This window comes from Eulemur rufifrons, chromosome 3, assembly GCF_041146395.1.
Source record: "Eulemur rufifrons isolate Redbay chromosome 3, OSU_ERuf_1, whole genome shotgun sequence".
NCBI classification, from domain to species: domain Eukaryota; kingdom Metazoa; phylum Chordata; class Mammalia; order Primates; family Lemuridae; genus Eulemur; species Eulemur rufifrons.
In genome coordinates this window covers 61,481,774-61,553,702 of record NC_090985.1, presented here as the reverse complement: position 1 = coordinate 61,553,702, position 71,929 = coordinate 61,481,774, and the positions used below count along the sequence as shown (strand labels likewise).

At 39.1% G+C, this 71,929-nt stretch overlaps 3 protein-coding genes across 4 annotated transcripts in view; 2 read left to right on the top strand and 1 right to left on the bottom strand.

Annotated features, from left to right (window-relative positions):
- Positions 1–13,747, top strand: part of ERICH5 (glutamate rich 5) — a 20,852-nt gene extending 7,105 nt beyond the window's left edge. Inside the window, exons 2-3 of one of the 2 annotated variants that reach the window (XM_069465466.1) lie at positions 10,860–11,765; positions 13,243–13,747. In XM_069465466.1, the coding sequence (XP_069321567.1) occupies positions 10,860–11,765; positions 13,243–13,355 (1,019 nt within the window). In that variant the 3' untranslated portion in view covers positions 13,356–13,747. The remainder of the gene's footprint in view (positions 1–10,859; positions 11,766–13,242) is intronic. The other variant, XM_069465467.1, reaches the window with a different exon arrangement.
- A 7,922-nt stretch (positions 13,748–21,669) lies between these two features.
- On the bottom strand, positions 21,670–34,201 carry RIDA (reactive intermediate imine deaminase A homolog). The gene is made up of 6 exons (XM_069466188.1): positions 34,030–34,201; positions 26,567–26,672; positions 24,770–24,824; positions 24,450–24,518; positions 23,239–23,294; positions 21,670–22,249 (listed from the first exon to the last, which is right to left on the bottom strand). The coding sequence occupies exons 1-6, from the start codon at positions 34,092–34,094 to the stop codon at positions 22,187–22,189; spliced, it is 414 nt and encodes a 137-aa protein (XP_069322289.1). The 5' UTR covers positions 34,095–34,201; the 3' UTR covers positions 21,670–22,186.
- Positions 34,202–35,955: 1,754 nt separating this feature from the next.
- POP1 (POP1 homolog, ribonuclease P/MRP subunit) lies at positions 35,956–67,405 on the top strand. Its single transcript, XM_069466187.1, has 15 exons — positions 35,956–36,091; positions 38,898–39,065; positions 40,119–40,294; positions 41,514–41,762; positions 45,013–45,100; positions 45,549–45,736; positions 46,887–47,143; positions 47,257–47,350; positions 50,576–50,687; positions 51,257–51,376; positions 54,868–54,983; positions 57,163–57,354; positions 58,482–58,636; positions 63,715–64,071; positions 65,157–67,405. Exons 1-15 carry the CDS (start codon positions 35,959–35,961, stop codon positions 65,809–65,811), a joined length of 3,060 nt encoding a protein of 1,019 aa, XP_069322288.1. The 5' UTR covers positions 35,956–35,958; the 3' UTR covers positions 65,812–67,405.
- The last annotated feature ends 4,524 nt before the right edge of the window (positions 67,406–71,929 follow it).

Genomic DNA, 71,929 nt, shown 5'->3' with positions numbered 1-71,929 from the left:
CCAGTTTGGGCAATACCAAGACCCCATCTCTACCAAAAATAAAAAATTAGACAGGTGTGGTTGTGTGTGCCTGAAGTCCCAGCTATTCGGGAGGGTGAGGCAAGAGGATTGCTTGAGCCCAAGAGTTTGAGGTTACAGTGAGCTATGGTGACACCACTGCACTCTAGCCCGGAAAACAGAGTGAGATCATGTCTCCAAAAAAAAGGTCAAGTTCTAGATCTTTGAGTGTGTTGATTTCCTCACTTTTTTTTTTTTAAAGAAAAATGTGACTTACACATATTAAGTCAATAATAGCATAAGCAGTACAGGAATATTAAAAAATCATAAAGGTGGTATGTGAATAACTGAAGTTTATAGAATGGTTTTTCTAATGCTACCAGATCTTACTTTGATAGGTTACTTGCTCTTGTACTTTTTCTGCTATCATTTTTTTAAAAATAAATTTTATTTTAGGATAGTTTTAGATTTACAGAAAAATTATGAAGATAGTACAGAAAGTTCTTATGTATTCCACACTCACTGTCTTCTCTTACTAACATCTTACTTTGTAGGCTAAGTTGTCACAATTAATGAACCAAAACTGATACATTCTTCTTGAAGTCCATACTGTATTTGGATTTCCTTGGTTTTTCCCTAATGTCCTGTTTCTGTTCCAGGATCCCATCCAGGATCTCATGTTACATTTAGTCATCATATCTCCTTAGGCTCCTTTCGGTTGTGACAGTTTTTCAGATTTTCCCTGCTTTTAAAGACCTTGCCAGTTTTGAGGAGTACTGGTCAGGTATTTTGTAGAATGTTCCTCAGTTGGAATTTATCTGGTATTTTTCTCATGATCAGACTGGGGTTTGGGGGTTTGGGGAGGAAGAGCACAGAGATAAAGTGCCCTTCTCATCACATTGCACCAGGGGTTGACGTGACTCATCACTGCCTGCTACGTTTCTCTACTACTCCTCTTGGAGACTCTGAAACTTGAAGAAGGGTGAGTGTAGATTTTTCTTTTATATCCTAAGCTAATTGAAATCTTCCAGTTTAAGTAGTTCCATGATTCTTGGTCAAATACTTCTTCCTAGATTAAAGCTTTTTCTTATGCTTTGCTTTATGAAGAAACGCATTCAGTTCAGTTTTCAAATGCCTGTGCCAGAAGACCCAACGCTGGCCTCCAACGTGCATAGGATTATGAGAGGAAGACTTTTGCTTTGTTACAAATGGCTTTTCATTCTGGAGAAGAAAAGCCCCTATTTTGCCTAATATGATCTATCCTGTTTCTCAACCATGGAACCAAAGTCATCAGAATTGCCTGTGGGTCCCTAACCTGAGAGAGTGGTAGCAGCTGAAAGACCTGGATCATTCTCCCACGGAGTATGCCTACTGCTCTTTCTAGTACTAGTGGCTCTCAGGGTGCCTAGACCACCCCGACTCAAGGCCCGAGTGTCTGACATGAATATGACTGCTCTGTTGCAGAATTTAAGTCTTCCATCCCAGCACAAAGCTGCTAACTTCTAACTCCCTTCTCAAGCACAGACACCTGCTCTCAGCCACAGGCCTTTGTACTCTGCACCCTGACCGAGTCAGACACAGGCACAGTGACCAAACTGGGAGGACAGCCACCTCGCGTTAGGCGTCCACCCCTCTTAGAGTACAAGGTAGAGAAAGTATTGACTTTGCTTTCAGATGAGAAATTAGAAGGCCTCTTTTTTTTTCTGACTTAGAAACCTAGCCAATTCTGTGAAATGAAGGAAGCTTGAGAAAAATGTCCCTATCCAGTGTGGAGCGCACTTGGACCCATTCAGGACCTTGATTCATTGCTGAATCAATATACTTCTGTCATCTCTTGTGCTGGCCGTGGTGTGTTAGTGTGAGGATGGAGACCACACCAGATGTGTGAAGATAGGCAGCAACACCTGTGGAGAACGAAGGGCACCTGTGCCCACCAGGTGAACTTCGGGTTCATCATCCACTGTAGTCTCTCCTAACTAGCTTCTGTATGCCTTTCCCTGGTGACCTCATCGATGACCTAATCATCTGGGGATCTTGTTAAAATATAGATTCCGGTTCAGCGGATCTGGGGTGGGGCCTGAGATTCAGCATTAAAAGAATAAACAACTCCCAGATCATGCTGATGGTGTGACTTCTGGGATCACATTTTGCCTTCAAAGGCACCTAAATCTTCAAAGTGGAATCAAACTTTCTTGGGCTTAAATCTGAGCTCTGCCACTTACTAGCTGAGTGCCCTTCCTAGATAAAGATGCCATAATTTCCTCAACTGTATAATAGAGATAACAGTGGCCCTACCTTACGTAGTTTTGGGGAAGATTTAATGAAATACTCCATATAAAGCTCTAGGCGCAGTGCCGCAATAAATGTGAACCACTGTTGTTCTTCCTAGAGGAGCAGGGTGGGCAAGGCCTGTGAGGGCACATACATACAGAGACATAGTGTTCATTCCTCTCCACTTTCCTTGTCCAGTGAGATGGCTTTGATTTTACAGACAAATATTGGATTCCCTTGTATTGATAATGATCATCCACCAATGAAACTGTCTTTTTCAGTGGTGAATACTGTTGATAATTTCAAAAGTGATGTTTTGTGCTATAGCATTTTTGCAATAAGGGTTTATCTCATAAGAGTCTAAAAGAAATTAAAGAAAATGAAATTGGAAAAGTATATCTGAAGGGGGCAGCTGTTTTCCATGGCTAGATGACTGACTCTGTAGCTCTTAAACGTCAGCCTCTCCCCTAGGCAGGCACCCACATCTCCATGTGAGCCCGTGGTGAGCTGATCAGGTGTTCCAGGAGTGTCTTCCCAATTGCATGTGCTTTTTTCTCTATAGTTTAATTTTAGCATGAAGTTTGCCTTCAAATTTCATCATGTTTGCTTTGTGATGATCAAAAAGAATTTTAGATATGTACATTCAGGTGCTTCTATTAAAAAGAAAAGTGATGTGTCTGATTCTTATTTAACCGCTATAGGATTTTTCTGGCTGATGATTTTATACTTCAGTATCTAGAATATTGCTTCAGTGCACCTGTCTGCAGAGCGAGTGCCCCATTGGCATCCACCGGCTGATGGAATGCACACTGGGGATGTACACAGTGTTTGTACACACTTTGAGGTGGGAAAAGAGCAAAAACATCTAGAATAATACCACTGGTATCTCCACAAATGTTTATTGAATGGATGGATGAATGATAGAATGGAATTGAGGAGAAAGCAAAGTAAGAAAATGAGAATGAAGATGAGTGGATTTTCTCCTTGGAGCTGATTCATGCTACATCCCTGGTTCCCTGAGCTCAAAAGCTACAAGAACCTAGAAATGGTGGCAGCAAGGAAAATACCAGAGCCCCCCCTTCCTCACGAATTCTCTAGAAAATCCAGCAGACAAGGCCAGTGAGGTCTTTAGGATGTCTAATATGGCATTGCCATAGGAAATATTGGCCGCAAGTTTTTCTCTTTGTTGGGTAGAAACTTTTCATTTTTGATTAGGGTAATGAACTGAGTTGAAAAGCTTCCACCATAATGTGAGTTTCAGGTATGTTAGCTCTAGTTCTAATCCCTTCTGCAATGTTGCCTAGTATTTGGTTTCTTTGTGTGCCTATCACAACGGTGCTTACAACAAGAGTTCTGTTAGTTCAGCTGTCACAACAAATTTGTGCATGGATCAGTTTACAACAGAATCAAGAGAGATAATGAGCACCAAAGGATTAGGCACAGAGCAGTGTATGATTTGATGAAATGTAGGGTTCAGAAAACAGACACATCTTTAAAAAACTTTGGATGCGGAAACAATGCCTCTGTCCTCAATACTTATTACATAATAATATAGATTAGGCAGAGAATATCTCCTGTTTGTGGACAATATATCTTACTGCTTTTCAAGGTAGAGTTCTAGAACAAAGGATGTATAGTACCTTCTTCTACCTTGAGGAGGTATGTTGGGGATTCATAAAATCATGTGGACAGAGCGTGTGGAAGTGCTTGGGTAAGAGGTAATGCATAGCTACCAAGTGGTACTTAACGAAGGGAATAGCTATTATTTGAATTTCCTTGAAGGCAGTAAACTCTAAGACAGAAGAAACCAAATCTTCCTTATTACCTGCTATGACTCCTATTGTCTGCCAGAGCCAGCCTGTAGTTTGCACTTGATAAATACATGATGAATAAAAGAAATCAAAGCCAACAAACAGAACAAAACATTTATTTATATAAAAACTACCAGTGGCCTTTATTAACACCAGTCAGGTCTGGTCAAATCATTGCTAATGTTATCAGTGCAATTCCATTATCTATCAATAATCATGTTTTAAAACTTACCATGGTAACACTACAATTTTATAGGTCAACATTTGATACCTTCATAGTGTTTAGGGGACTGTTTATCAAACCCTTTAATGTTGCAGTTTAGCTTTTCTTTTTCTTTTCTTTCCTTTTTTTTTTTTTGAGACAGAGTCTTGCTCTGTTCCCCGGGCTAGAGTGCCATGGCATCAGCCTAGCTCACAGCAACCGCAAACTCCTGAGCTCAAGCAATCCTCCTGCCTCAGCCTCCCGAGTAGCTGGGACTGTAGGCATGCACCACCATGCCCGGCTAATTTTTTCTATATATTTTTAGTTGTCCAGATAATTTCTTTCTATTTTTAGTAGAGACAGGGTCTCGCTGTTGCTCAGGCTGGTCTCGAACTCCTGACCTCAAGTGATCCTCCTGCCTCGGCCTCCCAGAGTGCAGTTTAGCTTTTCTGTTGCTCATTTAGCTATACTTTGTCGACAGGTCACTTCAAGTCCTCAAGGGACCTTTGTACAATTAGAAAAAGAAAGCTCTCCATCACCAACACACTCACCCTTGCAAGCACACTCAGGCTGGGGTTCTGCTTTCCCTCACTCCTTCAGCAGGGGGCACCCCTGTGCAGTAGGAATACCGTATAGTGTGTGCTGCATCCCTGTTTACTGACCACCTCCTCATGTCAGACACCACGATGGGAAAATTACACACATTATCACCTCAGTCAATTCTCCCAACAAGCCTGAAAGACAAACGATATCTCCATTTTACAGATACGGAAACTGAGAGGTCCAGAGAGGTTAGGAACTTGTCTAGATTGCACAGTTAAGTAAATGGTGGAGTCAGGATTAATACCCAGCATCTGGAATGTCCTGCTTCAGCTAAAGGGAAGGGAGGGAGATCAAACAAATAAAAAAAAGTTGTACTTCCCTTAGCAGCTCAAGGGTAAAAACAATCTGAGGGATATGAAATCTGGAGCCAGAAAGGAAGTTGTAGTGGTAATTGTAGACTTTATTGTTGTGTTCTCTGAAAGATGGTTTGAAACAATCATTGGTTTTGAAACCTTTTCACTTATTTCCTCTAATCTTTTTTCTTTCTGAATAGGCTCACAGAAAGGTACCAGTGTTAGAATGAAAGGAATGACCTTACTTTTCTGTTTGTCCATCATAATTTCATCCTTGCTTGGGCCATGAAGGGTGATATAATGATAGTGGTGCTAAGGTTGATTGGCACTTAGGGGGTGCTAGATGCTGTGTATTATCTCATGTTCTCCTCAAAGCAGCTCCCTGGTTAGGTACTAACACTATTCCCACTTTACAGGTGGTAAGACTGAGGCACAAAGAGGCTTAATAAAGCTAGTAAGTGCAGGAACCAGGGTTAAAATCCATTACATTATAGGTGTTATTTTCAAGGTCAGAAGATCTCTGTCCTCTCCTTCAGAGCAGATTGTCTCTTCTATCACATGGGAGAAAGAACTTCTGAACCTTGGGAGCTATTAACTGCAAAATCCAGTCATTTCAAAATTTGTTAGATTGCAATTAATCATTATAAATTATGAAATGTATGTGGCACTACACTTCTAGCATTTTATCTGTTTTTTTTGTGTGTGTGTGTGATCATTTTAAAGGTATTTTATCTTCTTTGGGATACCCCAGAAAAATATTAAAGACAGGGACATCCTTTTGTAATGTTTCCCAGCTTGATTGACTATTTTCAGGTTGTGTTTTATAAAATGATATACTGGGGACACCTTTCTCCTTCCAGTGTAGCAATAAGATTGGGAAACATACATGAGAGTGAAAATGGACCCTGTGATCATGGGCATAAATGTTCTAGTTATGGCAAAAATTAATAGATCACTTGGACACTTACGACATCATCTGTGGAGAAATAAATTTTCGCAAAGCTTTTTGTTTGGGGAAAAAAGTTGACTTAGACCCATAGCATATTATATTTTTAAAAACATCAAATTCCGTGGCTACGTTTTGGGTGTGTTTACACATTTTTCTCCCCCACAACTTTCTGTTCCAGAAGAATGATGCCTTTCTGTACCCATGACTGGCACAGGTGGATGAAAATGGTTCATGTCATTTAACTGACGATACTAATCACTGTGATAACAATTTTACCAGGAAATATAATTTGTCAGACATCTGTGATAAGTACATTAACACATTTCCTGGTTAACTCCCTAAGGCAGTTATCACCAGAACATCCTTCGTGTGGTATGTAAATTGGTTGTCCTGTCATGATGAATTCCTTCATAGACCTCAGACATCACCTTTATTAAGTTGTCTTACCTGCTATTAATTTGAAGCCTTCATTTGTGATCATGCAGGGGTGGAGGGTGAAGGACAGCCCTCTTCCCAGTTCTGTTGTATGAACCCCTGAAGCCTGTGCCCTGTGTCTCTTAAGATTGCTTCCGAGCTCTGCTTCTCTGCCCCTGGCTGTGATCCAGGAAGATTCACACCCATTCTCCGAAACGGGGTTGGGGTACAGGTGTTGTAACACACACACACAGACACACAGACACACACATTTCTCCTCATTTCCCCCTCCTCACAGGAGCCTCTATGCAAAAACTACCCCTTTCTCAAGATACAAAACAAATGTATTAATAAGATAGATAGCTCACCTCCAGCCTGTCACAAATATTTCCAGCCAAGATCCATATGTCCAACTGCCTCCTGGACTTTGCCACCAGGATGCACAAACTATAACCATCTCCAACATGCCCCAACCCAAACAATTCATGTCTCTCTCTAGCCCAAATCTATTCATCTTATGTTTTCTACCTGTAGCATCCAAGCTATCAACCAGTGTTACCCTAGACCCTCCCTCTCCCTCTGCTCACCCCCTGAATCTGTTGTTCTGTCCAGCCACTTTTACTTCTCAGAAGTCACTGGTCCCATTGATTTCAGTGTGCCCACCTCTAATTCATTGTCCAGAGGGAGGTTTTAAAAATCTAAATCTGATGGAGTCACTCCCTGATAACAGTCCTTTTTTTTCATTTTCTTTTATTTATTTTTACATGCAAAAAATCAGCAGTTTTTAGAGGTATAATTGACATACAATAAACTGCACATATTTGTACTGCACATGTTTTTAGTCAGTTTTGGCATATGTGTGCCCCCGTGGAAACATCAGCACAATGAAGGTAGTGAAACATCTCGATTACCCCCAAAGATTTCTTATGCCCCTTTGAAATCCCCTCTCCTGTCCCACTCTGATTCCAGTCCCCAGACAACCACTCTTCTACTTCTTGTCACTTAGATAAGTTGACATTTTCTAGAGTTTATATAAATGGAATCATACGGTATGTGATCTTTTGTCCTCTTTCACTCAGCATAATTATTTTGAAAATCATCGATGTTGTTGCATTTATCAATTGTTCATTTCTTTTTTATTTGCTGAGTAGTATTCTATGGTATGGATGTACCACATTTGCTTACTCATTCACCTATTGATAGAAATTTGGGTTGTTTCCGGGTTTGGGCTATTGCAAATAAAGCTGCTATGAACATGTGTGTTCAAGTGTTTGTATGGACATATGCTTTCTTTTCTTTAGGGAAAATACCTAGGAGTGAAATGGCTGAGCTATATGATGCATGTATATTTATGTAACTTTTTAAGAAAGCCCTGGCGGGGCACAGTGACTCACACCTGTAATCCTAGCACTTTGGGAGGCCGAAGTGGGAGGATCATTTGAGGCCAGAAATTCATGACCAGCCTGGGCAATGGTGAACCCCATCTCTACAAAAAATTAAAAAAATAATTAGCTGGGTGTAGTCGTGTACACCTGTAGTCCCAGCTACTTGGGAGGCTGAGGCAGGAGGATTGCTTGAGCCCAGGAGTTTGAGGTTGCAGTGAGCTATGATAATGCCACTGCACTCTAGCTGGGGTGACAGAGTGAGACCCTGTCTCAAAAAAATAAAAAAATTAAAAAAAAAAAAAAAAAAGAAAGAAAAAGCCGTGCTCACAATTCTTGCTCTTTATGCCTTCAGGATAACTTCTAAACTCTTTAGCACCACCTACATGGCTCTCTACTATCTGGCTCCTGACCAGCCTCCAGCCACTGGCTCCAGGCTCCCCTGTGCATTCTCCTCTGGAACTCACAGAAATGATCCTATACCACTCAACTCACGTGTGACCTCTTGCATTTGTCACAGAACTTACCGTATGGCACTGTTTTTGTTAGTATACTGCTTCTGATGGCTTTCCATGACTCTGCGATACCAGAGAGCAAAGCCTGCGGTTTTCATCTTTGTATGTAAACTGCTTTTATATACATTCTATGTATTCATCTGGAAATTTTTACTTTTTTCATTATAAATAATCATTAAAGCATTTTTTAACATATTGATGATGGTGGCAGATTTAAAACGTGGATCTCATTTTCTGCCTTCCTGAAATGCACTAAAATGACAGTAAAGAGATTTCTAAAAACAATTGAAACCCACAAGGATGGGAAGAACATCAGAAAAGACAATACTAGAACAAGCTGGGAATTCAGAAGGCACAGAGACGTGTGATAACTCACGTAGCATACCAAGGAAAGTTCAAGTGGATGTTAGCAGGAGAGAAAACTGAGAACAACCCAGATACCACAGGATCCTTTTTTTTAAACTTTTTTTTTAAACAGTTGTGGCTCTGAGGCCACAGGATCCTTAAAAAGCTCAGGGGTTGGTGGCACCAGGTATCTCAATAAGTCTCTCATTTTCTTCATAAAAATGAAATTGACAGGTATTTGTTGTGAATAAATGTATTAAAAGAGAATCAGCAGTGAGTTGAATGCATGAGAACATACAAACTAAGGAAAGGAAAAACCATGACAGTTATTAACTTGGAGAAAAAGAAAAAATTGTTTACACAAAGTAATGGCTTAGTACATGGCTCCGTTCCTCATAGCAGATGTGGTCATTATATGTACATATAACTGAATATTGATAGGATCCAAACTGCATTACCATTTTAAATACTTAACATACAATTGCTGAATTGAAAGGAAACGTGAATGTGGAATGGGAGAGAGCGGTAGGTGGTGAAGGTGGCTAGAAAAGGAGCTAAGTCTTTATCTTCTGTCAGTCAATTGAAATACTCCAAACAGAAAAAGCCTGAAGTACAATTCACTTAGCAGTATAGAAAAAAATATCCCTCCAGAAGAGCTAAAATAATTGAAATATTTATCCCTAGAGAAGGGGAAATGGGAGAGGATACCCAAGTGTTATCTGTCTTTAACTTACGTTAGATAAGCAGTAACTCTTTACACTACATGCATACGTAACTGGGATAGATGGTAACTTAGGGGAAAAGGAAAAAAAAATAAAAACAATCTTTGGGAAGAAAAGATACAAGAGGGAAAATATCACCTACAGACCATTTTAAGATTTGGTTTATTTTCTTCTAGTCTTTTCCCACCTCTATTTGTAATTTGTTTTTCTTCTCTTTTTCCTTCCTTCCCTTCCTTTCTTTCAACATTGCTGCAATCATACTGTATATAAAATTGATTGCTAACTTACTGCACAGCAGACTTTGGGCTAATAAACATTTTATATGCATTATTTCATTTGATCAACCATGAGTGATTTTTTTTAACTTATTATATCATAATTATTTTCTTATTTTAGCATTTGCTCTTCATAATCATCTTTTTTCATGGTACAACCATATTCCATCCAGTGGAATATCTGTTCCCCAACTTGACTCTTAAATTGTTTTCCAGCTTTTGCTATTATAAAGAATACTGAGATAACATATTTTTCCCCCCAAAGCATTTTCCTAAGGTTTATGCTTTTAGAGTAAGTTTCCAGAAGTGGGATTACTGGGTCAAAGAGTATACATGTGTTGCCAAGATGCTTCTTTTAAACAGTCCAGAGCACTTTTGTATCCACTGTTTAATATGACAGGGTGTCTCATGCAACTCTGAGATAGGTGGGCGAGAGAGAGGTTCACTGCTGTTTTAGAGACAAGATCATTGGGAGCTAAGTTCCCAAGGTCACACAGTCAGAGGAAGAACCAGAAGTAACATGGATGTTTCCCAACTCTCTCTCGATTTCTTTTCTCACTGTGTCCCTAAAATGACATGGAACTCAGGTTAAACTGTCCCTACCACTTCCCTTCCCAGATTTCTTAGCCTTCACCTGCTAGGGCTTCTCCACCATGGAGCTTTTCTCTTTACTGGGGGCCGTTCTGTATTAGAAGGAAAGCAAGACCTCTCTAGCAGCCCAAGGAACACAAATCGTGAAACCTTCTACTAAGTCTAAAGAGGAGAAAGGGTGTGACAGGGAAAAGAACATGAGAAACAAAGTAGAATATGGGACAGGAACCATGAGAAGTTGCACAAGAAGCAGACAGGAGAAAAGGGTGGTTTTGGAGGACTCCAGAATTAAGACGAGATGTCTGAACTGCAGACAGTAAAGGGATTTGACTTGGAGAGTATTAGGGTCATGGTATGGCCTTTCTGTACTAGATGTACCTGGGACTATCTTGAACTGTTAAATCTACTTCTTGATATCAGCTTTCTTAAGATAAAACTAAACAATAATTTGTGTTTTCTCTTTTCTTTTTCAAATGTATGATTAAAAAGTATCTTCAAATGAACATTTTTCAATCACAGAAAAAAGTGAGTCCTGCTTTGCCCAACCAAAGCCATGTACGTTGGGAAGAGAATCTACTTTGTATGACAATGGACAAAGGGAAAGCCTTCCTCCATTAGAAAAACTCAAAGTTTCAGCAGAGTCTACAGCTAATGGTGTTAAATCCGTCTGTGAACAGCCCCTGGCAGAGGAGGTAGCCCCTGGAAAGGACGCTGCAGACCACTCAGAATCCACAGAGAAGACTCAGCCTATAGAGGGACCAGGTGGCAAAGGTGATACCCCAGGAACAGAAGAGAAGAAAGACGTGAAAGCAGTGACAGAAGCTCAGCCTTTAAAAGAAAATGCCGAGGCTGAACCTTTAGGAACACAAGCCGAGGGTCAGCCTTTGAGGACAGGAGGAGAGACGGACTCCCCTGGCGTGGTGGAAAGTGCTGAGAATCCACCAACTGCCAGAGAGATGATGCTTCTAGGAACAGCTGAGAACATCCTGCCTCTGGAAACAGCTACAGAGCTGCAACCTCAAGAAGCAATGGGAAAGGATGAGCAGGTCCAACTTCTAGAAACAATTCCCAAAGAGAATGAATCTCCAGAAATCTTCGAAGGAAGTCAGCCTGTGGAAATAGCTGAAGAACAGCAACTTCAGGCAACACTGGGAAAACAGGAGCAGTCCCAGCTTCTAGAAACAATTCCCAAAGAGAACGTAACACCAGAAGTCTTGGACAGGAGTCAGCTTGTGGAAACACCTGTAATGAATGATCCACTCTATGAAGGTCCAGGAAACATGGAGCAGATTCAACTTGAAAGAATAGTTGGAAGCTTGGAGCATCCATCAGGAGCTGCAGAGACAGGGGCCAGTGTGAAAATTAATACTAATGAAGAGGACCAACACATTGAAGGTAAAAGTTATGCTGTCAAACATTCAGGATGTTCAGATGTGCTCCACAGGAGACCAGCTCTGGGAGAGGGATGACTGACACAGTTGCTGAAGTCTCTTTCAGCTGTAAAAATCATTTGACCTAACCAAAAAGGCTTCCATACCTGAGAAACAGGCATTCCATCCATGCTCAGTTCAGCTCGCCGGTAAAACTTTTCTTTCTTTTTCTTTTTTTTTGAGACAGTCTTGCTCTGTTGCCCAGGCTAGAGTGCCATGGCATCAGCCTACCTCATAACAACCTCAAACTCCTGGGCTCAAGTGATCCTTCTGCCTCAGCCTCCCAAGTAGCTGGGACTACAGGCATGCACCACCATGCCTGGCTAATTTTTTTTCTATATATTTTTAGTTGTCCAGCTAATGTCTTTCTATTTTTAGTAGAGATGGGGGTCTTGCTCTTGCTCAGGCTGGTCTTGAACTCCCGAGCTCAAACAATCTGCCCGCCTTGGCCTCCCAGAGTGCTAGGATTACAGGCGTGAGCCACCGTGCCTGGCCCATCTTTGCCAATCTTGTCTTTAGAAAATGACTGTCAGTCTTCCCCTGTTCTTCCATAGTCTTTTGATCTTTAAGAGAAGACTAGAGAAAATGTATTTTGTCTTGGCATATGGGTTTTAAAATTTTAGATGTGTTCTATCAGTATAAAACAAATTGTACTGTTCTTTATTGGTGTTATAATAAAAAAAATAAACATTTTTTTCTGGGGCATGATTTCCATTTTGTTATATATATATATTTTTTGTTTTTTGAGACAGAGTCTCACTCTGTTGCCCGGGCTAGAGTGCCATGGAGTCAGCCTAGCTCACAGCAACCTCAAACTCCTGGGCTCAAGCAATCCTCCTGCCTCTGCCTCCTGAGTAAACTGGGACTACAGGCGTGTGCCACCATGCCCGGCTAATTTTTTTCTATATTTTTAGTTGTCCAGCTAATTTCTTTCTATTTTTGTAGAGATGGGGGTCTTGTTCTTGCTCAGGCTGGTCTTGAACTCCTGAGCTCAAACAATCCTCCCGCCTCAGCCTCCCAGAGTGCTAAGATTACAGGCGTGAGCCACCGTGCCTGGCCAACAATTGTTTTCTTTAAAAACCATAATGGTCAAACAAGGTTTGGGGCCATCTCTGGACCACCTTTTGATTTAGATACAAATGAAGCTTTCTATTGTAATATGTTCTGCTGCCATTTCGTGGGTAATTTTGCATCCTGATTTTATAGGGAAAATTTATTTTGTAAGAGTATGCCAAGACTCGGGCTGCTAAGTGACTTGACGTTAGCCACTCAGAGGCCCTGAGGGCATCACATCAAGGTGATGGCCTTTCTGGATACCGTCAGAGAAACTTACCGTTCAGACCTAAAGATCAAGAACTGCCCCCATCAGAAACAAACTGTGGGGTAATTTATTGTTAATGATAAATGAGTGTCTCTTAATATCTTCTTTGGTTATTTTCCAGGTGAGACAGGGGAAAAGATGGAAACAGAGTTGGAGAATGAGAAAGTAAGTGAAGGGGCTGAAACAAAAGAAGAAGAAACAGGAGAAGCCGTGGACCTTTCAGCAGCCACATAGATAGGCCTGGTGAGAGAAGGGTGAATGGACACGGTGTGTTATAACAGAGAAGACAAAAATGTAGTGAAGCTTGTGGTTATGGATCTTATCTTTCTACATCTACACGTTTTACACAAGGAGTGTGGTTTTAGGTAGACTGTTGGAACCAAGAGAATGTTGTTTTCATGTTCTTGATTACATTGTTCCATAAAACTGCTAAGCTGTAAACAATTTTCTTAGCTACTAAGAATAGTTATACTTTTAAAACTACAATAGCCAGAGCCAATAACAATTAGGGTATATGATCATTTAAGAGTGTGAGGGTGATTTTCTTCATTGTGGCAATGGGTCCATTCAATATAGAAAATGAGACACTGAAAAGAAAGTATAAACCATTAGATACAGATGGCTGGAGAAAGGATTTAGTAAATTTTAGAAAATTAATGATAATAAAGTCACAGAATTGTAATTACAAGGAAATAAGAATGAACAACAACAAAATAACAGGATGAACTCTACCTACTATTTCTGTCCTGTCACAGAATTTAGAGGTGATAGGGACCTTAGAGAGTATGTCATTTAATTACCTTCTCACCTTTAAGGCTGTCTATGACCACAGATCCTTATTTATCAGGGTATATTAAATATGTTAACAATTCAAACTCTGGCGCTGTTGCACAATTAGGCATTTTTCACAGTGAAAGGCTGTACCTTTTCCATGTGCCATTTTGATTCAGCTGTTGATTTTTACACTTAGGTGAGGTTTTTTTCAATTGGTGTTATCCTTTTGAATAACATTAAAGGTATTTCAAATTAATTGACGTTTAAATGTATTTCAGAGGCAATAAACAACAAGAATTAAAACCTAGATTTGTCACCTAGGTGGAGTCTTACTCCTGGGCCTTATTCTTGTTTAGATGGCTGTGATTTAATATTAGGCTTTAGAGGTAGAAAAGAGCTAAGAAACCAAGATTTTAAAAGCATTTATAATATTTCAGTGTTAAAATGAGGCACCATACAGTTTTTAGGAATTCTTCCAAAGTTGGCAAGGGATTTGGTAAATGATTGTATGTGAATAATAATAATAATAGCTAACTTGCCCAGCACTGAGTGCCTTTTGTTTGTGGATATCAGAATAGAATTCTGGAAACATTTGGTTTCTGTATCTTACTTGTAAATATGTGTTTCTAAGGTAACTGCTCAGATGAATTAACTAGGCTCTTTTACTTTAGCTTCTAGTTAAAGTGATAACTAAGATGACCTATAATTAATGGTAATATAGGATACAGGGAAGAATATATCATCTTTATTCTGATTTTAACAACAGTTTATGCTTCTGACTTCAAAGTGTGAAGATAGATAACAAGAGGAGTTCCTTGAGTAGATGACATCATCCTTTCTGCAAAGTAAAGATGCTGGATTATGACTTTATCGAGAGCAAGCACTATGTTTTATGTATCTTCGAATTCAGGCATTTAGCTCCTTTAACAGAATGTGATAGATACTTGATAAATATTTGTTGAATCATTAAATGAATAACAAATGCCAAGGGTTCCCATTTACATTTAACTCATTAACAAATAATACATTTAAAATATGAATTTGTGTAATACCACACCAGTCCTACCCGGGACATTGACGAAAATCCATTTTCAAGTCAAGACTGCTCAAGCTCAATGAAAAGCTGTATGTTTCGTGTATTTCCAAAAATAGCAATATTTTTAGGTCAGAAAATTCTATAAATCAGGAACTGATATAACTTATCTTTCAAGCTACATTTTTTTATCCATAGGTTTTTTTTTTTCCTGCCCAGAAGACATTTTTATACAGATATCTAGTAAGTAGAAAATGTTAGGGCTTAGTGTAAAGTATGAATGTTCACCTTAATAAGTAGAATTGTCCTTTGTATCAAGCACTGATATAGAAGGATTAATTTAATCAAGAGGCATAAAGGTCCATTCTCTGTTGGGTGGATTGTCTTTTTAAAAAGTCTCCAACATATGTAAAGGAGATCTATTCAGAAGTTATTCTTGAAAGAACTCTTTCTCAAAAAGCATTATATAGTTCCAATTAAAAGTTTTCCGGATTGTTTATTTTTAGAGATAGGGTTCCACTCTGTCACCCAGGCTTAAACTTTTAGGCTCAAGGGATCGTCCTGCCTCAGCCTCCCAAGTAGCTAGGACTACAGGCATGCACCACCATGCCTGGCTAATTTTTCTATTTTTGTAGAGACCTGGTTTCACTGTGTTGCTCAGGCTGGTCTCAAACTCCTGGCCTCAAGTGATCCTCCTGTCTCAGCTTCCCAAAGTGTTAGGATTATAGGTGTGGCCACCACACCCAGCCAGAAACTTTGTTTTTTATTCTTTTAGATAATATTGAGTGTTTAAATTATACTTCCAGAAAAAAAGGTATATGTATATGCCAGGCTATATATATATGCTAAAATATAAGTGTATATTTACATATCTACATTTTAAAACACAAATGACAAACTAGCCCTTGTACTGTGAAAAGTTCATGTGAAACCATTAATTTATCATTTGTACATAGCCCTTGTACTGTGAAAAGTTCATGTGAAACCATTAATTTATCATTTCCTGTTAGAATTTTTTTATGTTGCCTAAAACATACTTTTTTAAAATTTCAAAATATTAAGGGGTACTAATGGTTTTTGTTACATGGATACATTGTATAATGCTGAAGTCAGGGCTTTTCGAGTGCCCGTCACCAGCATAGTACTCATTGTACCCGATGGGTAAGTTTTTATCCCTCACCCTACTATCACCCTCTCTAAACTGAGTCTTAACAGAGCAAAATGTATTCTAATACTAAGTCCTCAGACCTGAAAGAAGCTGATCAGTTTTGCCCCCAGATATAAATGCACAAGGTGGACAACAGGCTTGAGCTCTCAAAATGAATTCACAGAAAAACTACCATCAGGGCTGGATTTTTTTTTATCCCTGGGGTGCTATGTAGCCACTTTGTGTCCTATTAATTATGGTAATTTTATTATTTTCTGTACCTAACTGGGAGGGAAATGGTGAACCAGTTTCCCAGCTAGCATCCCCAGTAGACAGTGAACATTTGCATTTACCAGCAGAGGGTGCCAGTTGCAAATCTAGGTTAGACCCAGACCACACTCCTTAACACTCCACACTCCTTAACTCTCGGCCAGAAGTGCCAGCCCCCTGGGGGAACCACAGGATAGAAATGTGTGGTCATCCTGTTGCCTTACTGCTTTTTTCATTTCGACGTTGGAGTAAGAGCTCTTATGTTTTGAGCAGTCAAAACACCTACATCACTCTTAACTTATTCCAAACTTGGCCTTGAATTAAAAATTGCTGTTAAAGGAAAATGTTTTTTCCACATTTAACTAATCAAAGAATATTGGATGGTCATGGTCAAAGAACCCTAGTTATTTGCTTTTTTTGGCAAATATAATGGCTTGCTAAAGAGTACAAGTATCCCGTTTTCATAAAGATAGTTTGGTGATCCAATTCTGAATTCTGAACAAAGGCCAGCAATGTGGACATTATAAAGCCATTCATTTGCCCACACACATTTATTTGCAAGGTAAAAAGAGAATGATCCTCTCTTCTCTCTCCTCACACCACATAGCAAGGCATGGCTGTGTTTGAAAAGTTGAAAGTGTTTGCTTACAAGATGTCGACTAGTCTAAAACTGTGTCATCTTCTCACCTCCTCAGAGTTTATGAAGTTATGAGTGTTTGGTCGTAATCTCAAGGCTTTAATTGCCAAAGCAGAATCAGTGTAATCTCACAGAGCAGCTGACAGGTGTGGGATTTCTCTTTTCAGTTCCTGTTATTGCAAACAAAAGTTGGGAACTCCCTGGCATTACTAATCCATACACAGTCAAATTGGAGGCCTTTTGCTTTGCTTTAGTAAAACCACTCAGCAAATTTATTGGGAAGTATTTGAGATGTTAAAAGCTAACAACCATATCATTATCCTGTGCCTCATGAAAGAAATCAGACATCAGAGCCAGGCTTTAATAACTTGCAAAGGGAGAAGAAAGGCCAGTCCATATTATATTAATCTAAATTACCCTTTCAGTTTAATAATCTGCTACTGACATTAATAAACATGCCACTCCCATCCACTACTAGAGACAGATCTGCAGACCTCACCAGTTTCCAGAAAGAGTTCTGAGAAACCAATTAGGGATACTAATTTTGTTTTGAGAATCTGCCTCATTTTTTTTCTTGCAGAATATAGATATTTCTCAAATTTCTTCTTAAAATAAAAAAGTAACTGCAGCAAAACATCACTCATACTATCATATAAATTTATGAAAAAAACACATGTTGTATTGAACTGATTTATATGACCCTGATTTCAAACACTTAAAAAAAACTATTCAGTGACATGAGGCATTCCTTGGCAGCTGTACTGGTGTAGAGTGGCTTTGGGTTGGGGAGGGACTTTGGGCCCCAGCGTCTCATGAGCAAGTCATGATGTCCAAAGGTGACTTTTTCAACCATCACCGTACCCCTAGGAGCTCAGTGGAGAAAAAACTGATAATTTCAACTGGTAGTTATTTAGTGGCTCAGTATGGATTAGCTTCAAGTTTTCTGGGTATCAGTTTGTAAAAAACTTTTTTTTTTGGTAAAAGTAACACTTTCTGTCTAGGTACTTAAATATAACACACACTGATTAGGCAATAATTGCACGGAAGGATTCCTTTGTTATTAACTATTTTTTTCTTGGTATAAAATGCATACATGTTCATTGTAGAAACTTCAGAAAATATAAACTTTAAAAGATGAAATCTAAATATTACCCATAATTCCATCTGTCAAAAATGATCACTGTTAACATGTTGATGTATATAAGGGATTATTTTTTTAGTTAGAAAACTTCTTGTAATAATAAGTTAGCCAAAGCACAACTATCAAGTAGAACTTAAGTCTATTGAATGAATGAGCACAGCACTTCTGGATTTTCCTTACTGGAATCCACTGGAGATAATAGGTTATAAAGAATGTTCCAGTAATACTTGCCATATTAGTTAAGTGTTGATTAGTGCTGTAGAGAAAGCAACTGTGCCTAAGTTTATTAGCACTTAGCTGATCATAATTTCTGATAGATAATTCACTGAAATGGAATATTTTATTTGGGATTATTTTGAATGCTTTCCAATTGCTGAACAAATGGTCAAAGTGAGAATGATTGTAAGCTCATTTGAGGGCAGGAAAGGTAGCTCCTACTTCTCCATTTTCCCCACAGGGCCTAGTATAAGTTTGGCATTCTGTAAATATTTGATGAAAAACACTCTTTATCCTTATGTGATCATGGTAATTTCCTTATAACTGAATACAATTGGCTATTGGGGAAATTATGGCCAAAATTTTTATAAAATGGTTTTGTATTGCTGGTTCAACATTTATAATTTTGGTTGAATAAATATGCTATTAGAACCAATAAAGTGTTGGAAAGCCTATCTTGGTGTAGTTTTCTTTTATCTGAATTGTTTTACAGAAACTTGAAATTTCTTTTGATTATATCCTGAAAAATAACAGATGTTAAATTACATACTCTGTCAAAGTAAGGAATATGACAACAGCAAGGAAATATGGTGACGTTTTAGATATTTCACACTTCAAAGAGATTGCTATATCTTTAAGTATGTTTGAAAGGCCAACGTGTTTTTTTCACATGTGTTTCAATGTGTTTTTTTCACATGTAACAAAATCTAGTGATTCTCCTTCAGTGTGGAAAGAGAGCTCTAAGTCCAGACCCAGTCACAAACAAGAGTGTTAACTTGGGTACCAGTATCTTATTAACATTTCCAGCTCTTTCACTCTAGGGTTTTATTTATTTATTTATTTTTTGAGATAGGGTCTCTCACTCTGTCACCTGGGCTAGAGTGTAGTCGCATCATCATAGCTCACTGCAACCTCAAACTCCTGGGCTCAAGCAATCCTTCTGCCTCAGCCTCCCAAGTAGCTGGGACTACCAGCGTGCACCACAATGCCTGGCTAATTTTTCTATTTTTTGTAGAGATGGGGTCTTGCTCTTGCTCACGCTGGTCTTTAACTCCTGGCCTCAAGTGATCATCCTGCCTTGGCCTCCCAGAGTGCTAAGATTATAGGCATGAGCCATCGCACCCAGCCTAGGGTTTGATTTTGAAGTCATTACCTATATATACTATACCCCTTAGGCCCAACCTGGCCAGAGTAATTTCTTGGCTTTGGTTTAGGAATGGACCCTTAACCTGAGCTGGACCAATCAGAGGCTTCCCTGAGATTCTCCTGTCACAGATATCAGAAAATGATATCTTTTTGCTGGGGTTAGTGCATTGGCAGCCTCCATGTCTGCGCCTGTAGTATCTTATCCCAAGAGACAGATAGAGCTGTGAGGTTTCTGGACCACATGTGCCTACAGTAAGCTGTACTTTGGACTTCTGTGTGACCTGAGCCTAAAATTCCTTTTATCCCACTTAATACTAGTTTGAGTTGGCTTTCTGTCATTTAAGACACTTAATATTAAAAGTAAAAAGAGGTGTCTTATAAATGAGCTGAAGGCCAGGTGCCATGGCTCATGCCTATAATCCCAGGGCTTTTGGAGGCTGAGGCAGGAGGATCGCTTCAAGCCAGGAATTTGAGACTAGTCTGAGCAATACAGTGAGATTTCTCTACCAAAAAAAAAAAAAAAAAAAAAAGCCTGGCATTATGGCATGCACCTGTAGTCCCAGAGTCCCAGCTACTCAGGAGGCTTAGGCAGGAGGATGGCTTGAGCCCAGGAGTTCAAGGCTGCAGTGAGCTATGATCACACCACTGCATTCCAGCCTGGGCAACACAGCAAGACCCCATCTCTAAAAAAACAATAATAAAAAAAACAGCTGGAGGAAATAATAAGAGCAGAAATTAATGATAAAGAAAAGAAAGATAAAATAGGAAGGATCAACAAAGTCAAAACGGTTCTTCAAAAAAGATTAATAAAATAGATAAACTTCTGGGAAAGACTGATAAAGAAATTTTTCAGCAGCCCAAATAAACTATATTAGAGATGAAAAGGGGGCACTTGAATACTGATATAGCAGAGATTAAAAAGATGCATGCAAATGTGAAACTTTAGATGAAATATGCAAATTCTATAGTACTACAAATGACCAAATTGACTGAAAACTAGAAAATCTGAATGTTTCTGTTACCATGAAACAATCACTTTAAAATTTTTCCCCAAAGAAAATACCCAGCCTAGTTTTATAGGCTATGTTTTATATGTCTATCAGACATTCAAGGATAATATTTACATCATAAACTCCTTTATAGAAGAACAATGCCAACTTCACAAATGTATACATAAATGTAAATATCCTAAACAAAATATCAATTTGAATTTTGTATAAAACATATACATCATAAATACATGTGTGCACATGTATATATAAATACACATACAGTTGACCCTTGTGCAACACAGGTTTGAACTACATGAGTCCACTTATACAAGGATTTTTTTCAACCAAGTGTGGATAAAAAACAGTATTTGTGGGATGTGAAACCCATGTATATGGAGGTCTGACTTTTAATTAGCTGTGTTTTACTATATTAGCAAATTAAATGAGAAAAATCGTATGATCTCATACAGAAAAATATTCAAGAAATTTCAATAACCATTTTTAACTTCAATATCACCTCAGTGAGGCCTTCTATTTTCACTGAGCTTAAAAATTTAATCCCCTCAAATACTCTCTAAGTTTCCTTGCTTTGCTTTTCCCTATGGCTCTTAATAATCTAATCTGTAATTTTTTTGTGTTATGTGTAAAGAATGTTATGGCAGCATTGCTATAATATGACAATTTTGAAAACAAATTGGAGGAATGGTTAAATCACTTAACGTGTATATATCCACACAAAAGAACTCTCTGCAGCAGTTTTAAAAAAGAGGTAGATCTGTATGTATTTATATGGAAAGATTTTCAATATAATATATGCAGAAAAGTTCTATTGATGTAAACATGCAAAACCAAAGCAGGTAATCTAGTATGTAATGAGTAGAAAGCTATCTGCCAGCTACACACAAAACTCTGTAGTGCTGTGTTCTCTTTGGGGAGGTAAGCAGAATGGAGAATGAGTGAAGGGAACTTTTTTTAATCTACATAAATCTGTGCTGGAATGTATTCTACAAAAAGGAGGTTTTCATGCAGTAGTTGTCTAAAAATGTTAAAAGACTTGTAAAAATGTACAAAGTCAGCTTTGAGAAATGAAATAGTTGTAAATTTAACTTTACACCCTCTCTCCTTTATTAGGTAATATGTTTTAACATATTAATCAAATGGTTAAAAAAATAAGTGAACCAAATCACACCAAGGGAAATATGCATGTCTATTTTATTTCCATTAGAAAAATATTATCTATATAAAATTTTGGTCCACTTCCTTCTCCTAGACCTCTACCATTCATATTTAAATACTTTAATTTTACTTAACTAAAAGAATCACAAATCTGACATGAGAACTAAATATTTCACATCATTAGTTTGATTAATTGTGCTTTTGATTATTTCTCAGAAACAGTAACTCATCTTTCCTACCTGTTATTTCTCTTTACTTTTATTTATTTGAGTAACTATGTAATGAGTATCTCTTTCCTACATTCAGTCATTTGCGTATACATAAGTGTAATTTATATACCAGCAACTGGATGCATTATCTAATCTTCAATTCATGTTCAACTACCCCTATTATATGCTATTTCCATGATAACTTCAGATATTTTAGTCAAACTTATGCTTTCATCAATTTTAAAAATTAAGAAGTTAATTAAGATGTTTTATCAACTATAAAACTTAAGATGTTAAAAATTCCAGACTGAACACTGGGCCCACTTATAGTAATGCTGTTGTGAAAGGTCCTTGGACAGCTACTGCTTCAATTTCAATTCTGCCTCCCTGTGAGGAAAATAATGAAACAATATTTCGATCATTTTGTACAAATTAAGAGTTCCACAATATCTACTAAAAACATGTGCAACTAACAACAATGCGGTATTTTTAACATTCAACTTTTCAAAGGATAAGGAAATATTCACTAAGAATGTATAATAGGCCAGGTTACCACACCACGCAAGTTCATCTACTATATTAGCTTGTATGATTCTCACAGCAGCCCTATTTACATAGATGTTTTCCTCTCAATTCATAAAATATGTTGAAGTTTAGAAAGGTAAATTATTAATAACTCAACCCAACTCACAAAGCTATTAATAGATAGCAGAGGTTCAAATCCTTATCTTGTGATTCCAAGCTCAGAGCTTTTTCTACTATACCCAGTACCTTAATAAGTTTGATAATGATCATTCCAAGTAACTAATTAAAGCAATAAAAATGCTTCTCTTAGGAGATAAATTTTCTTTAGTAGAACATTACAAGTGGAAGTCAGTAAGAGCTGCTTCTTTATAGGCAGGAATGTTATGCTGCTATTAATAAAAGGCACAGCTTCTACTTAGAACATCAAAATCAGAATGGTGAGAAACATGTGCACCACTGGTATAGAGGTTATTTTTCTAGCGGAAGGTCTAGATTTTTTTTTTATATAATAGCCAAGTGAAATTTTTATTGCAGAACTCACAAACAAACCTGGCTCAAATTTATAGTCCCCTAAGTAACAGTACTACAGTATAGCTGCTATTTGACTTTTTCTCATGATTTAAGTACTCTGATTCTGTTATGTTCATGTTAATGTGTTATCTTATAAAGTTTCTTAATTTTTTTTCCATGCATGTAATATGGGATGTTTCCGTTTAGACTTTAAGTTCCTGGGATGCAGGGACTACTTCTTTTATTTTTCAGCTTCTTTTCACAGTGCTTAGTTTGTTATTTTCAGAAAACAATGTGGAAATTTAAAATTGTGTACATTATTTGCTTTAAAGTGTACTTACTTTGGGCAAAGCAGCAACCTGGTAAGCAGCTCTTGCAGGAAAATTACTCTTGAAATCTGTTTAAAAGAATTTCATTTTAGTTTTTAGAAATTGTATTATTCAACACTGTATAATCAAGAATCTGACAAGTGCTTTATAGACTAGTTAGTTCTTAAATATAAGCAACATTAAAAAAAAGCTCACATTTGAATTAGTTTGATAAAATATTTTACCATATGATTCCTATGATATATATTAATTTTCTAAATGTGTTAGTTTTCTGGAAAAAATGAAATATATATTTTGACACTTTGATTTTGTTTGATGTGAATGAGGTTTTGTTTTTAAAGTGATATATACAAACCAATTATCTAAACAGGGAACTGCCCATCTCCAAAAATTTTGGCAAGTACTTTCTCTGCCAATTTTGGTCTTCTCTAGTCATTTCTTCAGGAGAGAATAAGTAATGATAGTTTTTCCACGTTACACCTTTGTTTCATCCCACTAGGTGGTAGGGACACCCATTTTCCGCACTATGACTACAATGTTAATAATAGCTAACATTTACTCAGTGCTTACAACACACCAGCATCTGTTCTAAATGCTTTACATGTGTATTGACTCATTTATTCATTTCAATAACCCAATAAGGTAGCAGTATATTATTCCCATTTTGCATATGAAGATACCGAGGCATAGAAATGTTAAGTAACTAACTAGCTAACAATTCTGAAAGAGCCAGAATAAAGATGGTGGCTGGACCATATAGTAATAGTAAATACAATCTATGTGTATAAAAAATTTTTAGAAGGGCTTAAAAAGCCTGAGAAGAGTGTGACAAAATTAAGCTTTAGGAAAATAGATATACAGGATCTATATATACTACATATCCAATGGATATATAGTATATTTTTTTAGGGAATGCAATAGAAATGTCTTCAGTCTTTTTCATGGGGGTATACTGTATGCTTCTTTTAGGACAGGATCTATGACTTTTTTTTTTTTGAGATGGGGTCTCACTCTGTTGCCCAGGCTGGAGTGCAGTGGCACAATCATAGCTCATGGCACCCTTGAACTCCTGGGCTCAAGAGATCCTCCCACTTCAGCCTCCTGAGTAGCTGGGACTACAGGCTATGACCATTTCTTAGCACTTCCCCTTTCTCTTAATTCATAGCGAAAATTCACTTAAGAGATTAATTTCTCTTTAATAGAAATAAAGCCAAATTACTTACACTGTTTGTAGATGTCATTGACAGTATTGAAGTCATTTATGTCAGCCAGCAAAACAGTTGTTTTTACCACTAGAAGATACATACACTGTCATTAGATTTAGCTCTTTGGTCTGATCCAAAATATTACTTAGAAAAACAGTATACGAGTCTGTGACTGTCTTGATTAAAATAAGACTGAAGTGAACAGTGTTGTTTCGAGACCATTAAAACAACTTTAAACAGCAACAAAGATATGGCATGACATACTACTGCACGCCATGTTTTTCAAACGCACCAAAGAAATATCAAACAGAAATGTGAAGTAATATCAAGTTGCTCACCATTAGTGAAGTCACAGCCTGCAGCTTTCAGAATTTCACCCATGTTTTTAAGGGCCTGTGAACGAAGCCAAGAAAAAGGCCTAAGACACTGATGTTATAATTAAAGCTTCAATTACATTCAATTAATTATCTTTTACTAATACCTCCTTAAATAGCTTATGTTGCAGAAAAAGTTTCCCTCCTCTTATTAGGACAATTCTATACAATTGAATTATTTCTTGGCTTTCCTTTAACAAAATGAATCTTTCTATAATACAATGAAAAGGTGGTCTCCTTTTGTGAATAAAAAAATTGGGCTGAAATCTGTTCTTCAGTGCTAAAATGTGTCAAGTTTTCAGTCAATGTCCATTACATTGAAACAAATAATTTCTGGGGTTGCTTACTGTTATCACTTCAAGGATAAGTATGAGTTAGTAAGCATTAAAACACATTTTCTTTTAAAGCAATATTTGATTTTAAAGGTTTCTTTTTCCTTTTTGTCAAAAAACAATATTAGTAAATTATGTAAATGACACTCTGGCCTCTGAAAAAACATTTTACCCTATCCATTTTTTTCAATTCATTCTTCCTCCCCATGTTACTGGTTACAATATAACATTTGATTTTACTTGTATGTTTTTTAATAATAGTCTTCTAAATAGGTAATACATGGATATGGAAAAAAAATCCAAAAGCCATAAAAAAAAGCTACACAGTGAAAAAATGTCTCCTACCCTTACTCTCTTTCCCCATTTTCCCTCCTCAGAGGTAACCACTGTTTCTAGTTTCTTGTATACCCTTCTAGAGACAATCAGTGCTTACACCAGCATAAATCTAATTTTTTTTTTTAAGAGATGGGGTCTTGCTCTGTTGCCCAGGCTGGAATGCCATAGTGTGATCATAGCTCACTGTAATCTTGAACTCCTGGGCTCAAACAATCCTCCCACCTCAGCCTGCCTAATAGCTGGGACCCCAACTCTTAATAACAAAAAAAAAAAAAAAAAAAAATAGCTGGGCATGGTGGCTTGCGCTGTAGTCTCAGCCACTAGGGAGGCTGAGGTGGGAGGATTGCTTGAGCTTTTGTTGCTCAGGCTGGTCTCCAACTCCTGGCCTCAAGTGATCCTCCTGCCTTGGCCTTCCAAAGTGCCAGGACTACAGGTGTGAGTCACTGTGCCCAGCCAATAAACCTACATATTGTTAAACACACAGACATGCACACATGGTTGCATACTGTGCATGCTGTTCGGCCTCTTGGTTTTATTTTATCATGTAACAATTTATCTTGGAGCTCTTTCCACATCAATTTAGTTGTATGGATATAGCATGATTTATTCAACCAGTTTCTTACAGTTAGACATTCAGATTGTTTTCTATCTTTGGGTATTATAAACAACTCAGTGAATGCATTATATTATAGTTTAATTCTACTGGATTAGAATTATATTCCCCATTCTTATTTTTAACAACATTTGATTTTTAACTTCGTGGTGGTGGGTTTTTTTTTTGTTTGTTTTTTAGGGTGTAGGATGGGTCAGTGGCCCCGAAAAAAAAAATTTCCCAATCCATGTGGAAGTGGTAACATGTTATCTGATTTTAACAATTCAGGTTTAAAGTCACTCTGAAGTGGAATCTTTTCAGCTGTTAAATGATTCATCAAATTTTCAGCTCTTAAAAAACTGTCTTAAATCAAGCAGTAAGTAGTTTTAAAAGCATTTATCTTTTAATTTCTATAAAACAAATCAGGCAAGTGGATTATTAATACTCTTCAACATTAAAAAGTAATAGAAAAGGGAACTTCCAATGTGGAAAATGACTTACTTGTTTAGCTTCTTCTTCTACTCCTCCTGGCACAAGCTGTCCACTTGATGGGTCCATGCCTATCTGTCCTGAAATGTAAACAGTCCTGTCGACTAATACAGCTTGACTGAAATAAACAGAAAGCCAGTGTATATGTAAGCATAAAATCCAATGCTAAAAGAGTTATTCGATGGGACACAAAAAGCACAAACTGTAAAATTTTTTAAAAAGGTAATTTGGACTTTATTAAAATGAAAAACTTGTTCATTGAAATATATAAAGAACTCTTACAGCTCAATAATACAAAGGACCCAATAAAAACTAGGCAAATGATTTAAGCAGATATTTCACAAAAGAAAATATACAAAGATGGGCTGGGCACAGTGGCTCACATCTGTAATCCTAGCACTTTGGGAGGCTAGGGCAGGAGGATTGCTTGAGGCCAGGAGTTCGAAACCAGCCTCAGCAACATAGCAAGATCCCATCTCTATAAAACATAAAAAAATTAACTGGGTATGGTGGTATGCTCCCGTAGTCCCAGCTACTGGGGAGGCTGAGGCAGGAGGATCGCTTGAGCCCAGGCATTTGAGGTTGCAGTGAGCTATGATGACGCCACTGTATCCTACCCTGGGCAACAGAGGGAGACCCTGTCTCAAGAAAACCCAAACAACAAAAAACAAAGAGTTAAGGAGTACATGAAAGTTGTTCAACATTATTGGTCATTAGAGAAATGCAAAGCAAAACCACAATAAGATACCATTACACATAAGACATCACTGATAATAATACATATTAGTCATGATGTAGAGCAACCAGAATGGTCATAAATTGTTGGTAGGAACGCAAAATAGTACAGACACTTTTTAAATAAAGATTTTTTTTATTTTACTATTCTATTCTAACTTAAATTAATTTAATTTAATTTTATTTTTTGAGATAGAGTCTTGCTCTATCGTTTGGCCTACAGTGCCATGGCATCAGGCTAGCTTATACCAACCTCAAATTTCTGGGCTTCAGTGATCCTCCTGCCTCAGCCTCCTGAGTAACTGGGACTACAGTTGTGCACCACCACACCCAGCTAATTTTTTCTATTTTTAGTAGAGACGGGCGTCTCACTCTTGCTCAGGCTGGTCTCGAACTCCTGACCTCAAGCAATCTTCCCACCTTGGCCTCCCAGAGTGCTAGGATTATAGGCGTGAGCCACTACACCCACCCAAAGATGCACTTTTGAGGCTAGACTTCATTTCTGCAAAGCGCTTACTTTTGTAACTGACTTGTTCTGAATTAGGATAAAATCACAGGAAAAAGAATACACTACACAGATACCTGAAAAAAGCCAAACAATTAAACTTTTTATAGGAAATGTATTACTTTTGGGATAAAGACAGCCTGTTTTTTAAATGTTGAAGAGAGAAACTCTAATTTTAAAAGTGAAATTTGTTTTACCATTTGCACGCTTATTTAGAAATTTAAGATATTTTCATTTTAATCATTCCTCCTAGTTCCCTATTCTTCTGTGTTCCAACATGGTCCAAACTTTCCTCTTTTATTTCATGATATGTTTTCCCTATTCTTCTTGACCACATCTTTTTTTTTTCTTTATAATTTACTTTTTTTTAATAGGAGAGCATTCACATGGTTCAAAAATCCAAAAAATATACAAAGAATCGTAATGAAAGGCCTCCTTTCCATCCTTGTTTCCCATTTGCTCAGTTCCCAGATAAGAACCACTGTTCTTTATTATTCTGAAGTCTCTTCATATACATATGAATAAAAATATATATTTGTTCCCTCCTACACAAAATATGGTATATTAAACACTCTTAAACAGTTTGCTTTTTTCACTCAACAGTATATCATGAAGATCTTTCTGTAACTATATGTAGAATGCCTCCTCATTCTTTTTAACTGCTACATAACATTTCACTGTATGGACATACTTAAACGAGTCACCATTGCTTCCAATATTTTGTTATCATAAATACAACTACACTAAAAACCATTACACACACACATTTTCCATGAGTAAGTAACTAAGGCCTTTTTCCCTCTGGATCCCAGGGGTTCTCTGGTTGAGCCTTTCTTATTACCATGCATAGGATCCTGCCTCATATTTTAACTAGTCCTATTATTATCCTGTTTCCCAGGGTCTCTTAGATTCTAAACTCTTGAAGGTGGGGGTAGTGTCTTACCATGTCTATAGCTGTGTAGAGCCTAGGTGATTCCCTGCACACAGTAGGCACACTGTAACTACTTGTTGATGTTTTGCTCTTTAACCACTTAGTAGCATAAACAATTTTGGTTGTCAATGAGTATCTTTTTAGCAGGACCTGTTGGCTTACAAAGTGGACTGTGGAGAGCTGAAGGTACGTTTAAACTCCGTAACAGGATTCAGAAAGTCTAGGAATTCTTCTCAACTATCTGGCTTTCACACTGGCCCACAAACAGGTAACCATGGAGCTTGTTAATTTGTAATCTTTTCTCAGGTTAAATAGTACCATAGCTATTAACTGTCCTGTGTAGAATTAGGCTGCCTGCCCTAGGCCCTTTACAAAGTTCCTTCAACTCTCTCCATATTTGAAACATAATTTAAGCCCATATGCATTATCATGTATCAAAAACTTTAAGATAGTAACATAGTAAAAGAAACACTTAAGGCCGGGCCCGGTGGCTCACGCCTGTAATCCTAGCACTCTGGGAGGCCGAGGCGGGTGGATTGTTTGAGCTCAGGAGTTCGAGACCAGCCTGAGCAAGAGCGAGACCCCGTCTCTACTAAAAATAGAAAGAAATTATCTGGCCAACTAAAATATATATATAGAAAAAATTAGCCGGGCATGGTGGCGCATGCCTGTAGTCCCAGCTACTCGGGAGGCTGAGGCAGTAGGATCGCTTGAGCCCAGGAGTTTGAGGTTGCTGTGAGCTAGACTGACGCCACGGCACTCACTCTAGCCAGGGCAACAAAGCGAGACTCTGTCTAAAAAAAAAAAAAAAAAGAAAAGAAACATTCATATTTTCAGAATAGTAAAAGTAAGCACTGGAACTCGTGAGACCATCTGAGCTATGTGAGTTATCTCTCACAGTTTAAAGAGGTTTGTTCACAAAAATAATCGGATAGTCGGTACTTTCTGAGCATAAGCACCCTGTAGACAAGTCATTAGGCTCCAGAAAATTTAAAAGTGTATTGTTCTACTTCCAGGTCCAAAAGTAATCACAATTTCAAAAGTATTCAAATTATTCGCATGTCATAACCTATGCCTCATGGGCTATCACTTCAAAAATTTCTGACTACTTGGATGGTGTGCTAGCAAAATAGAAAGCAATGCAAACCAATGTGATGTTGAAATCTTTCAAGGTTGCATCCTGAAGTGTTCCTGAAATGTGCTGAGCCAATTGGCTAATTAGTGACAATACACCATCCATCCCCATGCCAGGGACTGAAAGTTCAGCACATTTGAATTCTTCCTGGAGAGGACCCAAATTTTCAAAAAATGTACTCACCATAAACAACATGCACAAAACCTCTTGTCCAATGAACTTTATCAGGATATAATCAGTTAGTTGTTATACTTTTTTCTTAAACATAAAATACTGAAAATAAGCACCATTTCTAGCCATCTAGTACACAAGAGGCACAATGTTCTGGAAAGTCTTTTCTCTTGTCATACTGGCACATTCATGATGATTCTCCTCTGTTTTGCTTGCAGCTTTATAGACAGTTGACACTCACCTCTCAGTCAACCAGGAATATTACTATTGTGCTTTCTTTTTTGAACAAACTACACAGTATCAGTAAATAGGTCAAGAAGTTGTATGCTCTTTAGCAGGCTCCAGTACAGAGTCTCTTAGTGATCACAGTAAGAAATAATTCCCTTTCAATTCTAAGGCGCAGAAAACTCAATGATTAATATTGGGCTATGGAACCGACTGCCTAAATTCAAATTCTGTCACACCACCACACTTCTTAGTAGTGTGACCTTGGCCAAACTATTTAACCTTGCATACAGTTTCTTCATCTGAAAAATGGAGACTATAAGAGTAACTGTGCACATAAAGCACTTTGAACAGTACCTAGTACTGAGTAAGCATCAATAAATGTTAGTAATTATGACTTCAATCCTACTGATTACATCAAGGAGAAAAAAATATATCGTTTTTAGAAAACAAGTTTAGGCCGGGCGCGGTGGCTCACGCCTGTAATCCTAGCACTCTGGGAGGCCGAGGTGGGCGGATCGTTTGAGCTCAGGAGTTCGAGACCAGCCTGAGCAAGAGCGAGACCCCATCTCTACTAAAAATAGAAAGAAATTATATGGACAGCTAAAAATATATATAGAAAAAATTAGCCGGGCATGGTGGTGCATGCCTGTAGTCCCAGCTACTCGGGAGGCTGAGACAGGAGGATCGCTTGAGCCCAGGAGTTTGAGGTTGCTGTGAGCTAGGCTGACGCCACGGCACTCACTCTAGCCTGGGCAACAGAGTGAGACTCTGTCTCAAAAAAAAAAAAAAAAAGAAAACAAGTTTAAAGAAACATCACTTTTAACAAAGAGAACAGGCCTCAAGTTTTGAGCCAACTGCAATATCTAGCTAGAATTTAATAATACTTTTATTTAAGAGTTTATTTTTTACTGTTACTTTCTATTGGATTGTCTTCTATTTAGCATACTGTTGTAAAGTTTCCTTTTTAAACTAACTTGTTAAATAAAGTGAGCCATCTCAAATATGTTAAGTAAATTATAATACAGGTGGTACATAGATTTAGCAAAAAAAAAAAAAAAAAGAAAAAAAGAAAAAGATAAAAGTGGCACTTGAATTACTAAAACTATCTCCCTAAAATCTTTATGTCACACATTCTTCCACCTCTATGCCCTTACTCAAGCCCTTCCCTCTATCTGGAATGCCCTTCACTCAATGACTTCCTGTTGAAATCCTTAACAGATTAATTTAAAAATCAAATTTTATACAACACTGCTATAAATGGCAAATGCAACATTCCAAACCCAAGGGCTACCCCTCACAAGGAGCCTCACTAATACTGTTTTTCTTCCTCCACCCCAAATTAGAATCAATTTCTCTTTTTCTCCTTCACCCTGTCCCCAACTTGCCACCTTACTCTCACTGCATTTTATTTCCAAGCCTACTACAGTAATCATTTAATACTATTCTGCCATGTCTAAGTACTATTCTCATTGCAGTGTAGTATACAGTAGGGAGCTTGGGCTTGAGTTCAAATCAAGCTGTCACTTATGGACTATCTGACCTTGGACAAGTTGACTCTGAGTTTCAGTTTTCTTTTCGTAAAATGGGGATGAGACTTAAGAGTAGAAGGTGATTGTCATGGTGCTTGGCATATAGCATGCACAAAATTAAGATGTTTCTTTTTCTTTCCCCCATATATGTGAAGAATGTCCTTCAGACTGGATTGTTTTTTATACATTTTTGCATTTCAGAATTTCTTGGCATATAGTAGGCATTCAATACATGTCTATCATACTTCAAATGTTTCAGCTGTAGAAATTTTCCCATTTTGGCTCTTTTAACAGTGAGCAGACACTATAAATTGTGGAAAAGGAAAAATGGGAAAGGGCTTACAGGATATACTTTAGTGAAGGATTAAAAATAAATAACAATTCTAATTCAAGCAACTGAGGAAAAAAAACACGACAAAAATTATATTAGGCAAAAAAAGCTTCAAGAATGAAAAGGATAGTATCCAACAGTGATGGGTTTTTTTGTTTGTTTTTGTTTTTTTTTTTTTGGAGATAGGGTCTCACTTTGTTGCCCACCAGACTGGAGTGTACAGCGGGGCAAACATAGCTCATTGCAACCTCAAATGCCTGGGCTCAAGTGATCCTTCGGCCTTTGCCTCCCAAAGTGCTGGGATTACAGGTGTGAGCCACCACACCTGGCAGGATCCAAGAGTTTTAAAGCTGAGACCTTTTAAAAAAAATGAAGTTTAAAGAAAGGAATTAACCTCTCTATTTAAAAGCACTTCTGACAAGTGGAAACAAGTACACACAGGGTAGACTCCCTGGCCAGTATACATATATTTAATATTTAACTAGAGTATGTTGGGCAATCTTAGAAAATAAGCTTTGCAGCAATTTGTATTTGATTTATTAGTGGGAAATAAGAATGGGCAATGAATTTATAAACATCACACTGCCATTTCTATAAGTGTTGTAAAAACCAGTGGCTTGGGTAGATGTGCAGGGATTTGCTAAGCATTTCTTCGAAAAGAACTCAGCTTCCCCCAGAACAGACAAACATCTGTTGATGGGGTTTACTCTTTTCAATTAAGAGAATGTTAATCTATTAAGTGAAAGAAGCCAGGCACAGAGGAGAGCATATTTTATGATTCCATTTATAGGAAATGTCTACCACAAGCAAATCCATAGATACGGAAAGTAGATTAGTAGTTGTCAGGGGCTGCAGGAAGAGAATGGTGAGTGAATGCTAACAGGTATGGGATTTCCTTTTGGGGTGATGAAAATGTTCTGCGATTAGAAAGTGGTATAGCTGCACAATTTTGTGAGTATGGTAAAAACTGAATTGTACATTGTGAACTAAAATAAAATCTTAAGGCTCCCCCCACCGGCTGACTGAATGGATCCTCTCCTGGCCAAGGGGATGTCCTAAAACTAAACTGCCTGCCAAGAGGAGGGAGGTCAGACATGCCTTATCAAGCCCCCCTCCCTTCTTGGAGATATCCTTTGTAACTCATAACAGGCCTAAGGCTATGCAAGACAAACCTGCAGGTCCTCAATTTACACAACAAATCTACATCTGGTGGCTTGTCTCCGATTAAGGGACCTCCTTATCTTAAAACATTCCAAGCCTTTAGACAAAGCTTCATGTCTTTAACCAATTACAAGTCAAGGAATCTTTAAACCCACCTATAACCTGTAAGCCTCCCCGCCTTCCAGATGGCCAACACCAATGTATGCCTTCCATGTATTGATTTATGACTTTACCTGTAACCCATGTCTCCCTGAAATGTATAAACCCAAACTGTAACCCAACTACAGCGAGTTCACTCAAGGCTTCTTGGGTGTGGCTCAGGGTCATGGTCCACAAATCTGGCTCAGAGTAAATCTCTTTAAACTTATTTTACAGAGTTTGGCTTCTTCTCCATTGACAACATGTTAAAGCGGTGAATTTTATGATATGTGAATTATCTCTCAACAAAGCTGTTAGAAACAAAACAAAACCGCCCCAAACAAAAAGCGGTCTGAACACAAGACTTCTAACCGGAGAGAGAGTCCTGGCAGACGGGCTCCGCAGCGAGGGGCAGCGTTCCCTGGAGCGCAGGCTTCCGGATCCACCGGGGTTCCCAACTCGCTATGGGTCTCCGGGTGCACTGCCCCCTTCCCTGCTCAGTTTCCTCACGTGTTCCACGGTGCTGCTCAGGGCGGCTTTGACCTGGAGGGGCCCCAGCCCCGAACCCCCGACGCCACACGCCCCAGTTCTGTCAGTGTTCCCCTAGTTACCTGTAGGGGCCAATGGCCCCCGGGGCTTTCGCAGTGCTGATCACTCTTCTGATCAAGGACGACATGGCTAATCCTTCCCTCTTGCGGCCCCTCGGGGAGAACAAGCAACGACTGCAAACCCGCTCGAGTTTCAGCTGACTGACCACCCCACCGCGTCTCTACCCAAAGGAGCCCGCGGGCCCGGTTCGCACGGCATTCTGGGAGCTGTAGTCTCGACGCCACTCCAGGCCACGTGGAGGAAGCGGCCGGGCTGGCGCATGCGCCGTCCAGCTCGCTTGCTGTCCGTGTTGCCTTAGTGGGGACTGTCGTCGCCGTGGCTTGTCATTCTGACCCAGGGAGCCCTCAGAGCGTCCGGCAGGTAGGTCACGAGAGGCTGGTACCTTCTGGGGCCCGCGAGTTTGCGGGAGTGTGTGTGGCGGCCCCCGCCCGGCGGCCGCGCCCTGGCCCGTCTCGCTTCGCGTCTTCTCTCCCTCAGACTCGGCTGACCTTCCCTTCTTTCCCTGCTCCCTGTGCTCGGGGCCCCTCTTCCCCGTGCCACCTCTCCTTCGGCCCCTGCCTACTACGTCTGTCATTTCCCTTTATTGTCCCTCCGGGCGGAGGCCGTCCGGGGAATGGGCTTGCACCCGCTCTTCTGGCACGCTAAAGGAGTAAGATGGGTCATTCAGGGACCACGCTGAGATCTGGGCGTTGTCCACCTTCCCGCTCTTCCTGTGGTCCCTTCTCTTGAGTGGTCCTCGGGCTTTACAAGGACTCTTTCTGTCTGAAGAACCCTAGTGCCTGGGGATCTGATTTCAAAAAGATAAGTGATCTAGCTAATGGCCCAGATCCCTTGTGAAATTCTGCTGTGTCAGAAGGGATGGTACTTGGCTAAATATTTCTTACCCTGTTAATATATGCCTTGTAGGCAGGAGTCACGTCTTCATTTATGCATGCGTGCATTCATTCACAAATAGCCCCTACTTTTTGCAGGGCACTCTGCTTAGGTGCTGGGAATGCAGCAGCGAAGAAAGGTACTCTCTCTGCCCTCCCTGCTTCCAAAGCATAATATAAGAAAATCTCCTTTATTCCCTCTCACTTTACCTTACATACTGCTAAGGTTTTGGCTTTCCTACTTCCCGCTCAAGAACCTTCAGTTCTTGAGTTTTTTTGGGGCTTCAGCTTGGAATAAAAGACCTTTCAGCCTGGCCTTCCCTTGCCAATTCAATATCATTCTCTTCTACTCTCTTCCCACTTTAGTAGTCCAGAGTCTTCACTCCTGTATTTACACAATAGATTGCTGAATTCTTTCTTATCTATCCAAATTCTGGCTAACTGTATTACTGTTTTCTGATTGACTTTTCCTGCCGATTCACATTTTTTCTTTCCCTCTGCAGTTTCCTATTGTGCTATACTACGAAATTTAGTATTTTATTACATGTGGTCTTATTCTCTAATTATTGTGTGTTTTAAGAATAGTGAATAGAGTCATACTCCTGGTTTGAATCCCAGCATGTTCACAAGTTTAGTGACCTTGGGCAGGTTATATAACCTCTCTGTGCTTCTGTTTCTTTATTCATAAAGTGAGGATCATACTAGTACCTCCCTGATAAGAGTTGTGATAATTAAATGAATAAGAGATATAAAATAATGCCTGACATAAAGTTCTCAATTAATGTTAGCTACTTAAGATGACTGAATTCTTTAAGGAATTAAAAAATTTTTTACCTCCATAACAATTTTATCTCATTTTTCATTGTTCCAACAGACTTATGTAGTGTCAACATTTGAATTGATTTAATTATTTGCCAATGCAAACTGGAATGTGCTAATAGTGTCTCTTCCATAACAAATTCATTTTGAGTCACAGAAATACTTATTCATTGAATTTATTTTTATTTTTGAATGGAATTTTCCTTTCTGTGTGTTAAATTTATGGTTTCCTTTCCAGAAATGTCTAATGCAAAAGAAAGAAAACATGCTAAAAAAATGAGAAACCAGCCCACCAATGTGACTTTATCCTCTGGCTTTGTGGCTGATAAAGGTGGAAAGCACCATAATGGGGGTGGGAAACCTCAGAAACAAGGTAAGGTGTTCACTGTGCTCTCTCTACTCCCTTTTGGATTAAATTGCTTTTGCCAACTTCTTTTGACAGTCATTATCTAGTAGTAAATGATCTGTATTAAAAACAGATACATATGTTCTGATGCTGTGAACACAAACAAACAAACAAAAAACAGATACAGTAGACCCTCATTATTCTCGAATTTGCTATTTGCAAATTTGCTCACTTGCTAAAGTTTATTTGTAACCCCAAGATCAGTACCCATGGAGGTTCGGCGGTTATTTGTGGACATGCACAGAGCAAGAAGAATTCGAGTTGCCCTGTGTAGACATTCCTAGCTAAGGTTCCCAGCTGCCTTCCTGTTCTAGCCCTCCCTTGGAGGTGGCCAGAGGGTGGAGGCAGTAGAGGAGCAGTACAGTGCAGGCAGGAAGCTCCAGCCCTCCTGGGGTTTGAATCTCAACTGTTTCCTGCAAGTCACTCAACACTTCTGAACTTCATTTTCTCTTGTGTAAAATAAAGGAAATAGAATCTGCCAGGATGAGTTGTTTTTAGGATTAAAGATTATAATCTATGTGATGTATATATCTCCTAGGAGGAGTGGTTCAGTGTTCACTAATTCATTGCTCACTGTGATTTTATACAACGTAACTACTACGAATAATGAAAATTGACTATACATATTTGAGAGCTGATATATTTTATTTCCACCTTAACATCAATTATGATTAAATTACACTTCTGCATTTCCTAAGAGAAATACAGCATAGTAATCATATCAATGTTGATGCCGGCCAGGCGCGGTGGCTCATGCCTGTAATCCTAGCACTCTGGGAGGGCGAGGTGGGTGGATCACTCAAGGTCAGGAGTTTGAGACCAGCCTGAGCAAGAGCGAGACCTCGTCTCTACTAAAAATAGAAAGAAATTATATGGACAACTAAAATATATATAGAAAAAATTAGCCGGGCATGGTGGCGCGTGCCTGTAGTCCCAGCTACTCGGGAGGCTGAGGCAGTAGGATCGCTTGAGCCCAGGAGTTTGAGGTTGCTGTGAGCTAGGCTGACGCCACGGCACTCACTCTAGCCCGGGCAACAAAGCGAGACTCTGTCTCAAAAAAAAAAAAAAAAATGTTGATGCCTATACCAGGTGATAACCTTTCACGGATATTATCTCTTTTAAGCCTCACAATGAAAACCTTGTAACATGTTCCAAGATTATAGTGGCTTATTAATTAGCACCACAGTGGAAATAAGCAGGAACACCATAGAATTCTCTGCTGATTTCTTCCTTTGTTGACCATAAGATATTTGATGTTGTCTTAAAGTCAGAATGGTTTGAATACTGACATACTTGTATAGAGACTGCTTTTACTTCCTTCTTTAATTTAGCGTAGTGGCTCTCAACTTGAAGATGTCAGAGAATTAGACTGAATTAGAATTAGAATTAGACTGAATATACAAAATCATGTGGATTGTAGTATTTAAGGGAGTGTCATTTGGGCTGCTATAACAAAATACAGGTTGAGCATCCATCCCTAATCCAAAAATCTAAAATCTGAAACTTTTTGAGTGTCGACATGATGCTATAAGTGGAAAATTCCACACTTGACTTCATGTGATAGGTCACAGTCAAAACAAAAGTGCTCAACACATAGTTTATTCAGCATTCCCAAGGGAAAAAAGGCCCGCCCAGTCCCATTAAGCTGTGATGTATCTTGTAAGCATGCCCATGAAGGGTTATAAAATGGCACGTGTGCAGCCTGGAGGCCTTAATGGTGAGTATTTTTTTACTAAGTATTTATCTGTGAATAAGTATAAGAAAATGATTGCTGATCGGTAGCATATAAATTCAGAATCAAGAATGTTGGCGATGCCAAACAACCAGAGATTGTCCACATAGGTGGCTGAGATAGTAACACCTTTGCTTTCTACTGGTTTAATATTCACAAACTTTGTTTTCATGCACAAAATTATTTAAAAGATTTTATAAAATTACCTTCAGGCTGTGTATATAAGGTATGTATGAAACACAGTTGAATTTTGTGTTTGGATTTGGGTCCCATCTCTAAGATATGTCATTATGTATATGCAGATGTTCCAAAATTGAGACAAATCTGGAATCCAAAACACTTCTGGTCCCAAGCATTTTGGATAAGATATACTTAATGTGGACCATAAACTGGGTAGCTTATAAGTAACAGAAATTTATCTCTCACAGTTCTGGAGTCTGAAAAGTCCAAGATCAAGGAGCCAGCAGGTTTGGTGTCTCATGAGGGCCCGCCTTCTGGTTCATAGACAGCACCCCACTGTGTCTTTACATGATGGAAAGAGCAGGGGTCTCCCTGGGGCCTCTTTCATAAGGATACTAATCCCATTCATGAGGACTCTGCCCTCATGACTTAATCATCTCCCAAAGGCCCACCTCCTAATACCATCACCTCGGGGGTTACGATTTCAACATAGGAATTGGGGGGGGGACACAAACATTCAGACCATAGCACGGAGCTTAGATTTAAAATTCATGTTACAATATTTATATGGAGAAAATTTCACCTATATCTGTTATATTCAAGGTTCTTTATATATCTTGCTGAAATGATTACTTAGCATGCTACCTACTAGGTTTATGACCTTGAGCAAATTAATTTACCTTCCTACCCAAGATCCCTCTTTAAAAAGAGGTAGTGATAGTTACCTTATATGGGTCGATGGTTGTAGGACTAAAAACATGATCAGTGTTGCAATCCAACAAATGTTAGTTTTCCACTATAATTTTTATCTCTGATAAGAATGACATATTTCTTTTTGTTTTCCTTTTGAAACTATACTAGAGCCTCATTCTGGAACTTCACGACAGCGACAAACCAAAATCACCACCCATTCACTGCCTGAACCTCATGTGAGTGAGCAGTCTTCCTCCAGAGTCACATTTAAAAAAAAAGGAGGATGGAAAGCAGGTCCTGAGGGCACTTCTCAGGAGATTCCCAAGTATATAACTGGTAGGTATTGGTAAAGAAGTGAAGCTGGATTGTATTATGAGCCCTCTGTTTCTAGTACAGCCAGAAATTGCTTTCTTTAGTGTCTTGGGTCTGCCTCCCCAACCCTCTCCTCTGCTGCTTCCACTTTGGGCCCTTCTCACCTCTAGCCTGGACTTTGGCCATAGCTTTCTTGGGCCTGATGAAAGGGCTCCTTCTTCAGTTTCTCTCCCTTTCTCTTACCCATCTTCTTACAAGTCTTTGTGAACTGTTCTACCTTGTCTTAACCTCCTCCCTCTACTCCTTTAAATATTCTGTCCACACTCAGCATGGCGTTCTCCAAAGATGGAGCCAAATTTAATACACTCTAATGGCAACCAAGACCTTTATGTAAAGGGCCTGTCTCCAGGTCCTTTCCAGCCCTATCTCCTGTTCTCCCCAAACATCCCCATCCCCACTACCACATTAAACCCCATATTCCTCATACACACCTCAGATGTGCCTTCTGGTCTCTCTTTATGCCTTCTTGGAAGAATTCAATTAAATTTTCCCAGCACCCTGTTTAAAAGTCTTCAAAAAAAGAGTCTATTTTTCAATAAAGAAAACTAACAATAATGGTCACATATTTAGAAAAAGCAGAAAACATTAAGAAAAAAACCTCTTGGAGTTAAAATTACTGTTAAAATTTTGTTTTTTCTTTGTTTTTCTGTGTGATTATTGTACTTAAAATGGTTATGATTATATTGCATGTATACCTATTGCATGTATTATACTGTATGGAGACCCCTGTTTTTAAAATCTCTGTAAAACTTATTTTTAAACTTTTTTTTCTCTGATTAGAAAAGTGAATCTGAATCTTTGTAGAAAATTTGAGAAATGTAAAAGTTGAAGAAAAATAATCTCAAAATGGTATAACAGAAATAACCACTATCAATGTTCATCTAAAAGGGGGTTAGGGTGGTGGGTGAATTGTAAGCACATGTACTTCATGTCTGTCTTCCTTCTGAAATCCACCAGAAAAACTAGTCTTGTTGATTTAAGACTTGTTTTTAATGACATTGTCATTTCTTTCAACAGCTTCTACTTTCGCTCAAGCACGAGCTGCCGAAATCAGTGCTATGTTAAAAGCTGTAACCCAGAAGTCTTCTAATTCATTGGTTTTCCAGACTCTGCCACGGCACATGCGACGGAGAGCCATGAGCCACAATGTCAAACGTCTTCCTAGACGGTTACAGGAGATCGCCCAGAAAGAGGTAGGAGTTTCTTGTAGTGTAAATGTTTAGGTTAATATTTCCTAGAAGAAATTAATAAGTATCGACCTAATAGAACTTATTAAAATGAAATCAGAAAACAACACACTTACTGTGGCATGCTTTTTTTTTCACATATTTTTGTTTTAATCATTATCCAACCCTCCATACCTCCGCCCCCGCCCCCCCAGCCAAATTAGCAGGCAATTGGACATTACAACTCCTTTGAAATATAGCATTTGGAACCCTTGTCTTTTAAGGGTATTGAATAGTTGATATTCCCCTCCCACATTAAAAAAAAAATTGTGACCCTCTTACCAGATAAATAGTTTTGGATCTGTGTTTTGGGGGTGTGGCCAGCTTGGGTAAGCATCAGTGCTTAGCATTTGCCTTTTGACTTTTTCAAAGTTGAAAACTTGGACTTGATTTTAATTTTTGTACAGTCTAACTGTGTTTTGGCTTTACCAAAATTCTGGACTTGAACATTCTAAGGTTGTTTAAGCCACCCATGTCTTTACTAATTATCGAAAGTCTATTGAGCAGCCTTCTATGTACCGGTAATGCTGGTGGAGGGGTTAGAGTTCAACAAGGTAAAGTCCTTATCCTTAAGGGGCTCACAGACTAATGGAGAGTAATTTTCTTCACAAAAGTTTAGCTTGGTTATGGAAGAGATTAAGAGTGAAAACTAACCAGGAATTTAATACTTTCTAGATTTAATGTAAGGTCTGTTTCTCAGTAACAGCATTTAGCTTTTGACTGTAGCCTAACTGAAATAAAAGTGCAGGTTTTCCCCACTTTTGTGTTTTTGGTGTTAAGTTTTTTGTTTAATAATTACAATCTTACAGGTTAAAACATCAACAAGAAGCTAGTATTTGATTTATCCTCTCTTGCTCTCTAATATTAATAGTCACATTAAGCTTGTATTACCATGTTGGGCATTTTATAAGTATTTTAATCTTCATAGTCCATGAAACTGGTCTGTCTGGTACATGATAGAACTGTGCTTCCTTCCTATGGTTTGGCTATTTCTAAAACTTCAATTCTTTGCATTGTCTCCCTTCTCTACTTACATTGGAGCAACCACCAAGTTAAAAAATTAAGCAAACTGATAGGGTTGATAAAGTCCTCCTCTAAATCTTAAAGTTATTTGTTTGCATTCTTAAGTTAACTTTGTTCTGCGATTCTTACAAACTGAGATCTGCCTCTCTCCTTGAAACTATAGGCGGAGAAAGCCGTACATCAGAAAAAAGAACATTCAAAAAATAAATGCCATAAAGCTCGAAGATGTCACATAAACCGGGTGCTAGAATTTAACCGTAGACAAAAGAAGAACAAATGGTTAGAAACTCATATCTGGCATGCAAAGCGGTTTCACATGGTCAAGAAGTGGGGCTACTGCCTTGGGGAGAGGCCGACAGTGAAGAGCCACAGAGCCTGCTATCGAGCCATGACGAACCATTGCCTCCTTCAGGTGAGCTTTTCCAGTGGGCTTTCTTTTTTTTTTGTTTAGACCCTTTTTGATATGGACTTTGAGAATAGTTCCTGGTATGCCAAAGCACTGTTTTTCAGGTTAATCATTTTAAAAATGATTCCTAGGCACGAGGCCCTTTGCTAGATGCTGGAGATGAAGCAGCCTAAAGCTCATGAGGGAGACTGACATGAATCAAATAATTAGCCAAATATGACTGTAAGGGAAAGCACACAGTATGACGAGCCTGTCTAACAGAGGAACCAGAAGGCTCCCTCTGGAAGTGATGTTTGATCTGAGCTCTCAGGGATAAGATGGGAGAGTAGGGGAGGCAGAAGGAAGCCAGAGGAGAGTGAAGAACTGAAATAAATTCTGTGTGACACAGATGAAGAGAATGAGAGCAAGGCTAACATCAGGGTGAGGTTAGGCTGGAGAAATAAATAGGAAACAGACCATGCAGGTCTTGTTGGTAATGTTCAAGATTTCTTTGGTTTAATCTAGTAGTCAGTCATCATCAACAGATATTTGAGAACCTACTGTGTACCCTGAGAAGTGTTCAAAATGCTGGTCTGGGTGCTTATGATTCAGTGGGATGTGAGAAGGATGTTTTAAATTTTAAATTCTTTGAGAGGACAGTTTGTTTTAAAGCCCCTTAATAGTATTTATCTGATTGCCACCTCTCCCCAGTAGCCAATTCAGTTGCTTTCTCTTTCTTCAAGTACATTTTTAGAAATTTGCTCTTTGAAGCAAAAGGCATATCTTTCAATGGCAGGATGGCCTTGGCCAAGTTTTGAAAGCCATTGGTGTTGGTGTCCTCTGATACCCGTTGAGAGCAAAATAGCAGAATAATCAATACAAGAACCTTTTTTTAAAAATTGTGATAAAATATACATAACATAAAATTCACCATTTAAGCATTTTTAAGTGTACAGTTTGTGGCATTAGGTACATTCATGTTGTACAACCATCACCATCAGCCATCTCCAGAATGTCTTCATCTTCCCAAACTGAAACTGTGAACACTTCATGCCCCCACTCCCTCCTCTCTCCAGCCCTCGCAACCACCATTCTACTTTCTGTCTTTTAACTTGACTCCTATAAGTACCTCATATGCATGGACTCATATAATATTTGTTCTTTTGTGACTGGCTTATTTCATTTAGCATGAAGCATTTAGTCTTCAAAGTTCATCCATGTTGTAGCATGTGTCAGAATTTCCTTCCCTTTTAAGGCTGAATATTTCATTGTAGGCATATACCACATCTTGTTTATCCATACATCTGTTGATGGATACTTGGGTTACTGCTACCTTTTGGCTGTTGCAAATAATGCTGCTGTGCACATGGGTGTATAAATATCATTAGAGTCCCTGCTTGTAGTTCTTTTGGATATATACCCAGAAGTAGAATTGCTGGATCATATTGTAATTCTGTGTTTAAATTTTTGAGGTACCACCTTACCATTTTCTGTAGCAGCTACATCATTTTACATTCCCACCAGCAATGTGCAAGGGTTTTAATTTCTCTACGTGCTCATCAATACTTGTTATTTTCTGATTTTTTTTTTGATAGTAGCCATTCTAATGCATGTGAAGTGAATATAAGAACCTTTTAAGAGCCTTTGATTTTTAGAACTCAGCAGACATCATAGAATATAGCTAAATTCCTCATTTACATTGAGGAAGCTGTGTTCTAGAGAGAAAAAGTGACTTGCCCAGGGTCACACAGTTTGTTGGTGACCTAGATAGCACTTGGGCAGCTGATTCCCTGGCCTTTTTCCACTATACTCTGCCAATGAATTACTTCTCATTTTGGGCAGAATTTTTGCTGAAGTTATCAGATATTAACATTTGATCAGCCCTAAGTAATGAAAATAGTAGCTAAAAATAACAGATATTTTTGAGTGCTTGATATATGCCCAGTGCTATTTTAAGTGCTTTACATGTGTTTACTTATTTAATCTTTACAACAACAGTACGAGGTAGGTAGTTACTGTTATTTCCATTTTACAGATGAGGAAACTGAGGTACAGAGGGGTTAGGTAGTTTACCCATGACCGTACAGCCAGTGACTGGTGAAGCTGACATTTGAGCCTATGTAGCCTGACTCCAGAGTTCCATGCTCTTAACCATTATTCTCTGCTGTCACCTGGTTGTACAAATTCAGGTGAGGTTCGTCTGGCCACTGACAGCTGAGCGTGAGTCACTGTTGATGGGAAGATTTCTGTGTGTGAGTGATCCCACTGATTAATGTGAGATGTCAGAATCATAGCTATAATTTGCCTTTTAGTTCTAGTTGCTGCACTGGAATTGCTTAAAGGTACTATGGCAGAGGGGTTGGTTGGGGAGTCAGTGAGCCTGATTTGAATGCTGGCTTCTCCAGTTATTGACTATATGGCTGTGTTCAAATAACAATCTCTGTGTCCCAGTGTCCTCATCTGTCAAATAAGATAACCATACTTGGTACATCAGGTTGTTGGGAGGACTAAATGACAACCCATGTAAGGGAATTAACCCAGTGCCTGGCACTTCAGTGACTATTAACCATTATAACTATTATTATAGCTGCTGTTATAACTATTAAGAACTTTTAAAATTGATTTCATTAGGTCAGTCTGATCCTTCTTCATCTTAACTAAATTTGTAAGTTACTTTTGTAAAGTTATTTTTCTTTGTACATTGCTTAGTCATAGTTGCACATCATGGTCAAGACTGAGCATGGGAGGAATATGGGATAAATTAATTGTAACATTGTATCTCTAGGCTCACTGTTAAGTAATCTTGGGGTCCTGAGTTAGCTAACCAGAGTGAGCAACCTTAGCATAATTTTGCAGAATTTATTACTGGCTTGCTTATTCTACTCTGGTTTCTTACTTTGCATAGATTTTGGAGATGAATGGTCCTTTACTAAGAAGCAGCAGTTATGTGCCCTGTGTAGAACTTGCCTATTAGAATATGGGATAAAACACAGATTTTCTTCATAAAAAGTAGGACACTGTAACTTACATTTTAAATGGAGATTCATTTTGAATTTTGATTCGGATTGGTTTAAGAATGTTTGCTAATGAAATAGGAATGGACAGGTTTAGCCTCCTCCCCTCCCCATCATTTTTAGATTTTAACATAGGAAAACAGCATTAGCAATTTTTTCTTCGTCTTGGACCCCTACAGTTTTTTGATGTGGCTTTTGTCTTCTTAACAGTTTAGCCCTATGTCAATTCCCAACTATTTAATTGCGTCTCCCCCTTTGTGCAGGATTTGTCCTACTACTGTTGTTTGGAGTTGAAGGGCAAAGAGGAAGAAATACTAAAGGCACTTTCTCCAATGTGTAGCACAGACACAGGTAAACTTGTTTCAAAGCTGAGTCCTATTTTAGTCTTTGTGTATTTATTCATTTCATGAACAAGTGTCTACTGTAAGCATTTTGGAATTTAATTATATATAAAAATGTGTGGGATACATCTTGTTCCCAATGAATATGTTAATTTAAGAAAAGTTGGGGTAACTTTTAAATTTGTAACATTGCCAAGTATGAAGTGAAAGAATAAACTTAGGCAGAAAGAAACTTGAAACTCTCATTAAATCATTCATTTAATAAATATTTATTGGGAATAAGTTCCTGACACCGTGTGTCAGGCTTTGATCTAAGCAACACTCAAAACCAAAACTTCACCCCGATAATTTATTAATAATTTGATATTTATTGATAATAAATAACAGTATGGCTATCAGGAAATAGGATTGCAGTCTCAACACTTGGAATCATGGAATTTTGCTTTTGTTTATGTCAGGATTGACGTTTGCAGCAGTTCACTGCTTATCCGGAAAGCGCCAAGGGAGCCTGGTGCTTTACCGGGCAAATCAATATCCCAGAGAAACACTTGGGCCTGTTACATTTATCTGGAAGCCTGAGAGGACCTCTAGTGATACTTCTGAGAGCAGGCAGTTGTGGATCTGGCTGCATCCAACTCTTAAACAGGTATAATCCTTCAGGTTATTTTTCGGTCATTCTCCTACTACATTCTTAATTACCATTGGTAGTCAATACTATAGAAATTTAAATAGTATAAAAGTTTGCCTGATAGATATTTGGATAGGGAGGGAATTGTATAAATATTGAATGAAGCAAATTAAACTTTTTTTAATTTTAATTTAAAAACATTTAATTGATAAAATTTGAATATATCAGAGATATACAATGTGATGATATGATATACATAAACATTGTATAATGATTACCGCAATCAAATTAATTAACATATCCATCACCACCCATGCTGTACATAACATCCCCAGAACTTGTTCATTTCTAGAATGAAGCAAATCTTGACCTCTTATTTTTCAGTAAGTCATAAGCAGAAGTGGAGATGAAAACCAACCTTAGGCTAATGATTTGAAGTGTTGAATTTGGACCAATGCTTCCATTATTCCTGAATTGGTTCTCTGATAACTACGTGCTTGGTAAAGCCTTTTTAATAATAAGACACTGTCTTGAATAATTCTGATTATTTTTCACACTGTATTTAGCTTAGCTTCCCTTCTTTAGCATACTCACTGCTTTTTTTTTTTTTTTTACCTTTGGCCAGATTATGTTGTTTCAAGTACCATGCAATATTTAGAAAAACCAAAAAAGCCTACTGATGACGATAAATTTAATTTGTGAAGGGATAACAAATGTGAATTTTTTTTTTTTTTTCTTTGAGACAGAGTCTGGCTCTGTTGCCCGGGCTAGAGTGCTGTGGCATCAGGCTAGCTCACAGCAACTTCAAACTCCTGGGCTCAAGCAATCCTACTGCCTCAGCCTCCTGAGTAGCTGGGACTACAGGCATGCGCCACCATGCCTGGCTAATTTTTTCTATATATTTTTAGTTGTCCAGATAATTTCTTTCTATTTTTCAGTAGAGACGGGGTCTTGCTCTTGCTCAGGCTGGTCTTGAACCCCTGACCTCAAGCGATCCTCTCGCCTCAGCCTCCCAGAGTGCTTAGATTACAGGCGTGAGCCAATGCGCCTGGCCTACAGATATGAATTTTTAAAGAGATAAAAAAATAACATAAACTAAACCAACTAAATTTGTAAGAATATATTTAAATTTCAAAATTTAAAAGTAAATGTTTAAATATACCCTTAGGATATCTTAGAAGAAATAAAAACAGCGTGTCATTGTGTGGAACCCATCAAATCAGCTGTCTGCATCTCTGATCCGCTTCTGACACCATCCCAAGAAAAAAGCCAAACTGAACTGCTTGATGAGAAAATTGGCAAGAAAAGAAAAAGGAAAGATGATGGAGAAAATTCTAAAGCAATTAAAAAAATTGTTGGTGATGGAACTAAAGATCCATGTCAACCACATTCTTGGATCTCTCCAACCACAGGCATTATAATCAGGTGCGGGTTGAATTTGCTGAATATTTTCAGTGAAGACTCATTTTGGCCAGTGGCACAGACACTGTATGTGATGACATACAATTTTCCATTTTAATACTTTTTCTCTTTTTTAGTGATTTGACCATGGAGATGAACAGATTCCGGCTGATTGGTCCACTTTCCCACTCCATCCTAACTGAGGCGCTGAAAACTGCTTCTGTCCACACGGTAAGAGTAAATGTGACTGTAATCTTTTACTCTAGTCTTCTTTTTCTTGGCAAATTTGTGAAACCTAATATGTAATTTGGTAACATTTTGGGCTATGGCTTTTGTTTTTATTTTAAGAGATGGGATCTTGCTCTGTCTGTCGCCCAGGCTGGAGTGCGGTGGTATGTTCATAGCTCACTCCTCAGCTTAAGCTATCCTCCTGCTTCAGCCTCGCAAGTAGCTGGGACTACAGGTGTAGGTACCCATACCTGGCTAATTTTTTAATTTTTTGTAGAGACAAGGTCTTGCTCTGTTGCCCCGGCTACTCTTGAACTTCTAGCCTCAAGCTATCCTCCTGCCTTGGCCTCCCAAAGTGCTGGGATTATAGGTGTGAGCCCCCACACTCGATCCTGGGCTATGGCTTTTAAATGCTTATTTCCCTACTTATGCTTATTATCAGAGATTTTATCTTCTACTTCTCCTAGAAGAACACATCTGGGTGGATACAATAAATAAATTGACTGTTATTTAAATATAGACTGCTCTTGCAGCTGTGAGTCTTGTAGAAGGGCCTTAACTTCTGTTTCATAGGTGGGAGTCCCTAAAATTTCTGAAATTGTGTGCCAGTATATGTGTGTTTGTACTTGTGTGATGCATGTTTTCTGAGGCTAGTTTTAGGGGTTTATGATCCCTAAAAAGGCTAAGAACATCCTGTCTAGCTCAGCACTTGCAACAGAACTTTCTATGAGGATGCTGTTCCTTTGTGCTGTCCAGTATGATAGCCACTAATCATGTGTAGCAATTGAGCATTTGAAATGTGGCTAGAGTGACAAACAAATTGTACCTTTATTTAATTTTAATTAATTAAAAATTAAATTTGAATAGCTTGTTGTGGCTAGTGGCTACTATGTTGGACAGCATAGGCCTAGAGCATAGAGACTAGATAGGAATCCACACTCTGGATTCAGAGCCTGTTTGTTTTCCTGTCTTACTGCAATTAACTTTTTAGTTCCTATGCCTCTCACAGATTTGACATGGTCAAATATGATGATAGAGCTGAACAAATTTTGAGCGTTTAGAAGAAAGATGCTTTAAAAAGCTATTTCTCTTCATCTATTTGTTTTGGAGACAATATCTCACTCTGTTGCCTGGGCTAGAGTGCAGTAGTATCATCATAGTTCACTGCAACTTCAAACTCCTGGGCTCAGGTGATCCTCTTGCCTCAGCCTCCCGAGTAGCTGGGACTATAGGCACGTGCCACCACGCCTGGCTAATTTTTTTATTTTTTGTAGAGACGGGGTCTCACTCTTGTTCAGGCTGCTCTCCATCTTCATTGTCTCCGCTCTAGTCTCAGCCACTGTTGTCTTCTTGCCCAGAACACTGGAGCAGCTTCTTAACTTTCCTCCATTATTCCCCCATTTTCAGACCATTCTCCATGCAGGAGGCAAAGCGATCTTTTAATAATGTATTCACCTCTTGTTGATTCCTGATGAAAGGTTTTTGAATAGCTTCTCATTGTATTTAAGATAAAATTCAAAGCCCTCAATGTGAACTGTGTAATCTCTCTCGTCTCTTCTTGCTTCTGAGACCTCATCTATCCTCACCTTCCACATTGTAGCAATGCTGGTCTTTCAGGTTCTAGAATGTGTCAGTTCTTGTCTCCCTTAGAGCCTTTGCACCTGTTTTTTCCCCACCTGCTGAACATTCTGCCTCCACCACTGTTTGTTTGTCTGAACCTTCCTCATTCTTCAAGTTTCATCTATATCATTTCCCCCTAGGATCCTTTACTTTTTTTTTTTTTTTTTTTTTTGAGACAGAGTCTCACCCTGTTGTCCGGGCTAGAGTGCCGTGGTGTCAGCCTAGCTCACAGCAACCTCAAACTCCTGGGCTCAAGCGATCCTTCTGCCTCGGCCTCCCAGAATGCCAGGATTTACAGAGGCATGAGCCACCACGCCCAGCCTAGGATCCTTTCCTGATCCCCCAAGTTGAATTATATCCCTTCTGTTATTTTCAAAGCATCTTGCACGTTTCCTTTTATATGTATAGATTTGTTTGCGTATTTATGTAATGTCCATGTCTCTCAGACTGTGAGCTTCATGAGGGCAAAGACAGGGTTGGTCCTGTTCTTTACTTTGTCCCCAGTGCGTAGCATGGTATGTGGCATAGAGAAGGTGCTCCATGGTAGCTAACAAGTTGTGGAGCAAAGATTTGAACCTAAGAAGTTTAGTTTCAAAGCCTGTACGCTAAACCACTAAATTGTGCCTCTTGAGTTTCTGTGAGTAAACAGCGCCTATGTTACAAGTTGCTTCTTTAGAATCTGTAGGTGCACATCCTACTTCAGTGAACTTCAGTATGAATCATGGCTATAGGTTCCCTTCTTGGCAGCCACACGATACCTGAAATGCTTTTTGAAACCTTGCTCAAGGCAAGGCGTGGTGGCTTATGCCTGTAATCCTGGCACCCTGTGAGGCTGAGGCAGGGACTGCTTGAGCTCAGGAGTTCAAGACCAGCCTGAGCAAGAGTGAGACCCTGTCTCTACTAAAAATGGAAAAATTAGCTATTGCATGCCTGTAGTCCCAGCTACTCAGGAGGCTGAGGCGAGAGGATTGTTTCAGCCTAGGAGTTTGAGGTTACAGTGAGCTATGATGACACCACTGCACTCTACCCAGGGCGACAGAGCAAGACTCTGTCTCAGGAAAAAAAAAGAAAGAAAAAGAAACTTTACTCAATTTCTAGTTCTCTCCAGAAAGAATATAAGTGTTTGTGTATCTTATTAGACATTTCCAGGAATACTGTAGTAGTAATATATCCTTCATCTGAAGATTTCTTCTAAAGATACTGGTTTGGTTTTCCTTTGGTGAAGAACGGGGGAATGTTTTATTGCTTAATTGGAGATGGTGAAGTTGGCGGTAGTGGGAAAGGAGTAGGCCTCTCTTGTTGGTACTGTGCTCAGGAGAGACTGAGTGTGAAGTATCTTAGGTAGGTAGTCCCTCTGAAAATCATGGATGACTTTCCTACTATGGGCAGTTTTGAGAGAAGTGTAATACAGTGTCCTTGCCTCTAATTAGAAGAATAATTAGTCTGGTATTAATTAGCATGTTAAGTACAGTGGCAACTTCCATGGTTCTCCCATAACACATTCATTCCCACACACAGAAAAAAAAGGTGGGGCCATATCACAATCATAACAAAATTATTAATTCTGATTAATTATTTGTCTAATGAATAGGAATTATTATTTTTCAGGAGGGAGAGGACACAGAGAAGACCCCTCACCGTTGGTGGATTGAAACCTGTAAGAATCCTGATAGCATTTCCCTTCATCGCAGACAAGAAGCCATTTTTGAATTGTTGGGAGGTATACATAGGGAATACTGGGTTGTACTAGGGAGGGATCGAAGGGTGGGAAGGGGGTTAAAAGAGCCTTTGCAGTTGGGCCTTGACATGTAGTGTTGTTTTTAAACTTGCTGCTTTTTGTTATGATGCAGCCAGAGAAGCAAGTAAAAGAACTCAGTGAATAGACACTATGTTCATGTTTAGTTATGAAACAACAAACAAGTGAGATGTTCAAATCCTAAATAACTAGTGTTCTGATATTATAGATAAATGCATATACCCAGGTACTGACCTAAAATCTCTGCTTACCTGCAGATAACTGCATCTGTGCTCATGGTATATGTGTTCATGTCGTAAAATAACCCTTTTTATGTTTAATGTTTTTTGCCAGGAACTTCACTCTTTATGAATGTTAATTTATTCTCTAAGAGTATCGATGTGAACAAAGGGAATACATGTTTTTAAATCTTTTGCCCAAGAAGAAAATTTCATTAGAAAATCTGAAAGATTTCAAAATATAAGCAAAGATGTATGTATTATGAATGACTTTCTGTATACTTTTTTTTTTTTTTCCTTTTGTTGTTGTTAAAGGAGTAACATCACCAGCAGAAATTCCAGCAGGTACTATTCTGGGACTGACAGTTGGGGATCCTCGAATAAATTTGCCTCAAAAGAAGTCCACAGCATTGTCCGATCCAGAAAAATGCCAAGGTAAAGTCTTGAAACACCCTGGTTTTCCTTATTATTTTGAGCAATCCAGTCCTGTTGGAAGACTTAGGTCTCTGACATATCTGTAATGACTTCATCTGTAAAAAATTAGAGTGGTCTTTACCTGCCTACCTTATAATTATGGTGGTTATGATCATTAACGGAGATGGTATGTGTGGAAGTGTCTTTTAGCTATAAGGATCAGGATAAGGTAGCCTGATCCTTATGTTCGTTTTATTTTCTGAGTTCTCTAGTTTCTAGCAAAACCTGTCTCTCTGCAAACTGGGTTCTCTGAAAATGTCTGGCGTTTCAGAATTTTAATTGTGAGGAAGGGATCTGCACCCGAAGCTGGTCTTGTGCTCAGTGGAAGCCTCTGTCTGACCATACAGATGATCCAGGTTCGAATCCTGGCAAGGCCATCCCAGGTGCTGAAGTGTTAGACATCTTGATTTAGACTGAGTAGAGTGGCCTGAGAAAGTTTTTTGGCTGGGATGGTGTAGGATGGTGGGTAGGGAGCTGGCTAAAATTTTAGTGTGATTTGGAATTTGCAGCAATTGTAATTGTATCTCATTGTATGTACTGTCATTTAGACACGATTAATTAGAAGAAAAATTAAAATTAGTTTGCAAATTTTTGGAGAAAAAATACAGCTTTGTGTCGTAACAACTTCAGGGTTTTTTTTTTTTTTACCTCTTCACATGTAGTGAGCTTATTAAAGGGGCAATAAATTACGGTCAGAACTTCACATAAAAGGTAGATTGGATGAGAGAAGAGTTGGAAGATATATAGGTAAGTTAGTTAATTATGGAGCCTAAGACTTTAATCAATGAATCATTGCCTCCTCCTTTTGTTTCCTTTTCTTTTTTAATACCAAAATGGTCTGGTGTAACATAAAAGTTGCAGCATTTACTACACCATTAGATGTTGACTATTATAATCACCTTAAAGCTATAGTTGAAATCTACTTAGTTTCTCTTGCTACATCAAATCCTTTTTTGGAATGAGGAAGTTATGTATTAAAGCCTACTTGAAAAATATGATTTAATTTCTACTATAAAAGGTTACCATCTTGTTAATTATTGTTATAGTATTTCATTAAAACTCGTTTTAAGTAATTTCTTTGAATAAGTATTTTATCTGGTATGTCAGCTACATAAAGAAGTAAACATTTTAAGGAATTAGTATTATATTAATAATATTAACACATGTAACATCTCATCTAGGAAAACAATTCAAAACTAAAGTTAGAAATATACTTTGATGGGCTCAGTAAATAATAAAAGATTAATCCTTAGAAGAATCTCAACATCACGCTGTTCTGAAACTTAATTCGACATATTATCAATCTGTCTTTCTATATCTGAAGTCATCCTCTGCCTATTTTGACTTTGACAAAAAAGACCAGTTCTGGTACTGCTTAAACCATAAAGAAGGGTTTGCCTGATTCAAATAACAAACTTTCTATCTTCTTGTGTGTACTGGGAATTAGAGAGATTTTAAAAGGGAAAGTACATGAAGAACCTGAAGTGGTGATGCATATTCTCAGAGATGAACCTACATTGACACGTTATCATCACCCAAAGTCCATAGTTTGCATTAGGGTTCACTCTTGGTGTTATACAGTCTATGGGTTTTGACAAATGTATAATGACATGTATTCACCATAATAGTATCATATACAGTGGTTCCAATGCCCTAAAAATCCTCTGTACCCTGTCTATTCATCCCTTTCTCCCCACAACCTCTAGCAACCACTGATCTCTTTACTGTCTCCCTAGTTTTGCCTTTACTAGAATATTATATAGTTGGAATCATATAGTATGTATGATTCCCTTTCAGATTGGCTTCTTTCACTTAGTAATATGCATATAAGTTTCCTACATGTCTTTTCATGGCTCGATAGCTCATTTCTTTTTAGCACTGAATAGTATTCCATTGTCTGGGCATACCATCTACTTTCTTTTATCTATTTATGATAATTTTTTAGAATATTTAAAGATGAGGTAGTGCTTTCCTGTGCTTTTACACACTAAGTATCAGCCATCTCTTTTGTCTGCAGCTCAGTCTGAATAAAGTCCCAATTCTGTCACTCAAAACTGTAGCAGCACTCCACAGGAAAGCGCTCTGGCAGACCACCCCTGTTGGAAAGGGAGCTTATTTGCTCCTAGACAGGCCATGTGAACTTGCACAGCACACAGCACTGTTGCTTGAGAGTCTGTTGATTATTATCTCCACGAGGAAGAGCAGTACACTGAAGCATTGTGGCTTTTAATTAAGCAGCTTTCATTTCAGATCTTTTCATCAATTTAATTTTCTCTGACATTGTTCTCCCCTGAAATCTGTCACACTGTGGCCCAGTCACTTCTAATTTACATTTTTTCCAGCCATCAGACCCATGCAGGTATGTGCCTTTGAGTGGTGTTTCTGTGTTGGCATTTTCGAACCATAACCCAAACTCATAAATTGTCTAACTTTTTTCCTTATTCTTCAGTCCAACAAAGTAAGATTTGGAAGATTTTTTCCCCTAATCATTAAATGACCACATGTAGGAAGTCTCTTCTTCCATCAAGAAGTTCCTTCTGCTTTTTATTAGAGTACTTTCTAGCATGGTGTGGCTTATTTAAAAGGGTGAAATACCATGTTTCACAGAAAATATGCTTATTTTAAAGGAATAAAAATACATTTTACAGAAAGGAATAAATAGTTCAATAAAAATGAGTAATCAGAGTCTTGAAATATGGGGCAGTAGAGGATGATACCTGTTGGCTCACCACCCTTGGGTCAGGAATGATACAAAGTCCTGAAGCCAGTGGCTAAAATATGGCTTGTGCTTATAATATGGCATATTATTAAGGAATTGTTTGCCTCTGCAGTGGCTCCTAGAATTTGATTATCTTAAATGTGAAATTAGGCAGTTCTATAGAGCTGCAGTCCCCATCCCCTGGGCCACGGACCGGTCCTGGTCCATGGCCTGTTAGGAACCAGGCCACATTGCCACTTGAGCTCCGCCCCCACCGCCCCCCCACGCCAGTGGAAAAATTGTCTCCCGTGAAACTTAGGAATGGAGCTGCACAGTAGGAGGTGAGTGGCAGGATAGCGAGCGAAGGTTCATCTGTATTTATAGCTGCTCCCCATCACTCTCATCACTGCCTGAACTCTCCCCGCCATCCGTGGAAAAATTGTCTCCCGTGAAACCAGTCTCTGGTGCCAAAAAGACTGGGGACTGCTAAATAGAGATAATTTGATATTATAATATTTGCATCTTATATACAAAAAATAAATATCAAAGAAAAAAGTTTAGGAACCTTTGCTATTTCATAAATTATGAAACCAACTATAAGAATAACTTAATTTCTTATTAAGTAAATTCTTCTAAAGAAGTTAAGTAAATGCCTATGAAATATTTTCTTATAACAAAAGTTCTGCCAACTTTTAGAGTTTGACTTCATTAATCTAAAGGATGTGGTTTGAAGGCTATTTCTTTTCCTTCTTAGATAATGAGAAAGTTAGACAGCTGCTTCTGGAGGGTGTGCCTGTGGAATGTACTCATAGCTTTATCTGGAACCAAGATATCTGTAAGAGTGTCACAGAGAATAAAATCTCGGATCAGGTAACTAGTAGTGTAAGGATTATTGGTAAAGTCTTGAATGACAGGTTAAATTCGTCATTCTAGAGACCATAAAGAGTTCGTACTTTGTAGAATCCCATAGACTTGCTTTTATTTTCAAACAACTTGTTGATACCTTACTCATGATACATACTGTGATTTTTTTTTCCTGTTCTTAGGGGTAATCTACAAATAAGGATAAGAATCTAAGAATAAGATAAACATCTTATCTATTACCTAAGGGTAAAAATCTAAGAATAAGGATACATACTGTGACTTTTTTCCTGTTCTTAGGGATAAAATAAGAATAATCTTTAGAAAAAGTGAATACAAAACTTTTTTTGAAATGATGATCTCATGGTTTAAATATGTTTTTCTTTTATTGTTTTTTTTCTTCTTAAATGTTCTCTGTCTTTAATTTCACTGTGATTGAGCTCCCACCAGGGCCAGGTATTTGTATTAAGTGCTGAGATAAATCACTGGGATCTTACCGAAGAAGCACAGCATACTAAAGAAGCCTATAGAAGGCGTACTGAGCCCACAATGGGGAAATTGAGGCTGGCCTCCCAGATGGAGGAGCTGGTATTTGAGCTGAGTCTCAGGCGGGAGATAGAATTAACTAGACTTCTTGGGGGCAGGGTCAGGTTTGCAGTGGAAAAAAGATTGTAGGAAATGAGAACGGTGTGTGCAGGGGCCCCGCCTGAAAACAGGGTGATGTGTTCATGAATCTCCCAGTAAATCAGGAGCATGGAGTTGAGGGTGGGGCAAGAAATGAAACTGAAGAGATAAATAGGAGCCAGAGCATAAAAGACCCTGAGGCATCTGAAGGATGTGGACTGGAGATATAGGGCACCCTCGAAGGTTTTAAGGCGGGTCACAACAGGATGAGATTTCATTCTGGCAGTAGTGTGGAGGGAGGACTAGACTGGCGGTAAGGATGGGGCTGGGGGAGCTGGAGAGAGCACTGTGGGGTTGGGGCCTTAAATGAGACCCTCGAAATAATCCAGGTATGACATGATGGGGGACTGACTTGTGGTAGTGTGGCAGGAGTGGAGGGGTTGGGGTTTAATACCTATTCCTGGAAGGTAAAATTGACCAGACATGCTGGTTGGATAGAAAGTGAGAGGCAAGAAGCGAGGAGACGTGTAGATTAGTTTTTAATACTAACATTCTAGCTTGGGTTTAGAATCTCAGTTTAAAGAGAGCCAGAGCCATGTCTGACCTGCTCACTGCTGTATTCCCTCGTTCTAGAATAGTGGCTGGCACATAAGAGGTGCTTGAATGTTTGAATGGATGAATGAGTGAAGTATATGCGCTGTGGCACCATTCAGTTTGGTGGGCAACACAGGAGGAGAGCAGGTACAGTGGGAGAGATGACGAGGTCAGTCTTGAGTAAACTGAGTTAAGAGGCTGTGGGACTGCCGAGGAGCAGAGGCCTAGGAAACAGGTTTCTTTCCCAGGAGGAGGAAAAGTCAGGGCTAAAGAGATATATATTTTGGAATTACCAACATAGAGATGGTAGTAGAAACTCAAGCAAAGGTAAAAAAAAAAAAAAAGAATTAGGACTCCGTCTCTTGTACAGTTTTTCTAAATTGAGTGCTAGCCTTTTTACCTACCTGTTAATCTCTTTTTACAGCTCCAAGAAAAGTCTGAAAGGACGTTGTTATCTGCTCCCTATATTCTCCTTAACAGTAATTTATAGCACCTTCTATTTTAAATCTTTAAGACCTGGTGGGAAATTTTCCCAAGAGCCAGGGTATTTTTCCAATTGAGTATCCTTGAGAAGTTTTCACTTATTTGTTTGTTCCTTTTTTACTTCATGCCAACAAATCTTAAAATAAATATAGGGACATAGTATCAAAATAAAAGATTAATCTTGATATAAGAGATTAGCAGAATGAAAGTATATCATTTTATAACTTTGAATCATGTAGTATATTCTAGCACAAATTTAACATATTTAAGATAATTTGGCATTTTCTACCAAAGCACTTGTATAGAGGAAAATCTTTATCTGTAGGAAGACTACCTTATATTTGAAATAGCTTGCATTTATTTATTGAGAACTTTTTTCTTGCTTTTTAAAAGGGCATTTACCTTTCTAAAGCTGCTATTAGGGGGACCCAATAGAACCTCCAGAAGACTAGGGTTGTTTGTCTTGAATTATTTTCTTCCACTTTAGGATTTAAACCGGATGAGAAGTGAATTGCTGGTGCCTGGGTCACGGCTTGTTTTAGGTCCCTGCGAATCCAAGATACCTATACTTTTGATTCAGCAGCCAGGAAAAGTGACTGGTGAAGACCGACTGGGCTGGGGAAGTGGCTGGGATGTCCTGCTCCCAAAGGGATGGGGCATGGCTTTCTGGATTCCATTTGTAAGTTACTTTTTGATTTTGACTAATAATTGCAACATTTAACATACATTCCTAATCAATACGAAGTGCTGATAATGTTCTAGACTTTATTATACAACTTAGAAATTGAATGGTATGTCTCTGCCCTTAGAGCTGTAACCCTGGATACAAGATATTTCATATATATAGTCCCTAGAGTGAGGTTCCCATGATAAGACCTGTGCTGACATATTGTGAATTGTTGAGGTTTTTAAAGTAGCCTTATTTTTGAATAGTAGTGGTAATAGAATTTTGAGGTCTTTGACTTGAAGAAATTTGTTTTAGAAGGAAAGGACGTAACTTTTACAGATGTATGGAATACATTTTTTGTTTTTAAAAAATGTTAACTAAAACCATGTACTCCTATTTATCAAATGCAGCTAAAAATTTTATTAAAATCTAATGCTTTTTTCTTCCTGGTTATTTTAAATATGACTTCGGTGCTAGAGAGTGTAAAAGGCATGTAAGACTATTAGATTCATGCCAGGGATTAATTTTTAGCATGCCTCATGCAAGGAATGTTTAATTAATCATTTAGCAGTGGAAATATTTTTAAATCATTCTACTTAATTATTTTATTATGAAATATTTAAAACATACAAAAAAGAAGAGATAGTGATATAATAAATACCTATGTACCCTTTACCACCATCCAGCTTAAGAAATAAAACATTATAGATTTGTTGGAAGTGCCCTGTGTACCTCTCTCCAATTCATGTCCCTTTTTCCTTCTAAAACAATCACTATTCTGATTTTGATGTTTGTTACTACCATGCATATTTTTATAGCTTTATTAAGTATGTATATGTTTGAAAATAAAATAACTCTATTTGACATGTTTTAAAACTATTATATACCTCACTGCATCTATGCTTTTGCAATTTGCCATATTCATTTGGCATCAGGATATTGCCATGTTAATCGATGAAGCTCCATTTCATTCATTTTTATTATTGTATGGTAATCCATTGTAGGATTATCCCACAATGTATTAATCTATTCTCCGTTTGATGGGCATTTAGGCTGTTTCCCATTTTTTTCCATATAAACAATTAAGCAGTTCCACTTTAAGATGGTAAATAGACAATAACTTTTGACATTTCTTTTAGATCTATCGAGGTGCAAGAGTTGGAGGATTAAAAGAGGCTGTAGTACATTCCCAGTATAAAAGGTCACCTAACATTCCAGGTGATTTCCCAGATTGCCCTGCTGGGACTCTGTTTGCTGAAGAGCAAGCTAAGAATCTTCTTGAAAAGTATAAAAGGTAAGAAACTGGCTTCTCTAGTTTGATAATGTCTTAAGGAGAAGGGAAGAAGGCCTACTCAAATGAGCCAACAGTGTTTAGGATGGCTTTGGTAACTCCTGTTCTATAATGTGGAGTTTTTATAGACTTTTCCTTGAGTTCAGCATTGCGGAGACGTAATTAAGAAGATATTACTTAAGTCAGGAGATTGTTTTATGTCTGTCAGGCTTTTATAGGCCCATCTGGGTTATTGTGCAAACCCTTCTCCTGGTTATTTGCTTACATCGATCCTGGAGTACACCTAAACTGGATGTGAGTTTCAGACACTTGTTAATAGATTCCTACTAATAGATTCCCTACCCCATGGAAGTTGTGTTTTTTAAAAAACTGATTATCGAAGTAATAACATATTTATATAATTTTAATGAAACTATAGAAATATATAACAATACTTTATAAACTGGTATAGTCCTGCCATCCAGAGACATAAGCATTGTTTTTATATTTTAGTATCTGTCCATCTAGACTTTTCTTTTTTCATTGGAAGTGTGGCCAATGAAGGGCTTTATGTTCTTTCTTTCTCTCTTTTCTTTCATTTTTTGAGACAGAGTCTCTCTCTGTCCCCCTGGTAGAGTGCAGTGGCGTCATGATAGCTCACTGCAACCTCCAACTCCTGGGCTCCAGTGATGCTTCTACCTCAGCCTCCCAAGTAGCTGGGACTATAGGTGTGTGCCATGACCCTCGGCTAATTTTTCTATTTTTAGAACTAGAGACGGGGTCATGCTCTTGCTGGTCTCGAACTCCTGACCTCAAGTGATCCTCCTGCCTCAGCCTCCCAGAGTGCTAGGATTATAGGTGTGAGCCATGACCCAGCCTTTATTTCCTTTATATTGTGAACTATGTTCTAACATCAGGAACCTGTATTTCTCACTGAACTGTAGGCTCCTGGAAGCACAGAAACTCTCGCTCATGGCATCTGCAGTGTCTAGCCAGTGCCTTTTGCATAGTAGGGTTTAATAGCTTTTATTTGTTGTCTGAAGAATAACCGAGTAATTGAATATTGCAGCTCCTCAACTGTGAGCTGCATCAGGGCAGAATTGTGTTTTCCTGTTCACTGCTGCAACCACAGAGACAGAGTACCTGGCTTTCACACCGTTTGTAGAGTGATGGATGAGTGAGTAAATGAATGAGTGAGTGAGTGAATAAATGGTAATACATTGCTGGATTGCTAGCTTACCACCTCTTTGAGGGCAGTGATCATGGGTTGTATACACTTGTGCCATGTGTATATGTACTTGAGGGTCTTCTGTGTGTTTGTTAAATAATAATTGACAATAATGCTTATTTCTCACTCTTTTAAAGTTTTTTTAATTCATGTAAATTTTCCATAGATACAAATTTTTTAAAAAAGGATGGTACTGTATATACCATTTTGAAACCTGCCTTTTTCATTGAACAGTGTATTATGGATAGTTTTTCCATATCAAAAAATATGATTGTAAACCAAGTATTGGCAAACTTTTTGGTGGAGGGCCAGATGATAAATATTTTTGGCTTTGTGGGCCCTGCAGTCTCTGTGCAACTATCCAGCTCTGCCATTGTGGCACAAAAACAGCCACAGATCACATATAAACAAATGAGCGTGGCTGTGTTCCAATCACATTTTATTTATGGACACTCAAATTTGAATTTCATATAATTTTCATGTGTCATAAAATATTATTACTTTGTTTTTTTTTCCAACCATTTAAAAATGTAAAAACCATTCTTAGCTCATGGGTTGTACAAAAACAGACAGCAGGCCAGATTTGGTCTGTGAGTCATAGCCTGCCAGCCCTTGCTCAGAATATAACTTTGAATGGTCACGTAGGATTGCAGTGTGGATGTACAATAATTTATCAGTGGTTCTTTAGGTTATTTCCAGTTTTTTGCTATGTGCTTCTGTAAACATCTTCCTGTGTACATCTTTATATATTTGTCTGATTTATTCATTCATTTAGCACGTATTTATTTAGAGCTATGTGTGTCAAATACCATTCTAAGCACTGGGGCTCCAGCAGGGACAAGGCAGACAAGTCTTTCCCTGCCTTCATGGAGCTTATATTCTTGATGGAAGCAATGTTTCTAGGCTGGTGGGGGGCACCCAGGAAAGGGGAGGGAGGATAAAATACAAGAGCAAAGCCCTTGAACAGGGAAGAGAGGGTGGCATCTGGTGGGATCAGGTTCAGTTCTTCCACTACAGTAGGCAGTTAGGCTGCCTCTGAAATCTGAACACAGATTTAGGTAAGATAGTTTAGATTCAGTGGTGGGGAGATTAGGTAGCACTCTCCTGATTGTGACTGTCTTTGTGGAAAAAGAGGGGGAGATAATCAGCCAGCAGTAAGAGGAGGAGAAGAATTGATGTAAACAGTTTTTGGGAGAGTAGAAGATTGAATTGACTGGAGAAATATAAGAGATCTGTAAGAAATGTATGAGAGCATCCAGTTGAGATTTGTGTTTATAAAGTAAGACCATTCAGGACCATTGCGTGGTCTTCCTCAGCTGTGTTCTGTCACTTAGGTGCTGGCATGGGGTCTCTGGAGAGTCGGCTGCAACAAGGCCATCCAGATTTCAGTGGCTTACCGTGATAAAAGTTTTATTTTTCACTTGTGGAATAGTTGAGTGCGGTGTTGTTGACCAGGGGCTGGGGTTTCAGAGATCTGGGCACCTTCTGTCCTGTGGTTTCACTATTTCCCTCAGGGCTGAGGGGTCTTTTGCATGCAGCTAGGGGAGGGAAGAAGACCATGGAGGAATATGGGCTGGGCCAAGGAGCGGTGAGCATATCACTTCCACTCAGATTCTCCTGGCCACAAGAAAAGTGAGGACATGTAACCTAGCAGTGTGCTCAGGAAGAAGAGAAAATAAATTCAGTGAAAACCCTAGCTTGTCTCTGCATGAGGATGAAATGAATTAAAATTTATAGAGCACTTAGAACAGCAATGGCATGTGCTCAATAAGTATTAGCTATTGTCATTGTTGTTATTATTATTCCAGTCTTGTCTGAATTTATATTAGTATAAAAAATGAAACTGTTGTACAAAACAGAAAGCCATTTCTGACCCCAGACCCCCACCCGCTACCTCCTACCATCTGTATTCTCACACTTCACCTAATATTGCTGTATGCTGAGAGCAGAGGGAATGTGACAAGTACCTCCCTCTACCTTGTGACCTAATATCTCTTTGATTTATATATGAAATTTTGTGAGAATTTGTTTAAATTGTATTTACCTTTCTTCTGGGATGAAAGAGATATTTTTTCTTTAAAAGCCTAACCAAAGTTCAGATTATATCTTGTCTCCTTAGTATCCTGTTCTTATTATCTTTTTCAGCTTGAATGAGGAATTGTCTCTACTTCTCTAGATTATCTTTTCTTTTCTTTTTTTTTTTTTTTTGAGAGAGAGTCTCGTTCTGTTGCCTGGGCTAGAGTGCTGTGGCATCAAGTTCACAGCAACTTCAAACTGCTGGGCTCAAGCAATCCTTCTGCCTCAGCCTCCCGAGTAGCTGGGACTACAGGCATGCGCTACCATGCCCGGCTAATTTTTTATTTTTTTATATATATATATATATATTTTTTTTTTTTTTTTTGTTAGCTGTCCAGATCATTTCTTTCTATTTTTTTAGTAGAGATGGGGTCTCGCTCTTGCTCAGGCTGGTAGATTATCTTTTCTTTAAGCTTTAGAAATTATAATTTCAAATCCTACTTTTTGGACTTTTTATTCCATATAGATCAATAAAACTCAAAGTAGTTTGTGAGAATACTGTGTTCTCCTGTACCGTGTTGCAGCACTACATACGCTGTGAATAAAATGAGTTTTCTATTCAAGGGGTTGAAATGGGTACACATGGTTATCCCTTCAGATTTTGAAAGGTCTCTGGGTGAGGCAAGTACCTGGGAATGTTTGATCAGCTGCCTCTCCTAGGAGGCTGGTACACCCCCAGAGGTTCAAATTTGAGAGTACAGGCTTAGGCTAAGAGTGAACCCCCTTGATCAAGCCTACAGGTTCATTTCCATTTGCATCCTAGGACACAACACATGGTAAGAGGTAAATGAGGGGAGGAATGTATGGGCTGTTCCAGAGCAGACCATCACCTGAAGATGTAGTCTTGGACTGCTGAGAGTACTATGGGCCAGAATGGCCAACAGCCAAGCCACCACCTACTTCTTGGGATCAGGGCCTGGTTTTCACTAGCTTCTCAAAGGTTCTACTTCATTTATATATTGCTGGAAAGGTCAATTGGTATCACCCTTGGGGAGGACAGTTTAGAATTATCTGTCAAAATCGAAAAGCCAACACTCTTTGCCTTAGCAGTTCCACTCCCAGGAACTTATCCTATGGTCATACCTGTGCACGTGCAACATGTTCAAGGTCATTCACCGCACCACTGTTCGTGGAAACAAAAGCTTGAAAGTAGCCAAAACGTCCTTCAGTAGAGGACAGTCTAAATAAATTAGGGCGTATTTAGGTGGTGGAATAAGATAAAAGAACATTTTACAAAAGAATGAGAGAGCTTTCTGTACTGATATAAAGTGATCTCCAAGATATTTTGTTAAATGAAAAAAGTGAAGTTAAGCAAAAAGTACTGTATCTAGTATGCCACCATTTATGTAAAAATAAGTAAAAAGAAAGAAATACGTATATATTTGCTTGCATGTACATAAAATGTCTGTGGAAGGATACTTAAGAAACTGATAATGGTATTGTCTTTGAAGAGGGCAGCTGGGTCACTAGAGGTCAAGAGAGAGATAAACTTCACTGTAATCTTGAACTTAGAACCTTGTAAATACATAGGCACATCATTGCACCCCTCCAGGAGCACCAATTACTGCTTTCAGTAGCCACATGGGGCTTCACTGTAAATGCATTATCGATTAAAGACCAAAGAAAACATAAAAGCTTGGCCAGTAGAATTGATTATTTATTATTCTTTATCATGTATTTCTTGGAAAGCTTTTCTTGGTGTTTGCTTATAGAGATACATTATAGAGATGGCCATAATTATTTTAATTGTCCAATACTAAATTGTTCAACATTGGTTCTCCTGTTTGTTTTTCATTAGACGCCCTCCTGCCAAACGACCCAACTATGTTAAGCTTGGCACTCTGGCCCCTTTCTGCTGTCCCTGGGAGCAGTTAACTCAAGACTGGGAGTTGAGAGTCCAGGCCCACGAAGAATCTTCTGTAGTTTCATCTCCACCTGGAGAGGAGAGTGACCTAAGAAGATGTGCGGTGTCTTGTGCTCCCATGCCTGAAAAAACTCAGCTATCTGATGAAGTGGGCACGTCCATAAACCACTCCACGGAGCCAGAAGTAATGGACACAGAGTGTCAAGACCAGGCAGGGGCCGAGAGGGTAATAGACCAGGATGTCAGTAGGAACCATGTTGCTGCCACTGGTAGTCAACTCTGCGTTCTTAGGTAAGTGTAGGTGACTTCTGGACACATTTTGGGTTGCTTATTTTAATATTGAACAGGCTACAGGATGTAAAAGTTCTCACTGTTCCTTTATGCAAAACCCAAGTGAATTTATGGACTTTCTGGAAAGGAAAGCCAGTCTTTTGATGTTTCATAGAAGGAAATAGCTTACTAATATTTGATATAGGGCATGGTAGTAATTGATGAAATGATTTAAAATACTGTCATCAATAGACCTAAACCAAGGCAGTTTTTTTCTGACTTATTTAGTCTGAGCAAGCATTCTTTCTTTAAATCACTGAATTAGATTTCTTCTAGTTCCTTTTGAATTATATTAATTTAATGGTAGATTAGTAACACATTTAATGTAATATTGTCCTAGCCTTAGAGGCTACCATGTAAAATGTGTTCTACTCACCATACTGCTGCAGGCTAAGTTCTGCTTATCAGCTACATTATATTCTGTACTCTGATTTTTAAAAAGTACTCTTCCCTCTAGTCTCATACTTATTTTTCTCTATGGTAACCTCATAATTTCATATCGTTTTTCTTACTTTATGTATAATTATCTCTTAAAGTTTCTTTTCCCATTAATATGTTAGCTTCTTTTTATTCTCATCTTCTCACTGTAATTACAGTCTTAAATTTTGGCTGGGCATGGTGGCACATGCCTGTAATCCTAGCACTTTGGGAGGCGGAGGCAGGAGGATTGCTTGAGCCTAGGAGTTTGAGTTGCTGTGAGCTAGGCTGACGCCACGGCACTCTAGCCTGGGTGACAGAGTGAGACTCTGTCACAAAAAAATAAATAAATAAATAAAGACAATCCTAAATTTTATCTAAGTGTCTTATTTTTCTCTGTTTTCAACTTCTTAAATGTTTAGTCCTTCAGTTTCAGAATGGCAGACACAGAGAAAGAAAATTATCATTACTAAAATGTATTAAAATATATTTTTAATTTTTAAAAATTGTTTTGATACTTTCTTATATAGTATAAAAAATCAAATTAACTCTAGCAATGGCTAATATTCTAATTGCGTATTATTTCCTTGACAAAATATCCTCAAATGTGTGTCTTCAACTTCATGTAGGAGTAGAAAATTACTGAAGCAACTGTCAGCCTGGTGTGGGGCCAGTTCTGTGGACAGTCGGGCAGCCCGGCGAGCTCCCAGCAGAGACCAGCAAGAATTGACCAAAGACGCCTGCCTGTCTATTGTGGACCACTTCCCCAGAGCCCTGGTGTGGGTCAGCCTGTCCCTGCTCAGGAAGGGCAGCCCTGAGCCGCACACCATGATCTGTGTTCCAGCCAAGGAAGACTTCCTCCAGCTCAGTCAGGATCGGCACTACTGTGGGCCCCAGGAATCCAAACACAGTGACCCATTCAAGAGCAAGATCCTGAAACAGAACGAGAAGAAGAAAATGGAGAGAAGGGAGAAGCGAGGACGTGCCATTTCTGAGGGCCTGGCAGTGGGAGATCCTGCAGCTGGGCAGGAAGCTCTGACTCTAGGGCTGTGGTCAGGCCCTCTTCCGAGTGTGACTTCGCACTGCTCCAGAACTCTCCTAGGCTTTGTCACTCAGGGAGATTTTTCCATGGCTGTTGGCTGTGGAGAAGCCCTGGGGTTTGTTAGTTTGACAGGCTTGCTGCATATGCTGTCTAGCCAGCCAGCAGCCGAGAGGGGCTTGGTGTTACTGAGGCCTCCCGCCTCTCTGCAGTATCGCTTTGCGAGAATTTTTATTGAGGTATGAAATGTGGTTTATATCCCAGCAGGGCTTGGCAAACAAAGTTTGCCAAGTCCTACAGTTGGACAGTCCTGTTTTCCCTGTCTTTTGTTTCAAAATATATGAAATTATCTGGAAACAAGATTAAAAAATGATATATTATGCAAATGATGAAATGTTTACATCCTGCCAGTAATCTCGTTGGTTTTCATCTTTCCCTGTCCTTGCTGTAATACTTGTAAATTACTTGGCATGTATAGCCAAAAGCTTTTGTAGTATGATCCCTTGGTGTGTGTGATTCTTGCTGAAAATAATTAGAAGCTATACATGTTATCTTTTATTTTGTTAGGAACAAAGGTCTGTCATGTCTGTTTGAAAAGCCTCTAGTCATGTGATAGGCAACAGTAGATGTTTAATGATTTGATTGTTACAGAAGAGGAAAAGACTGTAAACACTTGGCCTTTGTACCGGAAACATAGGCCCCTGATGGGCCACGTGTAACTCTGTACTGTAATCAGTGTGCCCGACACCTTGTGCCACACAGAAAGAAAGAAATGGACAATTTATGGCTGCTTGTTTTCAGGCAGACTCAGATTCTGGCAAAAGTGCTGGGCTGGAATTAGAAATGGGGTCTGTGCCTTTATAACCCCTCAACCGACCTCTTTGCTGTTGGCCAACACCTAATCCTAGGAGTTACTTAATTTTTTTAAGTAAAAAAATTAATTTTTTTTTGTTTGTTTCTGTAAAGAATTTCCCAAAGCCATAGAGTAGCATTTCTCTCAGTATGTTCTATGAAATATGTTACCAAAAAAAAAAAAAAAAAGATACCAAGGTCAGGTTGATCTGGGAAACTCTGGATTACACAAAGTTAAGCATTTCTTCATTAAAGGACTTCTGGAAACTTCCATGTGATAATGTGCATTGTGAATCTCCAGGAAGTAGATAATAGGGTATAGTATTTTCTAAATCGTTTTGATCCCCAAATTCCTTTTCCAAAGAGTGCTTTGTAGGCTCAGTGTTCTTAGGAACATGCTTTGGGCACCATAGCTGTACAGCGCAATAGCTACCTCTGCAAGTTGATAAAATGCCAACCTGCTTTTCAACACTGAAGCTGTCACATTGTCCACCTGAGGTTTTGACCTGGGTGTAAAAGAAAGCTCTCATCCTGTCCCATGGGAAGAGTAGACTCTTCATTGTTTTTTTCCACCTGCGGAGAAACTCAGTGGCTCATCAACTTTTAGTGGCCATGTATGTCTCACTCATACCCTCAGTCCTTACTTTCTCGCCATAAATTTCTAGCAGAGCCTGAGTGGGTTTTTTTTTTTTTTTTTTAATTTAAATGTTCAGTTGGCATTATTTCCTGTAAACGCATTGGGTTTTTGCAGTAGCATTTGGCAGTATATGTCTCTGCGTGTGATGAATTTGGGGAAAGACACAGTGAATGTTAAGTGGTCAGAAAGTACCTTGAGCCAATGAAATGCCTGATGTTTTTCCTTCCACCATGCCTCTGAATGTCTTTGGGTTCAACCCAAACGAGACTGGGGAAAAAAAAAAAAAAAAAAAAAAAAACCAGTGTAACTAAGTGGCGTCTGTAAACAGAATAAATTAAAATGTCACCTGATGTTCAGTTGTGAATAGTTATTGAACCATTTCTTATTTGTTTTCTAGGCTCAAAGTCATTTCATCTGCAGCTTAGCTCACTTGATGGCAGAAGTCTGAGCGTGCCTTGTGGTCACCTAACCTCATTCTGTACCGCACCCTGTGGGGCCTACTGCACTGGCCCCATTACAGGGTACAGGACACATCTGCAATCACTCTGCTTTGTGGGTGGCAGGTCAGAGAGCTGTGCACTGAAAAAATAGACTAGCATTCCTAAAATGTATTCCTAGAAGTACCGGTTCCTGCACCTGTTCCTGGAAAAAAGTGTTTCATGGTTAAATAAATTTGGGAAAAGCTACCTACAGTATTCTATTGCAGACTCACAATGAATATTAGCATAGTCAAGTCTCTGCAAATTTCTATAGGAAAGAAATCTTTTGGATTCCACCCCACACACCCTTTTTTGTTTTTGTTTTTGTGTACCTATTGTCCAGAGAACATTAGTTTTGCAGAATATACTTTGAAGAACTGTGAGGGAATCTGTACATATGCAGTAAAGAATCCATGTTCATTATGAAAAAGACTGATAAAGGAATGGCTTTACTTTCTGTGGCAATTGAATTCATTGCTGTGTTTGTTTTGATCCTACCAGGTACCCCACGATACAGTACAAGAGCCACATAGCTACCAAAAAAGTCTGACATGGCCCCTGACCTCTTGTTGAGTGGCAGCAGTTTCAGGGTTCACAAAGTCAGTAAGCATCCTAAAAGGCAGAGCTGAACACTCAGAGACCAGCTACACACTTCAGTTGTGTAAGAAATAGAATTGATTCTTTTTGTGTGATTATGCTATGTTTTGTTTCTGTTTTTTTTTTTTTTTTTTTTAAAGCCAGGGTCTTGCTATGTTGGTCAGCCTGGTGTGCACTGGCACGATCATAGCTCACTGTGGCCACGAACTCCTGGGCTCAAGAGATCCTTCCACTCCAGCCTCCCTAGGAGCTAGGACTATAGGCACGTGCCACCATGTGCAGCTCATTTTTAAAACGTTTTTTGTAGAGACAGGGTCTCTGTGTTGCCTAGGTTGGTCTCGAACTCCTGGGCTCAAGTGTTCCTCCCACCTTGGCCTCCCGGTGCTGGGATTACAGGTGTGAGCCACTGTGCCTGGCCTATACTTTTTTTGTATTACATTAGTAATGCTGTTATATTAATCATACATATTCATCATGGAAAAATTAGAAAATTAAGATAAGCAACAATAACAAAATGTAAATCACCTGGCTTTTCACCACCCAGGTGTAACCACTTACCTTCTGGTACATATCCTTTAGGCATTAAGATGCATGTGGGTAGTTGTCTTTTTAAAAAAATGGCATCAGTAACTACTGATATAAAAACCTATACCATGTAAGTGCATGTTGCCGGTTCCTATGGAGCTTGATTGACATGAGCCCTAATGTCAATACTCCTTTTATCGAGAATAGGAAGTTAGTAGGTAAGGGCCTGTCATGCACTACATGTAGCATTGCTGTCTTGGCGGCCACATGCCTGATGTGAGTTCTTTCTTTCCAGCCAGTGGGAAAGGAGGGCGGGTGATTGACAGACTGTATGGACTCCCTAGACATCTTAAATGGTCTCATAGCCAGCCAACCCAAGGCCTGGGGAGCACAGAGTCAGGTCCAGGACTGGGCTGCTTATCGGAAAACCTGAAGCAATTGCAGGGCACTCAGAGCAGCAACACCAGTTACACAGTGATTCTGGTTACCGCAGGCCTCCCTAGAACACGGAGGAACGAACATAGGCACTGTCTTTTCTGTGGCAACAGTGGCTTTCAGGCTTGGTTGTACATTAGAATCACCTGATAGCCCAGCTGCAGCCTAGAAATCAATCTCAGGTTGCGCCCAAGCATCAGCATTTCTTAAACGCGCCACAGGCCTGTGTGACTTGCAGCTTGGGTTGAGAACCATAGCTTTAAAAGGTCTCACTCTTTGGACCTTCCGCACCTTGGGGAAGCGAGTGAATAAGGAGGCTGTGGAAACCTTAGAACTCTGGTGCCTTTAGCAGGCCTGCTTGCCAGTATGGAAAAAATACATTTCTGCAACATCAGCTCACTGGGTCTGTTGACAGCATTGTGAAGCATCCAGGTGGGAGCTTAGTGGGAACTTAATGAGAGCAAGTGTCGAGGGCTGGGCAGCTCCCACTGGGAAGAGATCTGGTCTTGTGAAGGAAAGCAGCCTGGCTCATCACTTGCACAACCTTCACTACTTGAGAATATCAAATGAGGTCTTCTTTTGTTTTCTGCTGGCCAGTGTCCTTCCAGATCAGCTGTTCTCAGCCTTGGCTGCACATTGGAGCCACCTGGGGAGCTTTCAAAGCACTGGTGCCTGAGGCGCCCTGCACTGCCCCACCAGAATTGCAGGTTTAACTTGTCAAGGGTGTGGTCTGGACGCTGGGATTCTTAATTGCTCGCAGGTGACTGGCAGCCAAGGTTGAGAGCCACTGTTCCAGACTTTAAAAATGAAGTTCCAATGTAATTAGCTAAAGATACAGCTTATCAGTGACTGGGGACTGTGGGGAGCAGATGCAGGCTATCTTGAGGGGACACACTGTTATTGATGGCCCTGGTTGGGATCCTGCTGGAGCTGAGTACATGGCCAAGGTCATGTCAAGGCATTTCCCCTTTCCCCTTTTTTTGAAAATTTAAATTTAAACAGGTACTGTTCTGGAAGTACCCACCCTAACCATCTGTGTGCTTTCACTTAAGGAAACATTTACAAACATGGACTCCCCGTGTTTCTCTCTCCAATCTCATCACGCCCCCCTGGGCCTCACCCACTGTGCTCTGAACACACTGGTCTTTCGGCTCCCTGAGCAGCCAAGCTCTTGGCCCCTCCATGATTCTGCATATGCTGTGCTCTGCCTTCACGGAATGTTCTCCCATCCTTATCCCATCTTTCTGAGCTCGATTTTTGGTTCTCAGAGAGGCCTTGTCTACCTACCCTATTTAACATAGCCTCCTCCTGCTACCATTATTCTCTCTCCCATGAGGGGTTTATTTCCTGACGACATCACGATGCATTATTCATTCTTTTGTTGTTTACTTATTTGTTGTCTAGTTCGTTAGACTGTGAGCCTCATAAAAGTGAGACCATGTCCTATTTGATTACTGTTGCACCCCTGGTTATATCCCAGTGCTTAACCCATAATCTGTGTTTAATACATTTTTGTTGAGTTGATGCATTAATCAAAGAGGGTATTTGTATTAAACTGTGTACAATTAATACTCTTGTAGAAGAGATACATGTTTTGTAAGGAACAAATGCACCACTAGGTGGTGCCAAAACCTCATGAGTAAACAGCCCGCTGTGGGGCGGGGCGGGGGGAACATGAGAGCTACAATATATTAGTAATTCAGTTGTTTATGTCATGGGACTCCGGGAGTCTATGAGGTCATAGATCAATCAGTATTTTCCCTTTTGGGGATTGACCCACACTACCAAAATCCTAGTTTGAAAAGGCTCCATGATGTTTAAAAAGGTGCCTAGAAAAGAAACAACTTTAAAAGCTTTATCTAAAGAACGAAGCCCATCCACATTATCCCCAGTAAGTCGCCATCACAAGCTAAAATGCTTCCAATGATGGAGAGCTCATTACTTCACCACGAGGTGCCAACTCCATCTTGGCAGGATTCTGATGGGTGAAGTGGCTCTTCAGCTCCGACTTAATCCTATCTCCCTCCATTCTTACATCAGCTCACATTGAGAATCACCCCTTTATTTCTATGAAGTCAGTCATTAACCTTGCTTTCTTTTCTCCAGGCTAAACAAGCCTCATTTCTTTAGCTTTCCTTCTCTTGTTTCCAACATCTCACAGAGGACCTTACATTACTTTTTGGACAAGACTTAATTTGTTCTCAGAAAACCCTGCACAGCTGTGTGGGCCTCGGGCAGGAGCTGTGGCTTTAGGGAGAGCCTCGAGTGTTCTGGGTCGCTGTGGGCCAGCCCTCTGTGAAGCCTCCAGCCTCCTCCTTCCCTGCTATGCAGGATTTAGCCACTGCTGCTTAAGGGCACGTGTGTGCTTTGTTTTCCTTAAAAGTAGAGCCAGGGAAGGGACAGCTTTGATGCAGGTAGTTTATTTTAGGGAGTGACCTAAGGGAACAGAAGTGTGGAGGCTGGGAAAGGGAACCAGGAGTGAAAGCCAATCCACGCATGCATTATGAGCCGGCTGCCCTCAGGGCCAGCTGGGGCTCCCTGCACTGAGGACATTCTGAGGAACCGAGTATACCTCTGCATTGTCTATGTCTACGTGAGGCCCAGAAGAAGGAAATCTTTATTTACCAGCTCCAATTTTTGTTGGCCAAGGGTTGCCCCAGGGAGTGTTCATTTCCTGGTACCGCCAGGTGTGCACAGGTGCCAGAATGGCTGGGTCTGCTCTGGGAGCATCCCCTGCAAGGCCAGCTGAGAAGCCCCAGCGACAGAAAACTAGGGGCAGTGAAGGCAAGGTGCTGTTGGCCTACACCTGTGCCCAGCAGGTTGCTGCAGCAAGGGCTG

Excerpts from the sequence above, each read along its gene's own strand:
- POP1 (XM_069466187.1), top strand. The coding sequence starts at position 35,959 with ATGTCTAATGCAAAAGAAAGAAAACATGCTAAAAAAATGAGAAACCAG. Across the intron at positions 57,355-58,481 it reads TGGCTTTCTGGATTCCATTT|ATCTATCGAGGTGCAAGAGT; the intron begins GTAAGTTACTTT and ends CATTTCTTTTAG. Across the intron at positions 64,072-65,156 it reads AGTCAACTCTGCGTTCTTAG|GAGTAGAAAATTACTGAAGC; the intron begins GTAAGTGTAGGT and ends AACTTCATGTAG.
- RIDA (XM_069466188.1), bottom strand. The coding sequence starts at position 34,094 with ATGTCGTCCTTGATCAGAAGAGTGATCAGCACTGCGAAAGCCCCGGGG. Across the intron at positions 26,673-34,029 it reads GGGGCCATTGGCCCCTACAG|TCAAGCTGTATTAGTCGACA; the intron begins GTAACTAGGGGA and ends TGTTTATTTCAG. Across the intron at positions 24,519-24,769 it reads AGGCTGTGACTTCACTAATG|TGGTAAAAACAACTGTTTTG; the intron begins GTGAGCAACTTG and ends TGTATCTTCTAG.